This window comes from Ochotona princeps, chromosome 13 (genome assembly GCF_030435755.1).
Source record: "Ochotona princeps isolate mOchPri1 chromosome 13, mOchPri1.hap1, whole genome shotgun sequence".
Classification (NCBI taxonomy): Eukaryota; Metazoa; Chordata; class Mammalia; order Lagomorpha; family Ochotonidae; genus Ochotona; species Ochotona princeps.
Genome location: NC_080844.1, coordinates 1,454,904 through 1,526,992, shown reverse-complemented (window position 1 = coordinate 1,526,992; position 72,089 = coordinate 1,454,904). Strand labels below are relative to the sequence as shown.

At 41.0% G+C, this 72,089-nt stretch overlaps 2 protein-coding genes across 2 annotated transcripts; one reads left to right on the top strand and one right to left on the bottom strand.

Moving 5' to 3' along the window:
• Window positions 1-46,224: 46,224 nt before the first annotated feature.
• On the bottom strand, window positions 46,225-47,193 carry LOC131481735 (vomeronasal type-1 receptor 94-like). Its single transcript, XM_058671867.1, has one exon. It carries the CDS (start codon window positions 47,191-47,193, stop codon window positions 46,225-46,227), a length of 969 nt encoding a protein of 322 aa, XP_058527850.1.
• A 462-nt stretch (window positions 47,194-47,655) lies between these two features.
• LOC131481734 (vomeronasal type-2 receptor 116-like) lies at window positions 47,656-55,878 on the top strand. Its single transcript, XM_058671866.1, is given in 7 exon segments — window positions 47,656-47,664; window positions 50,155-50,507; window positions 50,748-50,946; window positions 51,658-51,885; window positions 52,238-52,361; window positions 54,954-55,331; window positions 55,334-55,878. Coding segments are annotated over 7 exon segments (1,836 nt in total).
• Window positions 55,879-72,089: the final 16,211 nt, after the last annotated feature.

The window sequence follows — 72,089 nt, the reverse complement described above, 5'->3', positions numbered from 1 at the left end:
GAATAAAATAAAACTTTACTTGATTGATACCTATAGAATGCATGAAATTATTCTCCCTACCACATGCTATTATCTCTATCAAGTGAGCTTTTCTTGAGTCTTTGCTCTTCTAGTGATGTTAAATTTCAGATTTTGCCACAAAATTTGTCATCCACCAATTTTCATAGTGAAAGTCATAATCTAGAAAAGGAATGAGAGAACAATTGCATACTTTCCCCATTACTGGAAAAGTGATACTATGACATAGTTCTCAGGAGCACAGGAGTGAAATTACATCAATTTCTTTCTGTTTCAAATGGACTGCATGGTTCAACTCATTTACCTGCTGTTAATGTTTTAGCAAAGTGACATTGAGCCCCTGGACCTTTTTTCCATTTTCTTTACATATGGTGATCATACCTCTTCCATTCCATACAAAAAAATTTTAAAGTATGATACTTCCCATGGTATCATATTTCCTTCCTCTCCCACATCATCACTCTAGCTTTGCTTTTTTTCTCTCAGGTTTAGAAAAATTTGTGTTTAATTTCTTGGTAATGATAACACTCCATTAAAGAAAACATTCAACAAGTATTAAGTAGAAAAGCTATTGGTCCTCAAGATTGTAGACAAATCTGTAGAAAAGTAAAGTTCCAAATTGTCTACTTCACTCATACATATGACAGCTTTTGTGTACTCTATTAGTCTTGCAAATCAGGGAAAACAAGACATTTGTCTTTTGGAGAGACTGGTTTATTTCACTAAACAAAAGATCTCCTATTGTTTCCATCTTGTTGTAAAAGACACAAATTCCTTGTTTCAATGGGTGAGTAGTATTCCATGAAGCATACATATCACAAGTTCTTTATATAATCAGCAATTGAAGCATATCTTGGTGGATTTTATTTTTTAGCTATTGTCACTTCAGTTGCCACAACCAAAGAAGCAAAGATAACTTTTTGATATTCTAAATTCATTTCCTTTGAGTTAATCCACAAAAGTGGAAAGGAAGAATTTTCCATACTGTCTTCTTTAATGATTTAACTGTGTGATGAAATGTCCATTAGATATCACTGGTGTAATCACCTATCCTGTTTATTGATCCTTTCTCAGTTTGGTCTGCCAGTTGGTGAAATGTGGTGTTAAGTCACCTATTGTTGCTGTATTTTAGTTTATCCTGCCTTTATGTATGTTTACAATTGTTTTAAATAACTAAGTCCCTTAGCAATGGGAGCATATATATTTACTGTAGTCACATTTTCAAATTGGATTTATCACTTACATCCCTCTCTTCTTTGCCTATGTAATAGTATTTATATTAAAATCTTTAATGTTTTATATTAGGATGACTTCTCAAATTTTTTTTTTTACTTTCTCTTAATATGCAATGTCTTTTTCTATCTATTCAAATTAATTTTGCATGCAACTTCTGGATATGATCCCAGGAAGATTGCTGGGTGATATGTCAGGTGAATTTTCAGTTGCCTGAATATTCTCCATACTGACTTCCAAAGTAGTTGCACCAGTCTACATTTCCACTAACAATGAAATAGTGTACATTTTCCACCACATCCTCACCAATGGGTGTTGTTGGTAGTTTTGTGTATGTGTGTCATTTTCATTAGGGTTAATGGAACCTCTATTTACCTAATCCTCAAAGAGAGAACAGAAAATAACCCAAGGACAAAAAGATTGTATCTTCAACAAATGTTATTGGGACAATTGGAGAGCAACTTGCAGAAGTAAGCAAGAAGACCCTCACCTTTCAACACACACAAAGATTAAAACTAATTAGATAAAGGATCTAAACTTACACCCAGAAATCATTGAACTAGTAGAAGAATGTATTAAATAATCTACAAACTATAGGCATAGGCAAAACTTGTCAGAAAAATCATCAAAAGCAAAGGCAGGCATGACTAAAACAGCTTGAGACAGAAAGAAAACAAAACAATCAACAAATAAAGAGACAGCCAACAGTGTGAGAAAATCATTTCACAATACCCAACAGAGAGGGCTAATATTCAGTGCCTAAATAAAAAATGAAAAATAAAACCATTTTCTTTTTAGAACCATTTTCTTTTTAATAAGATGAGGTGTTAGTCAAATTCTTTAGGTCTTGCCAATGAAGATTGTGTATTGTGTCTTCCAAGACATTTAAATCCAGTGTTTCATTCTTACACTAGACATTAATATGTAACAGATTAAATTTCAGCATTAATTATTTTTTTAAAGATTTATTTTTATTACAAAGTCAGATATACAAATAGGAGGAGAGACAGAGAGGCAGATCTTCCGTCCGATGAATCACTCCCCAAGTGAGCCGCCAGTGCGCGCCAATCCGGTGCCGGGAACCAGGAACCTCTTCCAGGTCTCCCACACGGGTGCAGGGTCCCAATGCATTGGGCCGTCCTCAACTGCTTTCCCAGGCCACAAGCAGGGAGCTGGATGGGAAGTGGAGCAGCCAGGATTAGAACCGGCGCCCATATGGGATCCCGGGGTGTTGAAGGCGAGGACTTTAGTCACTAGGCCACGCCGCCGGGCCCCCAGCATTAATTATTTAACAGGCAATAACAGGTATGAGTTCTTCATTCACATTCACAGTGCAAGTATTCAATAGTTATGGGTAGCTGGTGACAAACACACTGGAAAACAAGCAGAATAATGTTGAGGACAGCAGCAAGTTCTGTTGGATGACACTTATCTGGGAAATGAGACAGACATTACAAATATATTCTTAGAGAAACAGTATTTATTTTAAGAGTGTTAGTTTAGGATGGTACAGTCCTTCTGTTATCTCCTGTGGTTCACCATGGAAAGCTGATGCTCTGCTCCATCACAAGTCCAGTGAGAACATCATCAAGACACATGGTGAAAACAGTAGGGAGGTTGTCTTGATAATTCTGACTTCAGTAAACAACAGGCTTTCTTAGCACTGTAATGGGAGTACACTGGGCTTTCAGGCGCATTATCTTCTAAGAGTCGTTGCATCAAAGTGGGCTTAGTTTAATACCAGTTACCGGTTCTGTGTGTGTAACATGTTGAAAGAATATTAAATCAATTCACCAATTTTTGTGTCTTCAATCATTTATATTGTTTGTCTGTGGGAGATACATAATGTTGTTTGGCTATGAAATGACTCCAAATAGTCACATAGAAAAAATGTTTTATAGTAATCATGACTTTAGTCCACTCTTATGCCAATGCTACATCATACTTATCAGATCATGTGAGTTATTGACCTCTGCTACTTAACTTCAAAACTCTAAACTAACAGTGTGACAGACATGTGAGAGCTAACGCCATGTTAGTGATCAGCTCCATTAGTCTCTTTTCTGAAGATGGATTTCCATATTATTGCAAAGCCATCACTCTTTGCCTTCACTCTAATCTGCAAACACTAGACAGTCATCACTGGCACCCCTGGCTAATGTCTAAGGCTTCCATGCCTTGTTTAACGTGTCTCTTTTCAGACCCTGATCTTACAAAACTAGATCTCAAACCTCAATTAGCCTTTACTTTCGACAAAGTCTATTTCCATCTTCACTGAAATCAGACATGGATAAATTTGAATCTTACTCTGTGACCAAAGCAGTATCTGTTCTATGGGATGCACTCCTTGTGAGTTCTTCTGTTTTCTCCTCCTTCCACAAACATTGAGAGGCATATTTTAAAATCCCTGTGAGAGAAAACAATTTTATGTATTCCACAGGTATAATCCCAAGAAGACAACCACCTTTCCCTCAACACCTGCTAAACCTCCAGACCCACTTCCAATCTTCCCTTCATCATTTTTTCATAAGGCGTAATTTTAATCCACCTTATTTGCACAGGCTTAATTTGCCTAGTATTCCTCAACTGAAAAATAGGAATACCACAGTTTTATTGGAGTATAATCATGAAATAAAAATGATATTAATTACAACATTAGTTAATACAAAGAACAGATTTTACATATTCCATATAAACAACAAAGCAACTACATCCTCATCACTTCCTTGATTACCCAGAATAGGCCTCTCTCTCACTTATCTATCTTAAATATATGCACATAATTTTGGTTTTTTATGCACATAATATTTTTTGTTTTGTTCTTTAACTTTTTTTGTTATTTTTGATGATCTTGACAAATTTGGTCAGTGTGCAAAGGGTCAACGGCTAGAGGAATTTGGATAAGACCATTGTTTCCACATTCTCTTTTTGCCTTCCTGTATCTGGGGGAAGGGGAAAGATAAAGGGAGAAGCCATACCCAGCTTCCCAACCATCCCAAAGTCCTCACTATCGGTTATGGTGCCAGGTGTCCTCTGCAGGTTTTAATGTGCCATTGCATCCTCCACCTGCAGCTGGCTATGCTGTCCACAGCTTTGTGTAGGACACTGAGGAGGCCCAGCTCTGACAGAAGCACTCCATGACAGGACCATGGACCCTACAATTTTCTTCAGGCCTGGAGTTCTGAGTCCAGCAGTTCAGTTGGGGTATCCTCAGACAAACCTCTTCTGAGGTGATCCAGACTTAATTCTTATGTGTGTTTTCCAATACAGGGTCCAGCACAGCCTGTCTCCCCAATCAGCTTACGTCCACACTGGTTGTTGCAATTACTGGGTCAGTTCTATCTCCAGTCTGTCCTCTGCACAAACCAATGGATGTTGCACCCCAGTCAGCTCCTACCCACCACACGCTTGTCCACATAAACCAGTGGGAGCTGCAGCCTACTTGGGGCAACACCCAATAACCCCCATCAGGCACACCTCTGCACTGGTTCCCATGGATGCCAATTTGTACAGAAGTCTGGTCCAGTCTGTCCCACATCTCATTCAGCTCTCATGCATGTTGATGGGCATTGAAGCCTAGTTTAACCCAACTAGCCCCACTATGCAACCCACACACATGAAAGTGGGTGTCACTCTCTGTCTAGCCAAACCTGCCCCAGTCCTGGTTCTCATGATCACCAGTTGAAGTGGCAACCCAGAAGGGAAGTGCCTACTGTTTCCCTAATTTCCCATTCTGACTCCTGGATCTATTTTCACAGGCTAAATTTGACTCTAATCATAAGATTCTATACTAAAAATATTCAAAGACCAGATCACCTACTCATGATATAAAAATATAGCCTAAAATTAACAATCTGCTCTTTCTGCCTTCATTGTCCATTTTCATTTCATCACTTAAAACTTGCCCACTCTGATCCTTTACTTCTTTCTCAACTGGATTCTTTGCTTTGTTGTTGTATTCTTGAGCTCTTTATAGATTCTGGATACTAATCCTCCATGAGTTGCATAATTTGTTAGCTTTTTCCATTCTTTTGGTTATTGATTCACTTTATTGACAATTTCAATTGCAGCGCAGAAGCTTCCTAGCTTGATGTAATACCAATTGCTTATTTTTGTTTTAATTGCCTGTTCTTGGGTGTTTTGCAAGAAGTTTTGTCTTGGACTATATCTTGCAGATTTTCTTCTCTGCTAATTTGATTGTATCTAGTCATTGGTTTATATTCTTAATCCATTCTGAGTTATTTTGTAAGAGTTTCAAAGTAAGGGTTTTGTTTCTTACTTCTGCACACATAAATGCAAGTTTCTCAGCACCATTTCTTTAGACTGTTCCTTCGCCCTGAGGTAATTTCAGTTCTCTTGCCAAGGTTTCATTGTGTTCAGGTGTGTGGATTCCTCTCTCAGGTTTGTGTTCAGTTCATTTAATCTACATGGACATTTTGAGCCAGTGTCAGGCTGTTTTAATCACAACTGCCTAGAGTATGTCTTGAAGCCTGACAATGTGATGCTTTCAGCTCTGCTTTTGTTGTTTAAGGTTGCTTTAACCACTTAGGGTCTCAAGTATTTCCACATGAATTTCAACATCATTTTATGAAGATTTATTTTTAATTAAAAGACATGTTTCACAGGCAAAAGACAGCAGGGCCTTTAACCTTCCAATTTATTCCCCTAATGACGACAAAGGCCATAACTTCCTGATCAAAATTGGGAACCTGGAGATTCTTCTAGCAGGGCCATCTTATGTTACTTTTCTAGTTCAAGAAGTAATATGGGTCAGAAATGGAATGGTCAGAGAAAAAGCCAGCATCCAAATGAGATGCTGGCACTAGCAGGTTGAGGATTAGCCTGATACACCACTGTGCCAGCCTTTTACCATCATCTTTTTTTGATCTTAGAGGAATTGCATTACTTTAGATGGTGGAGTTGCTTTCATATAAAGTATACTAATTTATAACCATTGAATATTCCCAACTCTTATTTATGGTTTTGCTTTTATTTTTTCTTAAGGGTTTTGTCATTTTCCTTGTAGATAACTTGCACATCCTTGATTAAGTTTATTCCAAGGTATTAGAGTTTCTCTTTAGGGTTTTTAAATAGGACTAATCTGACAAAATATTTCTCAACCACAGTATTTTCATTGTATATAAAGGTTACTGAATTTGGTGTATGTTCTATAATGTAACTTTATCAAACTTGCTTATGAGTACAGTAGTCTCAATAGGTTGGTTCCCCTACATAGAGATTATTGTCAAGTGCAAGCAGAGATAGTTTCCAATTTATACTGCTCTGATTTGTCTTATCAAATCACTTTGTATAAGACTTCTAGTAACATTTTACAGCAGTAGTGAAACAGGACCTTCTTAGCTGATTCCAGATTTTGGTGCAAATGCTTTTAATTTTCTGCAGTCAGTATTATGATGGATATGGGTTTTCACATACTGCTTTGATTTGATGAAGAATCTAATGCTTTTCTGTTGAATAGACATCTTAACTGTTATATAATGTCGTTCATATTTTAATCAGATGTTTTGTAATATATTGATTTTGGTTGATATTAAAATTGCTACACCTGCTCATTTTTCTTTCCCTTTAATGTATAATATCTTTCCATCTGTTCACTTAAATTCTGCGTGAAGCTTGTTGTCCAGGTATGTTCCTTGAGGGCTGTAAATACATATGGGATTGTTTTTTGTTTCTTTGTTTTTTTAATCTGGCCTACCAGTTTGTTTCTTTGGATTCAATAATTGAGTTTATCGACTTTCCAGATTATTATGGGTATGTAATGAGTTCTTTCTACCATTTTGCATATTTATGCTGTTTACTTTGGATTCACTTTTGCTTTCACCAGAAGATTTTCTGCGTTCCCCTTCTTTCATCATGACTATTATTCTCTAATTCTGTCTATAGGGCATTCTTAGTCATTGCTTGTTAGGGTCAATGCACGGTGGCAAGTTCTTTCAATTTCTGTTTGTTTACAGGTCCTTATTTCACCTTCATTCGCAGATAAGAGATTTGTTGGATGCAGTATTGCAGATTGAGAGTTATCTAAGGACCCAGATTATGTCTGTCTATTCTCTGCCAGCCTGTAGGTTTTATGATGACAAATCAGCTTCCAATCTAACTGAGGACTGTCTAAATGCAATCTAGAAGTTCTATCGCACTCATTTTAGAATTTTTTGTTTCCTTTTGCTGAATATTTGTCTATAATATGTCATGATTAAAACAGTACCTGGCCATGCCAATTAATGATTCATTGTGTTTCCTGTACTTGCATGTCCCTCCACATTAGGACTATTTTCTGCTAGTATTTTACTAACTGCGCTTTTAATTCATTCCGCGTTTCTACATCTTCAGGAACACAAAGATGCTTATATTTGGTCACTTGATAAGGTCCCATTAATCTAGAAGATTGTTTCTAGTTTCTCTATTTTTTGATCTGAGTTGTTCCCAAGAATTTGTCTTGTAATTTGCACAGCCTTTCTAGTTTGTCATCAAGGTCACTGTTAAGCGTTGCCACTGTAATTTTTGGTTAACATGTTGAATTCTTCATTTGCAATATATTTCAGTTTGATTTCACTTATATATGTCTACCTCAGCAATATTTTTCATCTACATAATGTATGGATTTTTTTAGCTCAGTGCTACATTTCTGTACATTTTGTAGTAACCTTAGGATCCTTTTCTGAAATTCCTTTTGATGCATTCCATTAACCTCTTCATACTCTAATATACAAACAGTATTATGTCACTTTGGGGGAGTCACATCATCTTCCTTGCTCTTGTTTCTCACATTTTTCCACTAAGTTTTAGGAATTTGCAGAAAATTTTCTTGGTCTTATTCTGTGGTGGCTTTCATTTCTTTTAACTATGCTTCTTGTGCAAGTATTAAATTGTTTATACTTTTTGCACCATGGATCTCTAGGAAGTGCTCAGGGTGGGGAGAAAATCCAGGGTGTTACCCAAGTTGGCTATTAGATTTTTCTTGTCAGCAGCAAGGAGGATACAATGATATTGATTGGCAATAATACAGCCTCATTTCCTCTCTTCCAAGGTGATCAATGCCTGTGGTTAGAAGATATGAACCAATTGTTAAATAGTTTATAAAAAAGCTTGTCTAGCTACTTCAGGTGCAGAAGGTTATGCTAACACAATGTAATTAATGAATAAAATTAATAAAAAAAAAAGAAATAATATCAGTGAGTTCTGCCATTTATAATGTTGGTAGAAAATAAAAACATGGCAACAATATCACAAGAAATGAGAAATTTAAATATAACAAAAGATCTTTACATATTTATAAGAGTATTTAAAAGTAAAATTTATATAAATTATTTAACGATAATACAATAACAAAAACGCAGGTTATAAATTCTAGAGGAACCCTTAAAAAAGAATCATATAGGTATGGCTAACTCAATTTTCAAAATAAAATGTAATATTAAAACTGCTAATTAGTAGAAAAATACGAGAAAGGAAGAAAAAAGATTAAAAGAACAGATGGGTCACACAGAAAATAAAGAGCAAGATAAGGGGATTTAAATTTAACTATAATAATTGCATTTAAAGAAAATAAAATACAATTTTCCAATTCTCTAAAAAAAATTTCATTAGACTCACAAAATGCTTAAAAATGTGAGAAAAAAAATTTCAAGGATTTGTAAAAAGAATGGTAAAACATCTGTGGAAGGAACCAAAGAAGCAACTTTTCCATTTGTGTAAGAATCAACGGGTATATAACAGTCTATTTGGATTGGAGATGGAAAAAGAATTAAATATAATCAACTGTGAACATCACAGGCTGACTTACAAAAATCAATATATTGTTTTTTACACAAGAAATAAATTAACTGACAAAATAAAATCTACATCACAAAAACCTTCGCAGTGATATTTCAATATGTAAGTCAATAAAATAAATATGGAGGAATTAAAACTAAATAATATGAAACTATATGCTTATAAATGCATGTTTGGAAAAAATGCAAGTAAATAACTGTTAAGTATAGTGAAATTACTCAATACATAACCTGTGCTAATTGAAGTGAGGTAAAGAAAAACAACTCTATATAAATAAAATCATGTTTAAAGAAAGACTACTGAAGTGTAATTTTAAGCACCGTTAGGCTAAGTACATTAAAATCGATATAAATTTAAAATATGCTTGAAATTACACTCCTACATATAGACAAACTCAATTGAGAATGAATTAAATAATCTAGCATTTATATGGACTGTATAAAAGAAATTAAAGTATTACACAACCTTTCCAAAATTGACCACAAGACACAAATACATGCATTCAGAAATATAGTCAATAAGTGAAAGCTAAAAAAAAAAAAACTTAAATACTTTTTATATGGTGTCATGTCAAAGATCAAGAAAAGCTGAGTAAAGGATCCTAATCTACAAAAACAAGAGCAAACTTGCAGCAGTTTATATAGAGTAATAACAAAAGCAAATGTTTACCATCACAGACAAACTGTAAAGCTAGAATCAGATATTTAGTTAGTGGGCATTCAGCAAGTAAATTTAGATTACTTGTGAAGTAACAAGATGTAAAGACTAGGAGTCAAAAGGAGCTTCATATGAGCAAGCTCAGAAAATGTTTTTCTACTCAAAATGAGGAAAGCACAAGAGGCAGAAATGTCAATACAAGAAAAATATTAAACCAAAAAGTTCATACATTTGGCAGTGTCAAGGTGAAAATAAACTAAACACAAGTTAAAATACAAATAATATTCTGCACATTGATATTACACTAAAAATTCTGGATTTATGTTTATTTCAACAACAACATATTTTATTTTTTCAGACTTGCTTCATCAGCATTACAATTATTGTTAAATCAATCACGTTTTTTAAAAAGACCAAGTATCCTATTATCAGAACTAATATGTACCAAAGGACTGACAGTGGCATAGATGTTTCCCATAAACCTCTGAATATCCACGATGCCTTGCTCATATTTCCACGGTACGGATGAAAAGGCTGAGATGGTGATATCGACACAGTGCATAATCACAAATAAACTCACCAGCACTAGGACAGTGCAGGTGGCCCGTTTTGCTGGGGATATTCTTGGTGAAATGCTCATGTTATGAAGGTACTCAGACTTCCTCTGATGGCTACATAAGAAAATCACCATGTATGTACTGGAGAGCAGCATGATTCCTACAAAGAAGACACTCTGGGATAATTCAAGCATAAAAAATATTTTCCTGATGACAGAGTTCATTGAGGAAAATGAGCAGTACTTACTGACATTGAGTAGATTACTGCTGTTGGAATGAGCTACAGTGTAGATGATCATATTGCTACTGGAAGACAGGTTGAGGGACCAAATACAGAAAGAAGCAATGACAATATAATTTGTTAGCTTGTGTTTAAACATTGACAAATAGAAAGAGCTGGGACTTATGGTGATGACCTGAATGATGCTCAGGAGACAGGTGATGGAAATTGAGAGTCCCCTCATCACCCTACTCACGTAGAACAAAAGCTTGCATTTCAGTTCATTGGGAAGAGTTGGCCATTTGAACATGTCTGCAGATAAAATATCCAGAGCAATAACTAGCATCATTAGGTGCACAAAAGCCAGTTGACAGGTGGTTATATCAGTGGGCCTTGGGCTATGAACCCTGGTGGATTGTGAAGATGTGGAAGATGAGGAGAAAGGTATTGGCTAAGATGCCAATGCCAGCTTGGAAAGTATACACATTTCTTAATGATAACATAAGTGGAGGCTTTGCTCATCTCAGCAAACTTGAAAATGTGTCAGCTATCTGTAATACAAAGGACAAACCTTGTGTGACCCATGAACTTCATTTTGTCAGGAAAATGATCATAAAACATGATTTCTATTTTATCCACTTATTTTATAACCTCTGCATTTTAGTAGAAATTCTTTCTAATAAAAATTCACTACTTTATAACAAGTTGTTATTTTATATCATTTTTAATCTTTTGAAGACCTCTATATTTGTGTCCTTCTCAAACAAAACAATCTGATTTTTAATTTCATTTTCTGTACCTTTTCAATTACCCTCTATACATATATGCACACATACATGAAACAAAATGACTCAAATACAGAAATAACAGAAATATAAAATCCTTCCCAAACTATATCACTTGTAATGAGTTAACAGAGGACTCACTGCTTAGTTGATTCAACGGCTGTTGAACATGCTTCAAAGCATTAATCTGGGAGAGGAAAAATACTTGTGAATCAGAACTGTTAACTGGTTGCTCCATATACTTGTATGTGCACACTTAGCACAACACAGAGCCAGGAGAAGCACTCAGATCAAGTTGACAACATGATTGATAACTTCCACATTGGAAAGATCACAAATAATCTTAATAATGTAAGCATAGAATAATATCTGTGCAATTATTTCAGTTAAATACATATGAAAATGCATTGGTATATTTCATACATCATGAGCCATTGAGTAAAACTAATTTCAAAAGGGAGATCAGGAAAGAATTTTAATATTTCTTTCTTCCACCACAGTCATATTTGGCGGATTCTCCCTAACTCATGTTCCTCATTCTGTAAATGCCTGCCATGCCAAGAAACAGATTTAATCCTAAATATGATCAAATGTCCTCCTTTTCCAAGAGGCTCTTGATAACATCCAAATTGAGGGATAAAATTCCTGGTTATTGTGAATGAACATTGACAGCCACAGTGAAATATATAGGTAATTTTTCCCTGAAAGCTGTCAAAGTTCCCATGATCTTACAAATGATAATTTTCTATATTACATATGTGAGTCTGAAAATACCATTATTTGAATTTCAAAGTCAATCTTGTATTCTGTATTTTGATGTGAATAATGTTGCACCCATCGTGGAAGGATCACTGCAATAAACGCTAATGACCTTGAAAAAGGTGACATCAGAAAATCTGGCTATTGCCAAGTATCTCTGAATCACATCCTAAAAGGTGTTGGATTTGACAGGTGCGTAAAAGAGAGTATCAAGACGGTGAGAAACCATCTGCAAAACTTGAGGACTAATTAGAACAGGCAGTGTGTTTTTAAAATGAATTATGCAAAAACTAAAAAGGATACAGAGGGAGAGAGAATCACCCTCTGATGTACAATCTCTGAAGTAAAATTTCGAACCAAAGAGGCAACTTAATGACAATGGTTTCTTCCAGAAAATTATTCTATAAAACATTTTTCTTATGCTGAACTCAATAGCAGTTATTTGAGTAGTGCTATAGTATGAATGTTAAATTAAGCATTATTTTATGAATGAATGAATGTACACTGATTTCTGTCTTCTGTATAGATTTAAGAATAAGAAATATCTATGGTTAAATAATACTGTTACTTTATTACTATGTTAATCACAAGTATTATCATTGTCATAAGTTTTATCATATTTCTTGAGAGGCATTTGAAGACATATGACATCGTTCACAACACCAAAATTTAACCAGAAATTCTCATGAAAAAATAGGTGTGACAAGTTGACAGTGTTTTCATGGAATTGAGTTAGCTGGTAAAATCAAGCACATAAACATCTTTTCTAACATGATTCACTCCACTCAAAAAATATTTTAAAACGAAATCAACAAATTCTAGAACAAACAGGATAAACCTCCAATAGCATTAAATTACTACAATGTGTCACCTCTTCTTAGAAGTGGAATTTAATGCAGATAAACCTAAAACACAGAGTTAGTAATAAACATATGCACAATATCACAAGGTGAGTTCCCAGTAAGATTCAGTTAAAAAAGAAACAAAATTATCACTAAGAGGTAGGAGAGAAAAATAACAGCAGCACAAGGCAACAATCATAAGCACAAAACTTGAGAAAATTTAAAAATGCTCCCTAAAAATGCATTGTTAAAATCATGAGGATCAAGTAGACATCAGACAAAAAAAAGAAGAAACTGTTAGTAAGGACTAATCACATGCTTACCCATGTATCACTCCAATGAGGTGATACCCTAGCAACCTGTTAAATGTTGAATTTAGACAAAAGTGAAAAATGTCACCTGTGCTCCATGTTCCCTGATGAGGAGCCTTGGGTCCACATTACCAAACTTCACCTTCTTTATAGGGCATGAATGCACTATCACCAAAGCATGTTGATTCACTTCTGGGCACTTGTATGTTACTAGATCAAAGATTATTAAGTAAGTTCAATTGAAATGTGTCAGACTGTGGGATACTAAGTGCAAATTCCAACTCAAACTGATAGAAAACTACAAGTATACTTTTGCAAAGCTATTCACTCATGTGTAAATATAATTGATAAAATTTCCAATTTCAGTGATTTAAAATTGATACCATAAGTGGAGAACTGTCAAAAACCATCCCAGAACCCACCTGCTCTTGAAAAATACTATACATGAAAATAAAGAAACAAAAAGATAGATCCACATCTCTCACCATACACTAAGATCAAATCTAAATGGATAACAGATCTAAACCTACATCCAGAAACCTTTAAACTTTTGGAAGAAAATGTTGGAAATACTCTGCAAGATCTAGGGGTAGGTCCCTACTTCCTAAGAAGGACACCAAAAGCAATAGAAATCAAGACCAGAATAAACAAATGGGACCTCATCAAACTAAGAAGCTTCTGCACAGCAAGGGACATAATCAACAAAGTAAAAAAACAACCCACAGAATGGGAGAAGATCTTAGCGCACTATGTAGGTGATAGAGGGCTAATCTCCAGAATATACAAAGAGCTACAAAACAACCAAAATGTCAAAACAAACAAGCCACTCAAGAAATGGGCACAGGAAATGGGCAGACACTTCACAAAGGAACAAGCCCAAATGGCAAATAAACATATGAAAAAATGCTCAAGTTCCCTGGCAATAAGGGAAATCCAAATTAAAACATCAATGAGGTACCACCTAACGCCAGTAGGACTGGCCCACATGAATAAAAGCACCAACAACACTTGTTGGCGAGGTTGCGGGGAAAAGGGAACCCTACTCCACTGCTGGTGGGGCTGCAGGGTGGTACAGCCTCTCTGGAAATCAGTATGGAGAACATTCAAACAACTCAAAATCAACATACCGTATGATCCAGCAATAGCACTCCTAGGAATATATCCAGAACAATTGTTTTATGAGAAACCAACATGCACTCCTATGTTCATAGCAGCACAATCAGCAATTGCAAAAACATGGAAGCAGCCAAAATGCCCATCAACAGAGGGTTGGCGAAGAAAGCTATGGTTCATCTACTCCATGGAATACTACTCAGCTATTAAAAAAAACAAAAAGCAGTTCTTTGTGGCCAAATGGGCCAAACTGGAAACCATAATGCTAAGGGAAATGAGCCAGTCCCAAAAGGTTAAATACCACGTGTTTGCCTTAATCTAAGATGATATGATGTTATGTATAACATGTTATGTTATGTATGTTATATGTTGTGTATAAACTAAAATTGAAATGTCAATGAGGTGGTCACAGAAGGTGGTTAAGAACTCGCATTTACTTTTAACATATTGGTTACTCATTACTATGTCAATTAATTCCATAATGATGTAAATTTTTGCTGATGGTATGTTGGAGCTTTTAATTGACCGGGATGATACTCTACTGGCTCTGTCTTCAGACCAGAGAGGGTATACCTAAGAAGCCGTTGAACTTGACTGGACAGTAAGATGCTGGACTCTATGTTTGGTGTATGCTTGCAATGGGGGAATCTCAACTGAACTTGAACTGTGGTTATGCAGCAAGGTGGAGGAATCCACCATGGTGGGAGTGTTTGGGGAGGGGTGGGGAGAACCCAAGTACCTATGAAACTGTGTCACATAATACAATGTAATTAATGAATTAAAAATAATAAGTAATAGAAGAATATTAATAATACACAAAAAAATACAGAAAGACACTCACCCAGCTAAGCCTCTGATATGAACACATTGTGAGATGATTCCTCAAGATGTGGTTATAAGGAAGTGATGGTACCAGCTCATCTCCCTCCAGGCCCATTACTGTCATTTGACCTGCAGAAGCAGAACAGCACTGGCCTCATCATCATTAGAGGTGTAGCCACCCCAGGGAAAAGTAAATGTTCCTGGGTTCCTTGAGACAGCAGAGGAGAGCAGTTGTGTTCCACTCTTCTCACCTGTGAACTCATTTCTCCAAGGCAAACCTGCCTGGGCATGTTTTCTGCTCTCAATCCTTGCCAAGAGACAAGAGGAAAACAATAAGCTTGACTTCAGGACTGGTACAAGCCACAGGTGATTTCCCAATTTATCCCTATGGATACATGTGCTGAGATCCCTGCTGGTTCTTCTGTGGTGTTAGCATCTCAGCGAAAGAATACAACAACTGAAAATTAGGAAACTGCTCACTTGTGCTATCCAACTTAAGAAAATATATCTTTTCTCCAAGGGGACATATTCCTGAACCAGGGCATTTGCATTGCTAGCAGAATGCATACTGCATTTCCTCTATTCGACTTTCAGGTAAGCTGATTTCTAGAGGGACAAATATACTTCACATTTCAGAAGCAAAGTGGGCCAAGGTTAAGATAACAATCTATCACACCTAACCTCCAGTGCTGTGCCACCTCCCACTAAGTCTCCTTCGCAAAGTTCACTCACAGTTCTTTTAATTTCACAAACACAGAAATATAAAAACCGCCAGTTATACCCATCAACCACCTATTTGTCACCTTTACCCCTTGATGAATCTAATACATTCTGATTTTAAAGTGATGATATTTTCCCACAAGCATATCCACACTTGCACAAACTCCGTCACACTCTAGGGTCCATTTTGCTGGATATTGGAAGCATCCTCTTTACTCATCTGAATTGCTGGAGGCCCACCCTTCCCAGTCAAGGTTGTATGTTGCGATCCAAGATGGAGACTGCTATGGAAGCAGACATGCTAGATCTTCATTGCCAGGCTCATAGAGTAGAGCTGCTGCTATCCTGTTTCTATTCCTGCTATTCTGGTGTCTGATCACAGGAATTCTCAGACTGATATAATTGAAACAAGCAAGTAATCTTATTATTTTTTAAATTTTATGACAAAGTTGCATAGGCTCTGGAATTTCCTTTCACCGACTTCCTCATGTCCCCTTTCACCACCAATTTCCCCTATAATATTACAGTAATATAGTCCTTCAAAAACAGCCATAAGTCCATCATTCTGCTATTTAAGGGTATCTTGACATTATAGCCATGACATTTACTGAGAATTCAGCATCCTATTGTCACAATATATTTCTTTTTTTAAAATTATGTTGCATTATGTGACACAGTTTCATAAGCTCTGCCCTGCTAGATGTCAGAAAATTAATGTATGTGCCTCAAGATCAATTTTTAAATTTTTCTATTTAATTTTGTATTTTTCTAGGATGGGTTTTCAAAAATAGGATATGTTTCTAGATATGTTTTGATACTGAAGGCTCTCTAAAACACACTTGTTTACTACCATGCCATTCAGATGGGTTTTAGAACTGGGAAACTATGCCAGGGCCTGGGCCATCAAAGTAGGTTGGGGTACTCTGACATGTTTGGGTTCTTGGGAAAAGGGTGAGGAAAGCATATAGGATTGGCATGCTGACATGGTGCACTGGTTGTTCAGACTTGAGTGCTCATTCACATGCTTGGGAGCTAGAAAGGAGGAGGGAGTTGGGCAAACTTGGCTTGACATGTCTGCAATATCCCTTGATATAGGGGTGACTGCATCTTTGGTGTGCCAGACTGAGAGAGGCTCCAGCAATTGCTGGTGCTTGCAAAGTCAGGATGGGTATGAAACAGGCACAGCATGGCATCTGCACCCTCTGAACCATTCAGAGCTGGATTTCATGGTGGCCTGGTGGGACTGGACAGTAGCACCCGACAGTAAGGGCCAGAATAGTGTGGGCTAATCAGTCAAGGCCAATATATCTGCTGGGACAGGTGCCAAGTCAGGCTGGGTGATGCATCTGACAGCATGAGCAAGGTCGGTGACTGGGAATTTACTTGATAGATGAGCCTGGGTAATGCCTCTGTCAAGATGCATTTCCCACAGGTGAGCACAAGAACCAAGGGTAGGAGCAGCTCAGACCAAACTAGGTAACAATATTTCCAGCATAATTGCAACTCAGGTCTCAGGATTCAACAGGCTGGGTTGTGCCACAACTTTAGCCAGTTCACATTAGGGCTAATGTGGGCAGTTCAGGCTAGGCTAGAATACAGCATTTGCCAGCATGAGCTGGAAATGGTATAGGCCTGGCTGAGCCAGGTTGCAGCTTATGCCTGTTAATGCTGAGTTTATGTGGGCCAAGCCAGAATGGGATTTGGCAGTCACCAGCACATGTAAGACCCAAGCAGGGTGGGTAATGTGTAAGGGAAATCCAGGGACTGCCCAGTTGGCCACTTCTCTGCTCATGAGCTTGAGAGTTGGGGATTGTTGTGGATCGGTCTTGGAAGGGCTACACCTTCCATTGGCCTGAATATGAGTTGAGTCAGGGAGAAATATAGGCTGAGCTAACGTGACCAAATTCAATTGGTGTATGCATCAGCAAAAATAAGTGCATGCTACTTGGATATTTCCACAGCATCAATTGCAAGTATTAGGAATAGGGGCAAGTCCCATTAGGCTAGACAGCAGTACCACCTGGAAAGTGCAAGATTTGGAGCTGGCAGTGGCCCTAGTACTGAAACTCCAGGCACCCTTCTGATGGGCTACATCTCCCAGCAATGAACATGAGAACAAGGGCTGATGACAGGCCTATTGTTCAGCTAGCACCTGCTGGCATAAGTGTGGGCTAGACTGGGACTCAGTGTGCTGAGCTAGGCTGCAACACCATTGATGTGTACAAGAACAAATGAAACAGGATGAAGTTGAGCACAAAATGCCATGCACATGAACAAAAATTTGATGTGGGCCTATTGGGAGTGTTGGGTGGTCACTCCAAATAGAATGCAGTTCCTGCATGTGTGAGAGGGCTGTGTGTACAGTGAGAAGGGTTGGGCTGCAGCATCCATTGATTTTTATAATAGATGGGCTTGGGACAGAACTGACTGGGTGACTACAACTACCAGTGTGTGTAGGCTAATGCTAATGATGGACTGAGTCATCAGACCTGGCACTGGTTGAAGCACACAAGAGTCAGGTACTAAATTGTATCCAAAATAAATGAATAAATAAATAAATAAATAAATAAATAAACAAACAAATAAATACATAAGCAAGGTTTATTTACAGATTCCTCCCACCTACCTGGACCTCCAGACTCAAAACTCCAACCATGAGTAAAATTGCTAGATTTGTTTTCAGACAACAGATTAAGAACTGTAGTAGTGGCACATCAGGTGCCATTTTGTACAGTGTACCGAAGTCTATGAGACTGAAGACTCAGCATGCGCTGAGCTGGGAGTGAGCTGGCTTCCAGCTCAGTGCATTACCCTGATTCCACAGGGAAAATCATATTGACCTTGGCAACCTGCAGGTCAAAATAGGTACAGGGTGCCCTCAGACCTAAAGACCAGCAGCATTCCGCAAAATCAGCACCACCAGCAACCTAGCAATTTATAACAATTTTTGTCCCCTAAATCCTCTGAATTGCTCAAATTGAACCCACACTCACTGGAGGGAGTGGTGCAAGTGACTACAATCAAAGAAGCAGGTACCAAATGCACTAAGTAAAATCAAACTGTAGCCCTACAGTGACAGAGTTTAGAAATCTTCTCCAAGGAGAGGAATCTGCTAACCACAAGTACAGTAAGCAAGAGCAGAGGGGAGACAGAGGCACAATGAATATTATGGATGCCTTTGCCAACATCAGAGTTTAAAGAACTTAAACACTTATCATAAAGTTTCATGGCAGCAATGAGAGGCACGTGCAGGTATGTAAGGATTATGATACACAGGAAATAGCAACAACGAAACAAAATGAAGCAGAAATATTGGAAATGAGGGACACAACGTGGCAAATTAGAAGTTCAGTGGAAAGCCTCCATAATAGAATGAGGCAGAAAAAAGAATATCAGAATTGTGATATATTTCTTGCCGCAACAGAGAAACAATCAAAAACTGGAAAAGTCAAAGTAAAAAAAAAGTATTCAAGAATTAAGAGGTGCTATTAAAATGCCAAATATACGAGTTGTGGGAATTCTAGAATGTGCAGAAAGATAAGCTGGGTTTAAAAATGTATTTAACAGGGCCTGGCAGAGTGGCCTAGCAGCTAAAGTCCTCGCCTTGAACTCCCCAGGATCCCATATGGGTGCCGGTTCTAAACCCGGCAGCTCCACTTCCAATCCAGCTCTCTGCTTGTGGCCTGGGAAAGCAGTCAAGGATGGCCCAAAGCTTTGGGACACTGCACTCACGTGGGAGACCCAGAAGAGGTTCCTGGTTTTGGCTTCGGATTGGCGCGCACCGGCCGTTGCGGCTCACTTGGGGAGTGAAACATCGGACGGAAGATCTTCCTCTCTGTCTCGCCTCCTCTCTGTATATCCGGCTTTCCAATAATAACAATAAATCTCAAAAAAATGTATTTAACAAAATAACAAAATAATAAAGGAAAACTCCCCTAACCTGAAGAAAGAATTGGGAAACAGAAAAGAGGTAGGCAGAACTCCCAACAGCATTGACCAAAAGCAATTTTTACCATTACAAATAATAAGCAAACCGTCTTTAGTTGAACATAAGGAAAAGATCCTTAAATGTTAATGTGAAAAAAGCAATTGACATATGGAAAAATGGCATTGAGACTCACAGAAAACCCCTCACAGGAAAGTCTACAGGCCAGAAGAGAATGCAGCAACATATTCCAGGTTATAAAAGAATAAAAAATTATCCCTGAATAATACATCTAGCAAAGTTTTCTTCTGATTTTAAAATTTTTCCACAGTACAAAGAAACTCAACCAACGGACCTCTTCCAGACCTGCCTTGCAAATGACTCTTCAAGATGTTCTCTCCATGAAGAAATGAAATAGCACCCTCCAAAACCAAAGGCAAATATGAAGAGCATCCCAGTAAAATAGCAACAGAAGATAAGTCAAACAATGAACAACCCATGGCTAAAATGGCAGGACCAAATTACCGCCCATTCATATTAGACCTGAATGTAAATATAGTAAATTCATCCATCAAACATCATAGATTAGTAGGCTGAATTTTAAAAAAAACTATCTGTTGCCCACAGGAGACATATCTCACCAACATTCAGTGGAAACTATATCTCATGATTTCAATGTTTTATTTTTGTTTCTTCAAAGCATTTATTTTCTCATATTAAATTCTTTATCGATTCATAGGTCACACAGTAGCATCATTTTCTTTTGAAGATTTATTTATTTTTATTACAAAGTCAGATATACAGAGAGGAGGAGAGACAGAGAGGAAGATCTTCCGTTTCACTCCCCAAGTGAGCCGCAATGGCCAGTGCCGTGCCAATCCGATGCCGGGAACCAGGAACCTCTTCCAGGTCTCCCACGCGAGTGCAGTGTCCCAAAGCTTTGAGCCGTCCTCAACTGCTTTCCCAAGCCACAAGCAGGGAGCTGGATGGGAAGTGGAGCTGCTGGGTTTAGAACCGGCACCCATATGGAATCCCGGGGAGTTCAAGGCGAGGATTTCAGCTGCTAGGACACACTGTCGGGCCCAGTAGCATCATTTTCTTAAGAAGATTCTTGATTTTCTTTTTATTTCCTCAATGACACATGAGTCATTCAGTAGCATGCTATTAAGCTTCGTGTCATTTTAAATTTCTATCATTCTTCCTGTTGCTGATTTTGTTTTGTGGCTTTTCATTAAGGGGATGTTTAGTACCTTTATATTGGAAAACTATCATATTCAGATATGAGGATACAAAGCAATCACCACATCAATTTCCAGATCAAAAACGGAATCCTGAAAAAGCTGCCAAGTATATCTTGATAATAGGAAACTGAACACTCTGCAATTGTCCATATCCACAATGATGCACTTATGATTGTTTATGAAGAATTATACAATTGTATTGTTATGAGGGAATTGGTGGAGATGGTGGGGATTCCCAGAGCATATGGAACTGTATCATAAAACATCCTGTATTGATCAACTCTATATTCTTTCTTATTATCATCACTAATGGTAAAGGGAAAAAAATTCATCTTTTTCAGATGGCCTATGGGAGTCCTCACAGTTTTTCCATTTCTAAGATCATTGTAGAAAGAACATTATTGCATGACAATTTTCGCATTAGTGATAGATTCCCAAATAGATCCTACCAGATGATATAATCCCAGACATCACAGCTGGAAATGAAATAATATCAGATGATTTAATTTTCATGAGGTTTTAAAGAAAATATTTCTGTTTGTCCCGCTGAATTTGTGTTAGGAATTGAGGCCAGACAGGAGGTAGTCCTCACTTGGAACTGTGAGACATGCACACACCTCCACCATTCGGAAGGCCAAAGGTGCAATCTATCAAAACAGTTCCCCCAGAGGCAGCTGGTGCTGAGATCATGGCAGACTAGTGGATCTGAGCAAAGATTTATAATAACATAATCATAAGAGTCTGATGCAGAGACCTTATGAATTTGATGACTTTGTAAAAGGGCATGCTGTATGTAGCTGGGAATCTGGATACACAGAGAAGTTAGCATACACATAATGTGGGCACATGTCCTGGCATAAAATGGGGAGTTATAACCACTCAAGTTTATTGTTGTGCATGGTTTACTTAGGAAGAAAGGAGGTGAAGCTGTGACTATAATAACAATCACGATCATTGCCTCTTCCATGCTAACAAAATAGATCAACTATGGCCACTTTTGGTGTCATTCTGGATTCTCACTTCACTTGAGTATTGACCTTAATATCCTGCAGACATGGGCACATTTTGTAGGCACAGTCGCTGAAGCAAATTACAGATGTATATATCAAAGACAACACCTCTAAAGAAGAAAAACAGGAAGGGTGGTGAGCGGTGGGTCAGTGGTGGCTGGGTGGGTGGGGCTTTAGGGACAGGAGCCCCTGGGCAGAGGTCCTTCTGCATGTCACAAACGCATAAAAGAGAAAATGAAGGTATTATGACTCAGAAAGAGTATGTCAATTCCAACTATTACAAGTATGAAATATTGATGAAGTACCTGAAAATGAAAAAAATAGTCATGGGATTAATCAAAAAGCACAAAAAAAATCATTAAGGTAAGCATATCAGCATGTGCTACAAATCAAACATTCTACAGAAGTTTGAAACCTCAAAAATTCTTCAAACAAAAATATTAACAATGAATACCTCAATGTGGGAAGCAGAAAATGCCATGCAAACTTTCAATGGGCTCATGAGGAAGAAGAAAAATATCTAAGGTAGAAGACAGCTTCTTGGAAATATATTAGTCTAATAAACAACCAGAAAACATATCAGGAAAACTTTTAAGAGTATTTAATGTTAGAAGGCCTAAAATAGCAGAGAACTTCCCTGATGAGGGAAAGGGGGACACCAAGTACAGGAAGCATGCAGAACTCCTGATAAGCATGAACAGAAACTAATTTTACCACAAAACATCATAATCAACCTCTCAACCTTAAAAGAGAGAGAGAAAATTTTCCAAAATATTCATGAGAAAACACTCCAGATTACCTCTAGAGAATCTTCAATTAAAACAAAAGCTGATATCTTAATGAAAGACATACAGGCTAGGAGAGAATGCAGAATAGTAGCCCAGGTCCTTAAAGGAAGAAAATTCCAACCATAATATTATATCCATCAATCTGACATAGACATGACTCCTTAGCAAATATGTTAGCATATATGCTACCAACAGAAATACGAATGATTATCACCACAATAAAACTGTGCTGGGAGAATCTCTAGTAAAAGGAGATCAGTAACTCATACTCAGTGTACAAAGCAGATGTAATCTACTGGAGCAACAATGGCAACCTGACATTTGAGTTATTTGTTTCAGACTATGCTTACTTTCTTCAGTAGCAGTAAGATTTTTTTCTCATTGTTATGTTAAGTATTTCTTGTTTTATTGAAAATGCAGATCAGATTTATGGAGATAAAAAAGAACTACCTGCTAGCTCACTCACTAACTGGCTACAACAGCCAAACCTGTGTTGATCCAAAGCCAGGAGCCAGGAATTTCTTCCAGGTCTCCCATATGAGTGCAGGATCCCAAGGCTTTGTGCCATTCTCTACTGCTTTCCTAGGTCATAAGCAGGGAGCTGGATGGCAGGTAGAGCAGCCAAGACTCAAAGCAGCAACCATATGGAATCCTAGCTCTTGCAAAGTCAGCATTTAGCCGGCTATTCAGCCATCATGCCAATCCATATTTGTTGAAATTTTTACCAATGGAGTGTGAAGCCTGTAACTGCAAAATGAAATTAAACTATCCCATTGTTAAAATGTTTTAAGAAATGAAAATAGGAAGGATGGTGTGTAGGTAGGAAGCACCTCTATGTTTCTAAGTCTGTATTAATTTGCTCACTTTTCATAAGCTTTTAAGAAATGTAAGGGGGGAAATCCCATTAAAATTAAGTTTCAAATGATATCTCCTGTCTTTCTCTGAGCATTCTAAAGATCCCATTCAGAAAACTGAAGTTATGTATGAAAATATGTAACTATTCTATAAAAACAAAATGCATGGCTTTAATGAATGCTCAAACCAATGTATTTGTAAGATGTACAAACAAGATAAATACAGCATGAAATTCTACATAAATTTCTAGAAAGAACATTTCAATGCATTTGCATGTGTTCTGATTCAATGCAACATAGGTTTGAAAATCAAGGTTTAAAATACACCTAATGTATGTCCAAAAATCAATGTAAATTTTTTCATATAAAAGTAGTTTGCATCAAATTAGAATGAAATAAATGGAAAGGTAGGTTTTAAGAGATTCAATATCACCACAACACAGCTCCCAAATACATTTAAACTTCTATCTAAATTCCACTAAACTCATAAAGAGACTTCTTTTGGCTTTTGTTCCTTATTATAAGGTTAAGAAAACCTCATGGGCCCTATATGGTAGCCTAGTGGCAAAAGTCTTCACCTTGCACACGCCAGGATCCCATATGAGCAATGCTTCTAATCGCTGAGGCCCTGCTTATCAACCAGTTCCCTGCTTGTGACCTGGGAAAGCACCATAGGATGGCCCAAAGGCTTGGGGCTCTGAACCCCATGGGATACCTAGGAGAGGCTCTGGGCTACTGGCCTTAGATCGGCACAGCCCTGACCATTGTGGTTTCTGGGGCAGTGAATCATCAGATGGAAGACCCTTTGCTCTGTCTCTCCTCCTCTCTGTATATCTTACTTTCCAATGAAAATAAATCTAAAAAAAGAAAGCAAAGAAAACTCATAAAACTAAAGCCTGTCAGTGCCTAAGTGGTCAGTAAGCAGAATCTCAGGAAGATTCACAGTAGAGAGTAAATATATAGCAAAGGCAACAACAAGGCAATTCACTACCCCTCAAAACAAATAAAGATCTTTTTTAATCATGGGAAAATATATGGATAAAGGTGACTAAAGGCATGTTAAGAAATGAACCAGAGTACTCTAACATATTACATCCTAAAATCTGCAACTTCTACATTTAGGAGAATAAGAGAGTCTATACAAGCTGACCCATTGGATTGGTTCAAAGAAAGAAAATATCAACTTAAGAATATGAACAGAGTCTGTATGGGATTTTAAGGTTTTAAAAACTACTGAGGGAATTTGAGAAATATTCCCACTGTTTTCAGGAATGCAGAATTCTTCTTGATATCATGTTTTCTCTCATCCCCTATGAATGTTTCATTTTTTTGTTGTTGTTGTTGTTCCTTAAGAAGACTCATCATTGAAAAAAAAAAAACACAAAACAGTTGGCCAACTACAGAAGGTTGGTGTAGCTACATGTGTGGAGAGATAGGGATAGAAATAGGCAGAGGAGAGAGAAGGAAGTACAGAATTGCAGGAAGAGGTGTCTGAAGCTCCTGGAGTCCTCAGGAACAAGGCAAGTATCGCACAGGCAAGGGAAGGCAGCAGAAATTCTCTCAAGATGGCATTCTAGCTGTTGTGCATCAATGCAGAGAAGATGCTAGTGCGAGTCTTAGTCCATGTATAAGAAATGGAGGGAGGCAAAAGGACTCATATCAGGGCACCAATGGGATAAAAAATGCCCTAAGGAGGAAACTATAGGCAGAGACCTGAGCAGCCTCTGCCAGAGGAGGGAATGCCACTGGGGAAAGGATAGATGGGAAATGAAACATGCAAACTGGAGACACATGGGGTAAGACCTGAGCCACCCCCAGCCAAAAGACCTCAGAGCTGGGCCACCCAGAGGGACAATAAAATCACCCAAAACAGAAACACAGCATTACCCACTCCCACCATGGTCATAGGTTTCTCTTTCTCTTGTTGACCCAGCAATGTAAGGTCAGACTCCGAGGGTGCATAACAATAGGATGGCACCATAAAAATGCCCAGCAGACTACAGGGGAACCCAGTGGTGGAGTTACAAATTCTGTGACAAACCAAAGCCACACTACCCCATGCTGTCACTTGCCCATTAGAGATGAGTGAAGGCTCAGTGACTCCAGAGTGTGGAGAACCGAGCTACTGATTACACAATGTGTAGCAGTGGCTGCATCACTCCCACTCTAGTCAACTTCCCAGTGGGTAGAGGCTGTGAAGTCGTCAGCAGGAAAGGGCTTGTGTACAAAACCGGAATTTGCAGGCTCTGAGTTGCAAAGTTCCACACCCACCTGAGACTGGGAAACGTGAATGCTGAGGAAAGTGAAAGCACCAGTCACACACAAGTTGGCAGCAGCTGACAAACATCCTAGTTGCCTGGCCATCTGATGGGCCACACAATGCACATGGCAGTGGACCAATATAGTGGTCCCAGGAACTCCTAAAAACACATCAGAAGCTAACATTGCAAAATGACAAGAAAACACATATAAACAGGAAGAGTTACCAAGAAAATAAATAATTCACATGAAGGAGAAAGCACATGCCCAAAAAATTACCAAAAAATAACCTCAGTCTCAGAGTTGTGAGATGAAGACAGGAAAAAGCTACCAGATAAGGAAAATTTAAAAAGCATCAGGAAACTATGCAGAGACAATGAGAAGCATTGGGCAGAACTCAAGGACTTCAAAAATAACATTAGCAGAGAAAATAAGCCAGATCACAATGAAATTTCAGAATTGAAAAAAAAAGCTTGACCAATAGAATGAATGCTGCAGAAGAAAGAATATCAGACAGAAGGGGAAGATTTTTCTCATTATGACTCATGAAAGGAAACAACATTAAACAGAGACAACAGCATGCAAACACACACACACACACATACAATCATGACAGGGCTAAACCATAACCTCTCAATACTGACTCTTAACACAAATGGCCTAAACTTGCCAATCAAAAGATATAGAATAAAACAATGGATCATAAAACAGTACCCAAGTATCTGCTGCCTACAGGAGACATACATAATCAACACAGTTGCAAGGAAACTGAGTGAGAGGATGGGAAAAGAAACTTCACACAAATGGAAAGAAGAAAAAAAGTTGCTGTAGCTTTTCTAATTTCAAATGATATAGATTTCACTACGAGAGATATTGAGATAAGAATGGACACTACATAATGATAAAGGGAGTCATTCACCAAGAAAATATAACAATAATACACATTTACATGCCAAACATGAGAGCATCCAGGCATATGGAAAAATGAAACAGAAATATAGGTCAATGGAGTAGAAAAAATTTCAGAAGGGAACCACACATGCACATCTATCTAACCTTTAACAAACAAACGAACAACAACAATCTAGAAAACAACCTGAGAAAAAGGAAGGTCTCTTCATTAGTTGCTGTTGGGATAACTGGCTCGCAGCTTGTAGAAATAAGAAACAAGACCCACACCATTCACCACACACAAAGATCAAATCCAAATGGTTACAAGATCTAAACCTATACCTACAAACAATCAACCGTTTGGAAGATAAAGTTGGAAATACTCTGCAAGATACAGGTGTAAGCCTTGACTTCCTAGAAAAATCATCAAAAGCAAAGGAAGTATGCAACACAATAAATAAATGGGACTACATTAAGCTAAGAAGCTTCTGCACAGCAAAGGAAACAATCAACAAAGTAAAAAGGCAACCAACAGAATGGGAGATCTTTGCACACTACACAGGAGACAAAGGGCTGATTTCCAGAATATACAAAGAACTCCAGAACAACAATAAAATCATAAGAAATAAACCAGTGAAGCAATGGGCATGGGAAATGAGCAGACATTTTATAAAGGAACAAATGCAAATGACTAACAGACACAATAAAAAATGCTCAAGGTCTCTGCCAATAAGGGAAATTCAAATACAAACACTGAGTCTCCCCTTAACTCCAGCAAGAATTGCCCACATACAGAAAACTACTAACAACATCTACTGGCAATCTTGCAGTGAAAAAGGCACCCTACTCCACTGCTGGTGGCATTGCAGGCTGGGGCAACCGTTATATAAGTCTGTATGGAGAACATGCAGGCAATTAAACCTCCACCTACCATATGACCCAGCAATAGCACTTCTAGGAATATATCCAAAAGACTTGTTACATGAGAAAGCAACATGCACTCCAATGTTCATTGTAGCATGGTCACCAACCACAAGAACATGGAAACAAACTAATTGCCAGTTATCTGCCCATCTACACTATGGGATACTACTTGGCTATATCAGAAAGTGAAATACAATACTTTGTGGCCAAGTGGGCAAAACTAGAGACCATTGATGCTAAGGGAAATGAGCCAATCCCAAAAGGTCAGATATCATGTTTGCTCTAATATAAGATACTATAATGTCAAATCTTGGGATCTTACATGTGAATCTTACCTTATGTCACTTCATACATTCATTACCATTTGTAATAGGATCTTGTGCTTGAATTCATTAACCAAGCATCTGTAAGAGACTGACTGTTTATAAATTACCTGAAATGGACAATGTCCTTTTTATCACTGTTTGCGGCACTGCCCACAAATAACAAAGATTCATTATGGCCCAGGGATATAAGAATGAAGTCACAACGAAATGACTGACAGTCTCCTACATGGTTGGGAGATAATCCAGTGGCAGCATGAAGGACTTGGGGAAAGTTCATAAAAGACACCCACGGTGAGATTGGTGCAGAGAGCAGAAGGGATGGGAGGGAACTTGGGGAGGTGGAATGGAGAACCCAGTGCCAACTAAACTGTATCAAAAAATATTAAATAAAAGGTTATGATCTTCAGAATGTTAATTTGATTTTTACCCCTTGTACCTGGTTTCCTACAACAGCAGCTTCAAACAAACAGGGATACATTGTCTATTCTGTTTCCTGCACCTGAAAAAAGTAAAATGTTTCCTTCATATCCAGGCTAAACATACACATGCACAAACAGACACATACACACAAATACAAACATACACAAGTTCCTGTCAAAGGCCATCACAGAGTAACATTCCCTGGAATATCAGACTGAATGGTTCTCACATCTGCTCCTTGTGCACAGGCCATCCTCCCCCTCCTGAGCATCCTTCAGCATGGGAGTGTATTACAGAACCCTCGTCATTTACTGTGAACCAGAAAACTCAGTAAAAGAACAAACCCAGTACAAGAGGTCACCACATCCTCCTCTGTGGGACCACTGAGGCCACAACATATGCCGTGATCTTCTCAGTATCATGGAGTCTCTCAGATGGTCAGGGGCCTTCCCTCTTCATTGTCTAATACCAGAGCCTCCATAGCTTGGGCCAACAGTCTACCAAACACAGACATTCAGGCCCCTCCATACCAGGGGCCTCCATAGCTTGGGCCAACAGTCTACCAAACACATTCAGCCACCAGGTTCTAGCAGCGCCAAGACAGAAGCAGGGAGCAAGACTCCTTATGTCTCCAGGGCTTGGAGAGGAAGCTTAAAGGTTCAAGGGCTGAGAGCTGAGTCACAGAGAGGTCTCCATGGTGACTGCAGGACAAGGTTTGACTGAGCATCTTTGTGACATCACAGGGAGCTTTCTAACTTTGTGTCAGGACATTAGGGGAAGACTGTGCCCCAAGCTACCACTTAATCATAGTTTTCTTCTAATGCGACGAGGCTGACTTCAGCTTCAGATCACAAAATTTATCAAATCTTTCTCTATCCCATTTCTGATTACTGTTGGCATGCCAATTCATGTTCAGCTTCACTTAATTTTTCCTGATAGATGTAATGACATAATTAGATATATCTGAAGGTCAAGGATTAGATATATCTGAAGGTCACTGTTACTCAGTGATGAGCAACAAATCACCAACAATCTAACAAGTAAAACATTTATTCTCATACCACTGGTCAGCACAAATGCAGTTTTGTGTAGGAAACAATCAGAAATATTAAGAGAAAAATGGGGCCCAGCGCTCTGGCCTAGTGGGTAAAGTCCTCACCTTACATGCAGTGGGATACCATGTGGGTGCTGGTTCTAATTCTGTCGGTCCTGCTTCCCATCTAGCTCCCAGCTTGTGGTCTGGGAAAGCAGTCAAGGACAGCCCAAAGCCTTGAAACACTACACCCATGTGAGAGACCTGGAAGAGGATCTGGGTTCCTAGCTTAGGATCAACACATCACTAGCCTTTGTGCTCACTTCGTGAGGGAATCATTGAATGGAAGATATGAAAATCTAAGAACCCACACCTGAAATTCCCTGGAGAGTGCCACAATTCAATGCAAACAAAGAGCTGTTTATCAACAGCAATAAGTAAAATCGAACTGTAGACCTGTCTGGGACACAGCTTAAATCTACCCTAAGGAGAATATTCTGCTAACCTTCTGGTACAATGACCAAGAGCAAAAGAAGAGACAGAGTCACAATGAATATTGCTGAAGACTGCCCTGCAAAGGAGCAAAACCCTTTGCCAACCTCAGAGTTCACAGAGGAAGACATCAAGAAAATGGGGGATTCAGAATTCAAAATACTTGTTACAAAACTTCTTATCAAGAATGAGAAGCACATAAAGCAGGCATTCAAGGAATTTAACGAATATGTCACACTGGAAATGAATCAAATGAAAGCTAATATATCAGAAATTAAGAATACAGTGGAGCGAACTACAAGTACAGTGGAGAGTCTCCAAAATAGAATGGAGGATGCAGAAGAAAAAAAATCTCAGAACTGGAAGATATTTCCTGTCACCAGGGTGAAACCCAAAAAAGCTGGAAGCAGAGCTGAAACAGGGCACAAAAAGTATCCAAGACTTGAAAGGCACTATTAAAAGGTCAAATAGGGGCCTGGTTCAATAGCATAGCAGTTAAGGTCCTAACTTTGAATATGCCAGGATCCTATATGGGTGCCGGTAATAATTCTGGCAGCTCCACCTCACATCCATCTCCCTGCTAGTGGCCTGGGAAAGCAGTTGAGGATGCCCGAATGCTTTGGGATCCTGCACCCGTGTGGGAGACCCAGAAGTGGTTCCTGGTTCCCGGCTTTGGATTGGCACAGCACTGGCCATTGCAGCTCACTTGGGGAGTGAGTCATCGGACGGAAGATCTTCCTCTCTGTCTCTCCTTTTCTCTGTACATCTGCCTTTCCAATAAAAATAAATAAATCATTACTGTTTTTAAAGATTTATTTATTTTGTTACAAAGTCAGATATAAAGAGAGGAGGAGAGACAGAGAGGAAGATCTTCCATCCAATGATTCACTCCTCAAGTGGCTGCAACGGCAGGTCATGCACCAATATGAAGCCAGAAACTTCCTTCCAGGTCTCCCATTGGAGTGCAGGGTTCCAAGGCTTTGGACCATCCTCAACTGCTTTCCCAGGCCACAAGCAGGGAGCTGGATGGGAAGTGAAGCTGCCTTTAGAACCGGCGTCCATATGGGATCCCAGGGCGTTCTAGGCGAGGACTTTAGCCTCTAGGCCATGCCACCGGGCCCATAAAAATAAATAAATCTTTAAAAAAAGGCCAAATATAAGAGGGATAGGAATCCCAGAAGGTGCAGAAAGAGAAGCTGGGTTTACAAATGTAGTTAATGAAACAATAACAGAAAATAATCTATTGGAAGACAGTGAATTATTTAAGTTACTTTTAGTAGTATCAATATTTTAAAAAATTAATTCTTCAAAAATTCCAAGAAAAGATGGAAGATGGAGTAGATCAATTAACCACTTCAGCTATATGTTTGCAGCAAAAAACTGGATAAGGGGAAACTCTAAGATGGACTATGTCAATCAGTGGACTCTGCACCAGTCTCATCGTACCTAGATTGTTGCTGATGATATGTTGGAGCTTCTAATTGATCGAGGTGACACTCTGCTGGCTCTGCCTTCAAACCTGAGAGGGCCTCCCTAAGAGGCCGTTGAACTTGATTGGACAGTGAGATGCTGGACTCTGTATGGTGTGAGCTTGTAATTAGGGAATCCCAATGGAACCTGAGCTGTGGTTATGCATCAAGGTGAAGGAATTCACCATGGGGGAAGGGTTTGGGGTGAAGGGGGGAGAATCCCAGTACCTATGAAATTGTGTCATGTAATACAATGTAATTAATGAATAAATGAGAAGGAAAAAAAATTCATGAAATTGGAGTGTTTCCAATACATGCATATGTGTGTAATTTGTTAATTAATGCTATTAAATTCTCACTGCAAATATCTTCCACATGATTTTTTAAATGCATATGTATATATTTGGAATATGAAAACACTTTTGATATTTTTGTATATTTGTATCCTAACACATTTAATGAATTCATATATATAATTTAAAACAAATCTGCTAGAGTACATAGGTTTCTTTTTTATTAATAGTTAATAACTTTTTAAACCAGGCATAATTTTGCTTCTTTATTTTTTATTCATATGCATTTTTTTGTCCATGTGTGTATCCTAAAATTTCTAGATTTAGTAGGAGCAGACAGAAAAGGCATTTTGTCTGCTTCCAAAATTAAGTAGAAATACTTTCAGCTTTTTCCCTATTCAGTATGATGTTTGCTGAAGTTTTTACATAGGACTTGTAATTTTCATTATGAGGAATTTATGCATGCATGAATGAAGGATTCCATCAAATGCCATTTCTACAATTAATTAGAAGATAATCTAATTGTTAGCCTTCATTCTATTGATATAATGTACTATAGTTTTACACTATATGTCATTTTTAAATGTTTATTTGATTTTAATTATTTAATTGTAAATGGAGGTTTACAGAGAAAGATCTTCCATTTCCTGGTTCACTACACAAATGATTGCAATGGCTGAAGCTGAGCCAATCTGACATCAGGAGCTAGAGTTTCTTCTGGGTCTACCAAGAAATTGTGGTGTCCAAAGGATTTGAGCCATCCTCTGTTGCTTTCCCAGACCACAAGCAGAGAGCTGGAGCAGCCAGAACATGAACCAGTGCCCATACAGGATCTTATTGCATGACAGGCAAGAATAAAAATCACTCTATCTTGAATCAGCCCTGTGTCCTTTGGTTACATCCCACTTGACTGTGGTGGATTAGCCTTCTCTTGAGCTCTTAGAATTGATCTACCAGGTAAGCTATGAGTCATTTAATGGTTTAATCAGAAGAAAGTGTTATGAAGAGATGAAACTAACTGAAAACATCAAAACCCATGTGATATAGTTTTGGTTGATTTTTGTTGGTGAAGCATCAATTTCTGCAAGAAGGTTCTTGATTTTCATTTCTTCAGCTACACGTTAGTCATTTAGTAGCATGTTATTATTTAACTTCATGGTGTGATTAATTTCTTTTTTCTTCCTGTTGTTGATTTTGTTTTGTGTCTTTTCATTTAAGGAGATGTATAGTAGCTGTGTAATAGAGACTAACATCCAGATGTGAGGATAGTTAATCCAATGCACTATCATTTCTTCCACTGTTTCTACATTTTATGTTACCCATGAATTTTATCAGTGAATTCAGTGTCAATGTGCTGTACTTAAACACACAAGTTGGCAGATATACACTTCTTTGTAAAATATGTCTCATACCTATCTTGCAGTAAAGAAAGCTAAGTTGTATTCTGTAAGAGTCCCAAGGAATGTAAAGGAATGTGTTTTTTTTTTTTTTAACATACTGGTTACTCAAAACCATGTCAATTCCATAATGTTACAAATTGCTGTTAATGTTATATTGGGACTCCTAATTGACTGGGATGATATTCTACCAGCTCTAACTTTGGACCAGAAATGGTCTCCCCAAGAAACTGTTCAACCCATCTGGACAATAAGTAGCTGGACTCTATGTTTGGTATATGTTTGCAAGAAAAGAATCTTGATTGAATTTGAACTGTAATACTGCACCAAGGTGGAGGAATCCACCAGGGGGGAGGGGCGTGGGAAGGGGTGGGGGGCATTCCCAGAGCCTATGAAACTGTCACATAATGCGTAATAATTAATAAAAAAATAAAAAAAGGTAGAATCCTAGAAATTGAAAAATAATAATAGGACTAAATCATGTAAAAGTATAAAATAAATTAACTGATAACTAGTTGGTGAAGATTAAGTCTGATGACACAGCATCCACATCAAGTTATGAGAAAAAAATAAATTTTGTTCATGACTTAATGAAAAAGAACAATTAAAAGCAGGAAAAAAACATTAGTTTTCATAATTGTAATCAATGACCTTCTACAATGCTGATAATATTCAGGAATGGGCACTTTGGGTCTATATAACAAGGCTTCTTACATCTTCATTAGTAGTGAAACAGCAAGAACTTTTAAGGGGAGTGGAGTGGTTATTTCAGAAGTTCAAGGTATAAAACTCAGGAATACTTCACCTCCCATTTCTATTTTTTTTGTCAATATTTTAAACCTTTATTAAAATTTAAAAAAAATACACAAACAACTAGAAGCTATAGAGCAAAATAACTCACTTTTTGCAAAGTAATCTTATAAGATAAAACCACAAGAATTAAGTCTGAACTTGGCAAAAGTGAGTGGTTTTGGGAAAGAGGTAAAGAGTGGGTGTAAAATGACACACTAATATTCACCACTATGTGAATAATTCTTTGCAGTTGATGAAACACTTCAAGATGTATATGCTTATTTTGACTTCACAGAAACCCTGTTATTGTTTATAGATGAGCAAAAAGAGTGGAAGAAAGTAAGAAAGAAGAAGAAAGCATGGGACCGAAGAGGCAAAGAAAATAGGATCAGATAAGGTCATAGAACAAGGAGATAAAATCCAATATGCTAATAAGTTCTCTAAAATAAAAGATACAATTAAAAAGAACAGGGAAAGAGTAAAATAATTTTTATGTTAATAACATCGTTCCTGCTCATCAGACTAGAAGTTAAAAGTTAATTGACAGCTTCAGTTGTTGACCCTAATTCTAAAATATTGAATTAAAGTTAATCTACACCTAAAAATAGAATTGATAGATTAGAATGATAAATGATCTGAAGACATATGCCACTTTAGAAAGATCTGCTTTCAAAATGTGGCAATATAAGAGAGGGAGATATTTCCAACTTACATTGTAAAGAAAATTAAAGAGTAAAATGCTAAATATCAACTTCCTGTGGCAGATTATTTTGGATAAAGTAACTGGTGCTGATCCTGATGACCCACAGAGTATAAGCTTGTGTTTTAATCTCTTCAAATTTTACTAGTCCTTTCTTCCAGGCCTCAAAGGTATAAGAGAAGTGAGATTAGAACCACTGTGTCTTCTATTTGCCAGCTTTAGTTGCTATAAACGTTGGGATGTCTGCTTTTGTGTCAGCTCTCCTGGGTTTTCTTCATTGGAACAACTACTGACTTCATTAGGTAATCTTTTCTTCTAAATTGAATGGCTGTCTCTCCAGTTGACCTAGATTTAAAGAGAAGGATAGCTTCAGGAAAAGTAAAAATAAATGTAATATGCTTATTTGATATTTATTTGTATTTATAGGCTCTATTCTAATAAGGGTCCAGTAGACTCTTCCAGTGAAGTCAAGGCAGTATCCATGTGGATTTTTCCTGACAATGTTGATGAGCGTAAGTTAAGTGGATGCTCTTTTGTAAGCTCGGCCAAAAATCAGCCATTGTGGGCCCAGCTTGATGGCCTAGTGCCTAAAACCTTATCCTGTGTGCACCAGAACCACATATGGACACTCATTCATGTCCTGATGATCCACTTTCCATCCAGCTCCCTGTTTTTGCCCTGGGAAAGCAGTAGAGAATGGTCCAAAGCTATTACATTGTCTCAAGTTATAGGTTAAATCAATGTTTTTTATATATTAAGGTATTTTTTTTTTTGTTTTCAGATGCTTATTATGTTCCCATTCCTTTAAATTAACAAAGGCTGTTCTTTTTTAAAATGCATTTAAGTGATGATTTTTTTCTTGTTAATTGAATCTAATCCATATTGTGTTATATCGCAAAAACAAAAAAACAAGCAAACAAACAAACAAAAAAACTTCCTTTGTCATATACTTTAAGCCCTCTTGTCTTCCTTGGCAGGCATCCAAAACATTCAGAAGTTTTTAATTTGGGGACTTTGGTAGTTACAGTGAGGCTTCTTGGAAATATCAGATTTATCTCTAATTTTGTACAGGCAACAACTAATCAGACTATTCGGATTATATGAAAGCTATTGGTGAGTGCTGAGCAGTGCACAATTTTATCATATCAAAATACTTCTGCAGCATATATCCATAAAATTATATGAATCTAATTTTAATGTGTGTGCTTTTAAGAATTCCAAAAAAAAAAGGCTGACAATGATACATAAACGAATAAACCAGTAACAGGCAGATGTATTTAGTTTTACACATATATCCAGTTGCTCACTTCATGTTTTTAGAATGATTTATATTGCTGGGAAAACTTAAACATAGGCTTTAAATTTAATGGATGGATTTCATAGTTACAATCTGTTTTTTTTTCCTCTCAGTGTCTTGACTCAGACTGAAGTAGCATAATAATTTTTCACTTGCTAATTTCTAGTAAGCACTGCTCCCACCAAATTTGGTTAATAAAGACTCCTTAAGTTTCTAAAGCGTGAATATTGACCACAGATTTATCTTTTCATGTTTGTTTTTGTAAACACTTTTGGTTCTATGAGTGTGGTGTCAGAGTCAACACCTACTGATCAAAGGCTCTATTCTCACAGCCCGCAGAGATATATGTGTATTTTACAAAGCAAAAGGTGTTGCTTCCCAATAATGCCATTTGAATCCAGGTCCTTTTGAGACTAAATGAAAATGCCTCATAATCTTAGATGTATGCCATTCTTTTCAGGCTAGATTTGCTTTGGGAAATTTTAAAGTGTTATCAGTCATTGCTATTTGTGTTTTCTAATCAGAAAATACTTTAGCATTTGAAACTCAGTTTTTACAATTCTTGTAGCAAAAGTTATTTAAAAGGGTAGATCTATTTGTATATTTCCTAAGTCATTTTGGTACACATAATTGTTCACTGTCCAGTAGCAATGGATTTGCTGCATGCAACCAATGATCATGCACATAGACTACTGATTGATTGTCAATAGCCAAAGATTATTAACAGCGTCAGAGTCTTACAGACTAAGGGTCACATAGGCATAAGGGAGATGGAGCAAGAGGAGTTAATTTGAGGGGATGAGAGTTCCAAGAGCTCTGCATTGATCTGTTATCTAAACCTGTGGTTTAGAGAGTTCCTAGCAAATGCATTTCCATATCAACCACTACTGAAGCATTCTGACAGGATTGTAGCAGGCCATGGCTCAACAAAGGCTCCCCAACGGTTTTCCTACAGATCTAATAAATTGTCCTCCTACACTTAAGTATAAATCGGGCAAAGGAAAAAAAATGTTTGCTTTTTTAAAATATACCCTAAGAAGTAAACAGTAACCTTTTAGTTAGCTAATGCATTTTATCATTCCAGGCACAACTGTTTTAGATTTGCTACAACTTTCTTTCATAACCTACAATTTTTGTATTTTATTCTACCTACATTAGTAAACCATCTGAAGAAACATTGTGAATTTTTGTTACTAAGTATAGGAAGTTATTCTAATTAATTGGTTGTAATTTTAAGGTGCCTAACATTTTAAACTCTTTCTAAAACTGATTATTTCATCTGGGTTGAACTATGTTTGCTGAGTTGATACAAATTTCTTTGACTTACGTATTTTTTGACAATTTTATGCGATTTTTGACAGTTATCCCTTAATATAATTTTGACAGTTATCCCTTAATGTAATTTTTGACAAATTTCTTTGGCTTATGTAATTTTTGACAGTTATCCCTTAAAATGCTCAAAAATTGCAAATGAAAATATTCCACTTGAAATATGCTCAAGTATTGCAGAAACTGTGAAATGTTATGTGCATGCTTCTAGAAAATGTGCTTTTCTGGATGAAGCACTACACTGTGTAACAATTCTAGTGGATAAGTTTAAAATTATCAACATCTACTACCTTCACTAAAAAAATCTAAAGAAGCTGGAACGGAATTTTGAAGACATGCAAAAGAAAACATAAGTGAAATAAATGATTTTGGGGAATGGAGCAAACTACGGAGCAAGTTTTCCATTCTTACACATTTATCAGGCATATCACAAATCTATCTTGGATTAAAAAGATTGAAGAGCAAAAAGAAATTAAAACTCACTAATTGCAAACATTACAAGCTGACATTGAAATCATGTGAGAAGCAATGTATTATTTTTCACACATTAAATAAGCTAATAAAATAAAATTCCACATTACAAAAACTTCTCAATTGAGAGTGGTATTTAAAAAAGGTTTGTCAATAAAATGTATATAGAAAGCCATTATAAAATAACATGAAATGGGAGAGAGAGAAAAAGATGGCCGACTGCAGAGAGCTGGTGTAGGGTGGAGTAGGGAAGGAGGGGAGCCGATCCAGCAGAGAAACAGGCCAGGAGGTGCGAAACTGTAGGGAGAAGAACGAGAAGGTCACTGGAGTCCACTAAAGCAAGAAGATCTACACAGCGTGAAGGAACAGCCGCAAAAAGTAGGAAAGAAAATACAGCACGCCGCGAGAAACCTGGTGAGTCACGATCCCAGGCAGGGGGAAGGCGGCGGAGGCTCAACCGCCCCACAGAAAACAGAGGCGGCTGGAAGGATAGGCGCCCACACCGACAGGGGCACCAGTCCCCTGGAAGGCAGGAGCCCCCAGAGGAGGCTACTGGACTGATCATTGGGTGCATCATCCCTGCAGAAGTGGAGGAAAAGCTGGGGAGATTTCCCAGAGGCTTGCCTACCCGCTGCTCAGCGGCTGAGGGAGAGTGCAGAGGGAACAGGAGCGGCGCTGTGGGACTGGGGCTCAGAGATCCCCGTATCGGCTCTGAGCTGTGGACTGGCTGTGGGAGAGTCAGTGGATCCTGTTGCTGGACTCGCCCTGAGCCCCAGAGGCTGGGCAACGCTCGACAGGGCCTCACGTCCTGGGCAGAGGAGCAGACTAGTGGGGGCATATCTCACCTCAAGGGCTCTGTGCCTCACAGAGATCAGCTTCTACCCTTGAGAGAGTGCAGCTGAGGAAGTGGCTTCTTCAGGGCAGAGTCCCCAGCTGGGCTCAGCTAGAGAGGCCAGACCAGAGCGGGCTCAGCTGAACTGGCCGGACAGGTTTTCCCAGCAGGAGCCCACTCGGAAAGACCTGCCTGCGGTGTTGCAGCCCTCAGCGGAGCAGCGCTTCCGAGTTTGGCACTGGGGCCGCGGAGATTTCCAGCCCAGCACAGGCCGGGGTTGGGGATTTTAGACTCCGAGCAGCAGGAGCCCCTGCTGTGCTAACCTCAAGCCCTGAAGGAGAGTCTCGGCTCAGCACTGAGGCGGAGACCCCCGCTGTATTAGCCTTGTGACCCAAAGCCCAGGCGCAGCTCAGCAGAGTGAATCTGTAGGGCACTGCCTTTGAGAGGGAGCCACAGGGGAAGGGGCCTGGCACTAGGGCTGGCCCACAAAGCCTCCTGACCCAGCTCAGGGCTGTGATCTACAGACCCTGAAAGCAGCTGGTGACTCAGGCAGTAAGCCCTGCTGGGCTCAGCCGGAGACCCCAAACCAGAGCCGGCTCAGCTGAATCACCGCTAAAATCTCAAAACAACAAGAAGCAAAAACACAATGAGGAGAAGTATCAGAAAAAGCAATGACCCAGAGGAAAGATCAAGCACTCCCTCTCAATACAACCAAAAACTAATCTCAATATCTGAGATGCAAGATGAAGACATAGAGGAACTATCAGATAAGGACTTTAAGAAGCTAATGATGAAATTCGTCAGAGAGAGTGAAAAGCGCTGGGAAGAGTCTAAGGCATTCGAAAACCATATCACTGCAGAAATAAATCAAATCAAAAAGGGAATCCTCGATATAGAGCACAAAATTGAAAGCCTAACCAACAGAATGAACACAGCAGAGGACAGAATATCAGAATTGGAAGACAATCAGAATGAAAGGCAGCAGCTCATCAAACAGTTGGAGACAAATCTAGAGAAAGCCAATAGGTCCATACAGGAAATGAAAGACAACCTCAAAAAATCAAATATTAGAATAATAGGCCTTCCCGAAGGAGTGGAAAAGGAGACAGGCTTGCAACGGGTGCTCAATGAGATAATACAGGAGAACTTCCAGAATATTGGAAATATAAATCCAGCACAAATCCAGGAAGGGCAAAGAACCCCCAGGAGATACGACCCAAACAAATCGTCTCCCAGACATGTGGTCCTCAAGCTACCTTCAAGTGAATACAAGGAAACCATTCTAAGACAAGTAAGAAAAAAGGATAAGATTACTTTCAGGGGAAGGGAAATCAGGATCACAGCCGACCTATCAGAAGAAACGCTCCAAGCAAGGAGAGAATGGGGTAAAACCTATCAAATCCTGAAACAAAACAACTGCCAACCAAGAATAATGTACCCAGCAAAGCTCTCATTTATATTCGAGAATGCAATCAAATACTTCAACAGTAAAGAGAAACTCGAAGAATACATCAACACGAAACCAGCTCTGGAAAATCTCCTCAGGAAGGTGCTAAACCCAGAAAGAAAAAATACAAACCAAAATCAAAGATGGCAAATGGGAAGACCTCCCCACTAAAATCCATACAAGAAAAGTCAACCAATCAAGAACTCTAATAGTCGCAAATACACACTTGCATACTTACACTCATGGCAGCCCAAAACCAATTCCTTTCAATATTATCTCTAAACACAAATGGCTTAAACTCACCAATCAAAAGGCATAGATTAACGGAATGGATCATCAAACAGCACCCAACTATATGTTGTCTACAAGAGACACATCTAACCAGAAAATCCTGTAAGAAATTTAAAGTGAAAGGATGGAAAAAGACATTTCATGCCAATGGACGAGAAAAAAAGGCTGGCGTAGCTGTTCTAATCTCAGATGACCTAGACTTCAAGCTGACAGACATCAAAAAGGACAGAGAAGGACATTATATATTGGTGAAGGGACTGATCCATCAAGAAGTAATTACAATCGTGAACATATATGCACCTAATTCCAATGCGCCTAGCTTCGTGAAGCAACTACTTACAGACTTAAGGGGAGACATAGATACACACACAATAATAGTGGGTGATCTTAACACCCCACTAACAACTATAGACAGATCAACAAAACAAAAACTCAACAAAGAAACAACAGAGCTCGTACAAACATTAGAACAACTAGACTTGGTAGACATTTATAGAATTTTTTATCCTAAGACCACAGATTATACATTTTTTTCAGCAGTGCATGGCACCTTCTCCAGGATCGACCACATGATAGGACACAAAGCAAATCTAAATAACTTCAAAAAGATAGGAATCATACCATGTACCCTCTCAGACCACCACGGAATGAAACTGGAAATCAGCAATTCAAAATGTCCCAGGAAATATAGAAACTCTTGGAGGCTGAACAATATGCTATTAAACGAACAATGGGTCAGGGAAGAAATTAAAGATGAGATCAAAAAATTTATGGAAACCAATGAAAACTCTGACACAACATTCCAAAACTTGTGGGACACTGCCAAAGCAGTGCTACGGGGTAAACTCATCGCAATTGGAGCTCATGTCAAGGCCCAAGAGAGTCGCCAAATACAGGAACTAACCACACACCTCCAGGAATTGGAAAAGCAGCAGCAGATGAGCCCCACACACAACAGGAAACAAGAAATCATCAAAACAAGGGAGGAAATCAACCAGATAGAAATAAAAAAAACCTTACACAAAATCAACGAATCAAAAAGCCGGTTTTTTGAAAAGATAAACAAAATAGACACCCCGCTGGCCCGTCTGACAAAGAAAAAACAAGAGAAAGCAAGAATTAACAGCATCAAAGATGAAAAAGGCAACATAACAACAGACATTACAACCATTAAGAACATAATCAGAAATTACTACAAAGCACTGTACTCCAACAAATCAGAAGACCACCAAGAAATGGAAAAGTTCTTAGACTCACACAACCTGCCAAAACTTAGCCCAGAGGCAACAATCAACCTGAACAAACCCATAACTGAAGCAGAGATTGAATCAGTGATTAAAGACCTCCCAACAAAGAAAAGCCCAGGCCCAGACGGCTTCACTACAGAATTCTACAAAACATTCCGAACAGAACTAACTCCAATCCTCTACAAACTCTTCAAAACAATAGAAAAGGAAGCAACCCTTCCAAACTCATTCTATGAAGCCAACATTACCTTAATCCCAAAACCGGGCAGAGATCCTACAGAGAAAGAAAACTACAGACCTATCTCTTTGATGAACATTGATGCTAAGATTCTCAACAAAATCCTAGCCAACAGAATTCAAAAACACATCAGACAGATCATTCATCCAGATCAAGTAGGATTCATCCCTGGAATGCAGGGATGGTTCAACATTCGCAAATCCATAAATGTGATACACCACATCCAAAAACTGAAAAACAAGAATCACATGATAGTATCAATAGATGCAGAAAAAGCTTTCGACAAAATTCAGCACAACTTCCTGCTAAAGACCCTAACCAAGGTAGGCATAGATGGAAAATTCCACAACATAATCAAAGCAATATATGCAAAACCCAATGCCAGCATCATACTGAATGGAGAAAAACTGGAACCCTTCCCACTGAGATCTGGAACAAGACAGGGATGTCCGCTTTCTCCGCTGCTATTCAACATAGTTCTAGAGGTACTCGCTGAGGCCATAAGACAAGAAAAAGAAATCAAAGGAATCCAAATGGGAAATGAAGAAGTCAAGCTTTCACTATATGCAGATGACATGATTCTTTATATGGAAGAGCCAAAAGGCTCAACACAGAGACTACTAGAACTTATACGAGAGTTCGGTAGAGTGGCAGGGTACAAAATTAATGAACAAAAATCAACAGCCATAGTGTATGCTAACAGCCCCAAGTTGGAAAAAGATCTAACCAGCAAGATACCATTCAAAGTAACAAAGGAAAGCATGAAGTATCTGGGAATTAACCTAACCAAAAATGTAGGAGACCTATTCGAGGAAAACTACAAACTACTTAAAAAAGAAATTGAACAAGATCTAGAAAGATGGAGTAACATCCCATGCTCCTGGATAGGTAAAATCAATATCATTAAAATGTCTATACTGCCAAAAGCAATATATACATTCAACGCAATCCCAATCAAATTGCCCAAAACATTCTTCACAGACCTGGAAACAATGATTCAAAGGTTCATCTGGAAACACAAAAAACCACGAATAGCTAGAACCATTCTCAAGAACAGGAAGTTAGCAGGGGGAATCACAGTTCCGGACCTCTGGACATACTATAGGGCAGTGGTTATCAAAACAGCCTGGTACTGGCACAAAAATAGAGAAGAAGATCAATGGAGCAGAATAGAAACACCAGATGGGAACCCACAGAAATACAGCCAAATAATCTTTGACAAAAAGACAAACGACAACCCAGGCAAATGGGAAGGTCTGTTCAATAAATGCTGTTGGGACAACTGGTTAATAGCCTGCAGAAACAAAAAGATAGACCCACATCTCTCACCATATACTAAGATCAAATCCAAATGGATAAAAGATTTAAACCTACATCCAGAAACCTTCAAACTTTTGGAAGAAAATGTTGGAAACACACTGGAACACTTAGGGGTAGGCCCTCACTTCCTAAAAAAGACTCCAGATGCAGTAGAAATCAAGACCAAAATAAACAATTGGGACCTCATCAAACTAAGAAGCTTCTGTACAGCTAGAGAAACAATCAACAAAGTAAAAAGGCAACCCACAGAATGGGAGAAGATCTTTGCACACGACTTAGGTGATAGAGGGCTGATCTCCAGAATATACAAAGAGCTACAAAACAACCAAAATGTCAAAACAAACAAGCCACTCAAGAAATGGGCACGGGAAATGGGCAAACACTTCACAAAGGAACAAACCCAAATGGCAAATAAACATATGAAAAAATGCTCAAGTTCCCTGGCAATAAGGGAAATCCAAATTAAAACATCAATGAGGTACCACCTAACGCCAGTAAGACTGGCCCACATGAATAAAAGCACCAACAACACTTGTTGGCGAGGTTGCGGGGAAAAGGGAACCCTACTCCACTGCTGGTGGGGCTGCAGGCTGGTACAGCCTCTATGGAAATCAGTATGGAGAACATTCAAACAACTCAAATACAACATACCGTATGACCCGGCAATAGCACTCCTAGGAATATATCCAGAACACTTGTTTTATGAGAAACCAACATGCACTCCTATGCTCATAGCAGCACAATCAGTAATTGCAAAGACATGGAAGCAACCAAAATGCCCATCAACAGAGGATTGGATAAGAAAGCTATGGTTCATCTACTCCATGGAATACTACTCAGCTATTAAACAAAACAAAATGCAGTTCTTTGTGGCCAAATGGGCCAAACTGGAAACCATAATGCTAAGGGAAATGAGCCAATCCCAAAAGGTTAAATACCACATGTTTGCCTTAATTTAAGATGACACGATGTTATGTATAACAAGTTATGTTATGAATGTTATATGTTGTGTATAAACCTAAATTGAAATGTCAATGAGGTGGTCACAGAAGGTGGATAAGAAATTGCATTTACTTTTACCATATTGGTTACTCGTTACTATGTCAATTAATTCCATGGTGATGTAAATTTTTGCTGATGGTATGTTGGAGCTTTTAATTGATCGGGATGATAGTCTGCTGGCTCTGTCTTCAGACCAGAGAGTGTATACCTAAGAAGCCGTTGAACTTATCTGGACAATAAGATGCTGGACTCTATGTTTGGTATATGCTTGCAATGGGGGAATCTCAACTGAACTTGAACTGTGGTTATGCAACAAGGTGGAGGAATCCACCATGGTGGGAGGGTTTGGGGAGGGGTGGGGAGAATCCCAGTACCTATGAAACTGTGTCACATAATACAATGTAATTAATGAATTTAAAATTAAAAAAAAAAAAAATGCTGGAAAAAAAAAAATAACATGAAATGATATGCATCAAGTGCATATTTAAAAGAAGTAAAATATTGAAATTAAGTGAATATATTCAACATACAGCATGTGATGCTCATGAGAACAAACCCAGTTTGCTAACCTTATATGAGTAAAATCATTTTTAAAGATTTATTTTATTTTTATTGGAAAGTCAAATATATAGGTAGCTGGAGAGTCAAAAACCAAGATCTTCCATCTGCTGCTTCACTCCCCAAGTAGCCACAATGACCAGAGCCGAGGTGATCCAAAGCCAGGAGATAGGATAGTTCTCTGGGTCTCCCATATATGTGCAGGATCCCAAGGCTTCAGGCTGTCCTCAGCTGCTTTCCTAGGCCACAAGCAGGAGCTTGATGGGAATCAGGCTGCTGGAATTAAAACTGGAGTGCTAGATGCTGGACTCTATGTTTGGTATATGCTTGCAGTGAGGGAATCTCAACTGAGCTTAAACTGTGGTTTTGTAACAAAGTGGAGTAACCCAACATGGGGGGAGGGTGTGGAGAGGGGTGGGGGATATCCCTGTAGCTATGAAACTGTGTCACATAATACAATGTAATAAAATAAAATAATTTTAAAAACAAAACAAATACACACAACTTTAAAAAAAAACTGGAGTGGTTACGGGATTTTATTGCAAACAAGGCAAGGAATGTAGTCACTATGCTACCATGTTTTGCTCAAATAAATTCATTTTAAATAGACTGATTTTAAGCACAGTCAGGGTAAATATAGTGAATTAAATGGTACTTAAAATACATTAGAAATTATATTCTTACACAGAAATTAATGACAGCCTTATAATCATTTATATTATGTAAGTTTCCAAAACTGTCCACAAGATACAAATCTATAAATTCAGGAGTTTACAGGGTCAATAAGTATTTTTTTAATATTTACTTATTTGTATTGGAATGTCAGATAAACAGAGAGGAGATGAGAAAAGAGGAAAATCTTTGTCTGCTGATTCTCTCCCCAGCTGGAGGCAATGTTCCCAGCTGAGCTGATCCAAAGCCAGGAGATTCTTCCAGGTCTCTCATGCAGGTGCAGAGTCCAAAGACTTTGATCTGTCCTTAGGTGCTTTCTCAGGCTACATGCAGGAAGCTGGATGGGAAGTGGGTACACTGGGACATGGTGTGGTGCCCATATGTTCTCCCAGGTGCATGCAAGGCAAGCACTTTAGCAATTAGTTTTTCACTCAGGGCCCAATAATTGGAAATTTAAGAAAAAATACTTAAATAATGTCTATACTGTGTATCATCAAGGAGGAAGAAATCTTTGTGAAAAACACATAAGAATCTAAAAACATTTTAGTGAGCTTATACAGGGTCAATGTAGAGATAATTATCTTAACAGATACAGTGTAGTTAAAGCTAGAATTGGACATGTAGTTGCTAGGCATTCAACAAGCAAAGGTAAATTTTGATTTATTTGTAAGTAAAGAGAATTAAGATTTAGGTGTTATGAAGAGCTTCTCATGAGCACACACAGAAAATACATTCCTCTACACAAAAAGTATAAGAGGAAGAAATTTCAATACATGGAAAACTTTGAAATAAGACAGGTATGTAGATTTTGGCTGTGACAATGTGAAAATAGAAAATACACTTGGAAAATTATTCATAATCTATCACATTGAGAATTATGGATGATTGAATATTCCCCAAATGATATATTTTATCTTTCTGATTTGCTTTATCAACTCTTGAAATGTTTGGCACATATTGATTACTTTTCTCAGAATGTCAACTATTCTTTTATCAGAACTAATAAACACCAAAGGACTGACAGTGGCATACATGTTTCCCATGAGTCTCTGGATATGCGGTATGGCTGGCTCATATTTCCACAATGTGTATAAGAAGGACGTGATGGTGATATCAACACAGGACATAATCACAAAGAAACTCACCAGCACTAGGACAGTACAGGTGGCCCTTTTTGCTGGGGAGGTCCTTGGGGAAATGCTCATGCTGTGAAGGTACTCAGACTTCCTCTGATGGCTACATAAGAAAATCACCATGTATATGCTGGAGAGCAGCATCATTCCTACAAAGAAGATGTTCTGGGACAAGTTAATTGTGCGATATAGTGCCCTGACAATGGAATTAATTGAGCCAAGTGAGCAGTACTTACTGACATTGAGTAGATTGGTCCTGTTGGAATGAGCTACAGTGTAGATGATCATGTTGCTATTGGAACACAGGTTGAGGCAACAAATACAGACGAAAGCAATGGAAACATGTTTTGTGAGTTTATGTTTAAATGTTGACCAGTAGAAGGAGCTGGGACTAATGGTGATGACTTGAACAATGCTCAGGAGACAGGTGGTGGAGATGGAGAGACCCATAGACACTCTACTCACATAGAGCATAAGTTTACAATTTAATTCATTTGGAAATCCCAGGGATTGGAATATGTCTGCAGATGAAATATCTAGAGTGGTAAGTAGCATCACTATATGGACAAAAGCCAGCTGACAAGTGATCGTGTCAGTTGGTCTAGGCCTACGAATTTGATGGATTGTGAAGATGTGGAAGAGAAGAAGGGAGGTATTGGCTAAGATGCCAATGCCAGCTTGGAAAAAATACACATGTTTCAGTGATAACATTACTGGATATTTTTTTCATGTCAGCATATTTGAAGATATATCAACTACCTATAAGGCAAAACACAGTCCTCATATCACCATAAATCTTTCTGTTTATATGAAACTCATGCAAAATCATCCTTTTTATTTTGCCCACTACTTTAATAAACTCTGAATGTTTACTAAAATTATTGATAGTAAAACGTCTGCATTGCTTATTCTATAACATACGAAAATTTGTCAGTATATGTCATTTTTCAAGCTTTTAAAGAATTCTCTGTTTAGGTAATTCAAAATAATTCTTCAATAAAACACTGCAATTTTAATTTGATTTCCCAAATATTTTGAAATTGTTTCTCTGTAAATACACACATGCATGCATATATATAGCAAATATGTATGCATGTATACATTTCTGCTTTATACATTTGTGTATATAATGCAATATATGCATATATAAATACATGTGTATATTCATCAGCGATGGACTTGGTACACAGAGCCTGACAATGACACACATGGACTACTGACTGATGGTGAAAAGGAAAATTTATTAACAGCATCAGACTGTTAAAAGAAGGTTGTCCCTTAGCCATCCAAGGCCAGGGCTTGAGCCATTTGCATTTCAACAGTAAGGTCTCCCAATACTCTAACACATCCATTATCTGAACCTGTGAATTAAGTGATTTCCAGTTCATTCATCTCCATATAAACTGTTCCTGGGCCTTGTAGAGGAACTGCTGCTAGCCTCTCTCTCTCATGCTCTCTCTCTGTATATATATATATATATACACACACACATACATGTACAATAACTTAAATTCAGAAATAGACCACAGAAACAGAAAACCTGTTCACAACCACATGACATGCCATGTGGTATTGTAGGAATCAATGCATTGTTGATTAAATGGTTGCTGAACATTCTCCAGAGCTTAATCTAGTGAAGCAAAAAGAATTGTGTATCACCTTTGAACTCACTAAATGATTGACTATTTCCACATCTGAATGATCCTGATCAACTCATTTAGTAACACACTTAAGGAAGAAATAATCTATTACAATAATTATAAGTAAATATGTAACAGTATTAGAATATTCATATATTATCAGTCATTTAGTAAAGCAAATTAATGACAAAATGGTGACCAGATAAGAATATCAACATTTTCTTGGTCCACCACAGCAATTTTTGCTTGATGCTCTCATAAGATTTATCATATTTATAGGGAGAAGCATTTGAAGACGTATGACAACATTTACAACACTAAAACGCAACAAGAACTTTTGATGAGGAAATATGTGTGAGTAGGTTGATAGTGCTGATTAAAAAAATTGAGTCAGCTGGCAGAATCAACCAATAAAAATTATTTCCACTATAATAGGTTCACCTCGAGCACATTTTTCTTAATAAAATGGACAAATTTTAGAAGAATAAAGAGAATAGGGATCTAACAGCATTGATTATCTGCAATGCATCAGCTGTTCTTTGAAATGTTGCATAATGCAGAAAAATGAAAAATGCAGCATGAATCATGAGAATATCCAAATTGTGCAAATTGTGTTCACAGACCCATTGAGAGAAAGAAAACAAAAACAGAGGTAGCAAAAATTTAGTGTAAAGTAGGAGACAAAAAATGCAGCAAGATGAGTTAATAGGAAATCATAATTTGTGAATCTTCAAACAAAGAAAGTGCTGCATAGAATTGAATTGGTAATACCAACAGAATGCTGTAGATACAAGAAAGAGAAGTGAAAGTGCACTTTTAAGGTTTCACACATGCCAACCTATAAACCACTAAAACAGGAGAAGGCTATAGCCAGAGCTACCCATCAAGTACTGAGTTTAGAAAAAGGTAAAAATTGTGCCATCTGCTCCAAATTCCCTGTTTAAGAACACTGAGTAGAAGTTAAATGAACTTTGCCATTGTTATACAATATCACCAAAATGTACTGAGTCAGTTCAGGTGTGTTATACCTAATTAGAGAAGCTTGAAGTCAATGAAGAAGTTAAATTTAAAAATGCTGCAATAAATGATAGCATGTGCAATTGCAATTCAAGTCAGCAGAAATATAGAATGATAATCATGCAAACCTATACACTCTTGTGCTTCTGTAACTCATGACATTACAGAATTCATTAATCTAAGATTCATATCCTGAGTGGAAAATTTTCTTAACGCTACACTGAAAGATAGACTGCTTCATCCTAGAAGCCACAGAGACACTCACCCAGTTAAGCCTCTGATGGGACTCCATAGTGAAATAAATCCTCAACATGTGTTTATAGTGAGGAGAGGGTCCCAGCTCATCTCCTTACAGGCCAATTATTCCCACTTCACTTGTAGAAGCAGTACAATTTGTCCTGTCATCTTTAGAAGAATATCCACTTGAGGGAAAAGGTGAACTTTCCTGGTCTCTGGGAGACATCAGTGGAAAGCATGTGGGTGCCACTCTTCTCACCTGTGGACTCATTTCTCTGAGGCAGGCCTGCCTGGACAGGTTGTCTGTTCTCAGGCCTTGTTAACTGATGAGAGGAAAACAATAAGCTTTACTTCATGACAAGTTCAGGCCACAGCTGGTATCTCAACAAAGTCCCACTATCCAGGGGACTCATGATGACATCCCACCTGATTCTCCTTTGTGGATCTCAGGGAAAAAAATAAGTGTCTGTAATTCAGGAAATAGTCCTCTCTCGCACTACTCCATAAGAAGAGAGATTTTTATTCAATAAGAAACATCCCTGTCCCAGTGCATCTGCATCAGTAGCAGAATGCAGACTGCATTTCCTCCTCTCCAGGGCAATGCAGTTCCCTGGAACAGAAAGGGTAGATTCCATGTCAACAGCACAAAAGACAAAGTTCAAATGGCTTATTAAAGATGCCACATCCACTCTCCTGTCTTGTGCCACATCACCCTCACCTTCCCTGCAAGTTTCACCAAGAGTCACTTTCTTTTACACACTCCGAAGTAAAGAATTAGCCTACCAGCTATACCAAGCAGCCACCTCACTTCTTATCTGTCTATCAGATGGCCTCAAAGGACACTTCTCCGGCCCTCGCATTGGTCTCCCTGATGCTGCACTTTGGCTGGACGTGGGTGGGACTGGCAATCCCGGATCACCAGAAGGGTGTGGTGTTTCTGTCCCATTTGAGAGCAGAGATGCAGGAGCATGGGCTTTGCCTAGCCTTTGTGGAGCTGATCCCAGTGAACAACTGCTTTGTTCCCTCAGTAGATTTAAAACAGCCAACCCACATCATGATGTCCTCAGCCAATGTGGTTGTTCTGTTCAGTGACAAGGCATTATTTATTAAGCTAATCTTGGTGCTGACAAGGTCCTTGATAATATGGAAGGTCTGAGTCACCACCTCCCACTTGGACTTTGCCACCAGTGAGCAACATTTCCTGTTGCATTCCTTCCATGGCACCCTCATCTTTTCTAACCACCGCAGCAAGATTCTGAGATTCCAACACTTTTTGCAAACAGCAACCCCTGTCAAGTATCCAGACATCATTTACCTCGCCCTGTTCTGGTCTCTGGACTTTCACTGCTCTGTTTCCAATGCTGACTGCAGGACGCTGCAATACTGTCCCCTAAAAGCCTCCCTGAAGTGGCTGTCCTGGCAAGATTTTGACATGACAATGAGCGAAGGGAGCTACCACATATACAATGCTGTGCATGCTCTGGCCCACTCTTTACACAAAATGCATCAACAGGCATCAGACATGCAACCATCAGGACCTGGAGAGAAAGGCATGATTCTCCACTGGCAGGTATGCTATGTTCCTGGCCTGACAGGAGCTCCAGCTAACGTGTTTCAACGTGAAGGTCCTGCACGTGGGAGAATATCCTCGCTGAGGACAATAATAAAAATGTACAAGGAATCTTGCAGGTATACACTGTCTTGGAGGTGTAAGGATAGATGGGCAGGGGATTCTATCATCAGCCATGTATAATGGACCAAGAAGAACACACTGGATCACTACCAGGGTTGTGGTCCAAACAACTCAGATTCCAGTGCAATAATGTTGACATAGCAGGTGCATGGGTTCCATCACAAGATGCTCAAACTCTGCTGTTGGGGATTGAGCTCTGTCCGTGTCCAGTGGAACTCAGGACTCTAGTGCCCAGTGGGCATGAATGCTCTCTTATCATCTGTTCACACCGGGTAGTGGGTCACTTTTTTCTGCTGACCATGACTACACACAAGTACATTGAGCAAATAGGACAAGTTGGAGAATCAGGCTTCAAAAATGAGAAGCTTTGAAACCTCACGCCTGCTGCTGTGTGATGGGCCATGTCTTTGTCATCTTCTCTTTGTTTAACTGGGGACTAAAAGTCATTGAACAGAATTCTCTGTGTTCTTTCCTTTGTGTGATGCAGTTCATGGGGAGGCAGTGGTCACAGACAGAGACTTTGTCACACTTGGTCCTTGATTCATCTCATCTGGTACTCTTTCTCATAGAACAATGTGATTCTTTCAGGAGATGCACTCCATTCTCGAGAGCCTCCAATTTACAAATCCAGCTGGCGACCCTGTGTACTTAGATGAGAAAAGAAAGCTGGCTGCAGCATATGACATTGTCAACTTCTGGAAATTTCCCCAAGGACTTGGCCATACCCTGAAAGTGGGACACTTCTCCTACGATCCACCAGGGCAACAGTTGTCTCTCTCTGTGAAGTTGATGGAGTGGGCCATGGGAATCACACAGGTGAGTTCAAAATGCCATTCCATCTGCAAACTCTGAAACTCTCAGGATGCGAATCTGTGCCCCCTGACCTCAGAATTACGTTGTGTGGCCTTAAACCACTCCCTCTTGAACTTCAGTGTTTTCTCATGTTCTTTTCCGCTGAAGATTGGAGACTATGCACAACTGTTCCCTGTATGTTTTGAATCGACTTCCTTGCCTCCAAACATGTGCAATATGCCGTACACTTAGTGTAGTGGAAATCAGGTATTCACCATTGGAGTTTCATGGTCTCCCAAACTCTAAATCATTACCTGGGAGGAATGTTTTCCTGACCAGCTTCACCTGTGACCAACAGACGCGTCATTTTCCTTAGACCCCACAATCCATGTGCAGCTCCAGCTGTGGCCATGGGTTCTGGAGGACCACCCGGGAGGGAGAGCCCACCTGCTGTTTCGACTGCACTCTCTGTCCATACAGCAAGATTGCCAAAGAGACTGGTAAGTGCACATCCTCCTCTCGAAGAAATTCCACACCTCTCTTTGACTTTCTTTCAGTGCTTTCTAAGAATGACCAATATGTGGGCTAAGCCTTGGGAGAGAATTCTGCCTACCTTCAGAAAACAATTGCTTTTCACACACAGCATTCATCCCTCTACTCAAGGAGCTCTCCCTGTTGCATTGTGTTTGCTGTGTTATCAGAAACGCAAACAGGAGATTGAATGACACAGGAAGAATGATGCAGGTGGCATGCAGGCTGAAATGTGGCAGAAAACATGAACAGAACAAAGTGTATGGAAGGGATAGAATGACCACTAAAATGTACTAAGTGTACATAACAATGCAGATCAGTGATAGAGCACTCAGCTAAGACCCTAGAGAGAGGATGAGAAAGAGAAGGAAAGTGAAGAAAATCTAAGACAGAGCCTAATCTATACCAAATTAGGAACCACAGAGATGATGGCTCTGTAGGAAATGATGAGGTTACTGATTATGTCTGTGTCTAGGTTGCATGTGTGTGTGCAAGTTCATGAGTTGTACATATGCATGTGTATGTGCGTGCGTGTGTGTGTGTGTGTGGGCCCACAGAGTTTGTTCATGCAGAACAACACTTCTGGGATCTCCATAAAATTTATGAAATGTCAGTGTTAAATGGTAGTGATAAATTTGTTCAACACGTTGAAAAATCTGCATGAAATTGAAAATGCCTTAGTCTACTGGGATTGAATCATGCAGATTTTCAGCAGTATGAAGTTTGGAAAGCACTGTTCCAAAGATAAGTACACAGCTATCCACTCAAAACAGCAAAATCACCTTAAGAATGCCTCACTTGGTGCACATCCCAGAATTCAGTGTGTTCTTCCCTGAGTTAGTCATGCTAATGATAATGTAACTACAGGAAAATTGATTTTCTAAACTCAGCACTTATCTGTGATTGATGACCAAACAACAGCAGAAGATTCATGAGCTTTACAAGAGAAGGGGCAGCTTTCTTTTTATTTGTTGTTATTGTGACTTTTTATTTTATTTTTTAATTTATTTTATTGTATTATTGTTGACAATCTTTACATAGTTAATCATGGTTAAAAAAAAAGGTTCATGGGGTATAGGGAAGTGGGTAATACAATTCTGTCCATATTGTTTCCATAAAGTATCTGTGGTAAAGGGGGATATTGAGGGAGAAGCCCCACCCGGTTTCCTGCCCACCCCAAGTCCCGGATGTGGGGCATGCTCTGAGATGTTTGATCAAGTGGTTTTAATAGTTCTCCAGTTATGAATCGCTGCCAGTTTCGCTCAATGAGGTCGTCCACTGATTGATATGGTCCATCATAAAGTCTCCGTTTGGCCCATATTTCGCTGCCAACATACAGCTGAGTTGAATGATTGACCTGTTCTGTCCTCTGTCTTTTCTTGGTTAGGGTTCTGAGTCCAGCAGTTTGGTTGGGGAGATCTCCAAAGAAACTTTGAGGTATTCCCAGACCAAGGGGCAGTTTTCAATTCTAAGTGAAGGTCATTTGCAGGATGTCAGTGGAAGTGTGGATGTCTATGATTATAGTTACAAATCAAGCTGATGTAAAAAGGGTGCATATTGCCTCTGCATCAAAAATTTTCAGAGGAGGCTAGATTCACAGTAATTGTTCAAAACAGAAACAAACAGGAAAACACAATGGCAATTCATTAAAAAGAAGTGCCTATAGTGGTATCATTTTGAAGTGAAATTATAGTGAGACAGCATTACTCAGGCTAAGCCACGTGTTAGTAACTGTATTTCACCATCTGTATTCAGTAGTGCTGCATACAAGATTGAATGACAAAAAAGGGTCATTTCTACTACCAGTTCAGGGGCATCGGAAAGCAAAGCTATCAAGGCTTACATGTATAATCTTGAAGGATGAAATGTCCCCAAATCATACTGATTACTCTTTGAAAACCACGTGCCATGTAGTAACTTGATAGAGCAATAATACGCTTGCTCTGCCTCCCACTCATATCAGCATTTCTTCCTATGCTTGTTACAAAAGCAAGTTAGGTACTTTCAACAACTGACATTGAGCACCCACCTTGCACCAGCCCATCATGTTAGCATGTGGACCAAGTGTGGTTGGTAGAGTAAGTTGTGAGAGAAGTGAGGGAAATATATGTTACAATAAAGCAGGAGGAGACTGCCAACTCATGCCACACATGAGGATGCCACACGAGTGTACCATGTGTAAGAACACGGGACACTTGAGCTCCAGGAATCCCTTTCAAATTTAAAGAAACCATGAAGAAATAATTTAAAATTTTATTAATGAAAAATTCTAGGGAATTCTTTGTATAGCAGAATGAACTGAATCAGCAGACCTCACGGCATTGTGAGAATACACAGTGTTTTCATCAGCACACAAGCTACATAGGAGGATGACAGAATGAATGTTTTCCAAACAATGGGGAAGTTGGGTGCTATTAATTGCCATTCCTTCCTAATCCTTTATGCTAATGCCCTATCTCCAACAACAACAACTAGGGAACATTCACCCAAATGGGATCAGAGAGGGGCCTGTGATTCAGCGAACTGGATGTAGGATGATGGCGTCTCTCCTTTCTCACCAGATATGGACCAGTGTGTGACATGTCCTGATCACCAGTATGCCAACGCAGAACATGACCGATACCTGGACAAGCAAGTGACCTCCCTGGACTTTCATGATTCCCTGGGGATGGTCCTGGCATGCATGGCTCTGTCCCTGTCTGTGGTGATAGCTGCCATCTTGGGGATCTTTGCGAAGCACCAAGACACTCCCATCGTCAAGGCCAAAAAACACAACCTCAGCTACATCCTGCTCATCTCACTCCTCCTCTGCTTCCTCTGCTCCTTCCTCTTCATTGGGCATCCCAACACAGCTACCTGCCTCCTAAGACAAGTCACATTTGCCCTTATGTTCACACTGGCTGTTTCTGCCGTGCTGGCCAAAACCATCACTGTGGTTCTGGCTTCAAGGTCATGAAGCCTGGAAGGACCATGAGGCGATTGCTGGTTTCAGGAGCCCCTAACACTGTCATTCCCATCTGCTTCCTCATCCAACTGACTCTCTGTGGCATCTGGCTGGCAACATCTCCTCCCTTTTTGGACATAGATGCACACTCTGAGCATGAACACGTCATCCTCTTGTGCAATGAGGGCTCCATCACTGCCTTCTCCTGTGTGCTGGGCTTCCTGTGCTCATTGGCCCTGGGGACCTTCATTGTGGATTTCCTTGCCAGGAACATGCCTGACACTTTCAATGAAGCAAAATTCCTGACATTCAGCATGCTGGTGTTCTGCAGTGTGTGGGTGACCTTCCTGCCTGTGTACCACAGCACCAAGGGAAAGGTCATGGTGGCTGTGGAGGTGTTCTCCATCATGGTCTCCAGTGTGGGTCTCCTGGGCTGCATCTTTGCCCCCACGTGCTACATCATTCTCATAAAACCTGAAATGAATTCTTTTAACGTTTTTCAAAACACCAGAGGGTCTAAGAGAAACAGGAAGATTGTCTGATTTTCTCTCAAGACTCCATCACCCTGATTGGGCCTCTGGTGTTTGACAGTCCCTGAGCCTGACGTGCCCTGACAGCCACCTGCTCTGAACAGGCACTCACTGGAGGAACAAATTCAGCACCTGAGGAAACCCAGGCACAGGAGCTGTCTTGCATTGGCACATGCCAACATATTCAACTCATTTCCATATTTTATGTAGCACTGCTTATGTTTATAGTTCCCAAGGATTTATTATTATTATTATCATATTATTATCATTTTATGGAACAGTTACATAGGCCCTGGGAGTACCCCTCCCTCTTCTAGTACACCCCGACCCACACACACATTTAATTCTCCAATATCATTACAACAGCATAGTTCTGCACAAACCGTCATAAGTCCATCATTGCGGGCATGGAAAATGGCAGAGTCCAGCATCCCATTGTCAAGACGCATCGAAAAGTTTCACTAGGAGTCCATCTTTGATCCAGAAGTAGAGATGCATACTGCACCAGATCCTCACATCTGGACATGTCAGTCTCCTCTATACAGTAACTATAAATTCCTCCAAGTGAAAAATACACAAGACAAAACCAAAAACAAGAAGAAAAACAAATGTACACTGTCATGCAGTTAAATAACATGTCACTGGATATGTTAGTCTCCATTACACAGTTACGATACATCCCCTTTATTCAAAATCCAGGCCCAGTATGGCGGCCTAGCAGCTAAATTCCTCACACTTAATGTGCCAGGATCCCATGTGGGCAATGGTTCTAGTCCTGGCATCTCCTTTTCCAATCCATCTCCTTGCTTGTGGCCTGGAAAAGCAGTCAAAGATGGCCCAAAGCCTTGGGACCCTGCACCCATGTGGGAGACCTGGAGGAATTTCCTGGATCCTGGTTTCGGATCGGCACAGCACCAGCTGTTGTGGTCACTTGGGCAGTGAATCATCAGATGGAAAATCTTCCTCTCTGTCTCTCCTCCTTTCTATATATCTGACTTTGTAATAAAAATAAATAAATCCTTAAAGAAAACAATTAAGGATCTTCTCCTTAAGTTCCATTGACAAGAGTTTGATTATCATGTGTCATGGTGAAGATTGCTTTTGGTCAATCCTGTGGGGAATTCTGTGCCCTCCTGGATGTTGTTTCCCAAGTCTGTCTCCAGATTAGGGAAGTTTTCCTTTATTATTTCATTAAATGCAATTGTGTTGTTTAAATTTATTTAGACAATCTTTACATTGTTGATTAGGATAAAAAGTTACAAGAGCTAAAGGGAATATTGGGGAGAAGCCCCACCATTCTCCCACCCACCCCCAGGTACCGGATGTAGGGCATATTCTGAGATCCTTGCTCAAGTGCTCCCAGTAGTTCATCAGTTATGCATCGCTGCCCATGGCCACTCCAGGCACAATGAGGCTGTTGAAGAACCTATTGATTGACATAGTCCAACATAGAGTCTCCCTTTGTCCAGTGTTTCTCTGCCAACATATAGCTGAGGTGGTTGATTGACCTGTTCTATTTTCTGTCTTTTCTTGGTTAAGGTTCTGAGTCTGCCGTTTCAATTGAGGGGATCCCCAAAGAAACTTTGAGGCATTCCCAGACCTGATTCCTATATGTACTAGCCAGTACAGGACCTGGCACAGTCTATCTACCCGGTCAGCTGGTGGTTGCAATTGCTGGGTTGGTTCCGTCTTCAGCCCCGACATCCACTGGAACCAATGGGTGTTGCAGTCCAGCCTGGTTCTGCCCATCACATACTCAGCCATCACACAAACCAGTGGGAGCCACAACCCAGTCAGGGCAACCCCCAATAACCCCCACCAGGCCCGCCCCTACCCTGGTTTGCCAGTATGTGTAGCAGACCAGTTCAGTCTGCCCCATATCCCACTTGGCTCTCGTAAATGTCAAAGGATATTAGAGCCTAGTTCCTTCCAACCAGCTCAACTATCCAGCCCTCATGGATGTTGTTGAATTTCTCTCTGTCTGGCCACCCCAGCCCCCATCCCAGTTATTTTGTACCCTCCCATGGGAATGGTAACCCAAGAGGGAGGAGCTCACTATTTCTCTCCCAGGTCTCTCTCACTCCCAGATTATGCTCTCTCTAGGTGGCTCTGTGGTTGGGCTTCATCTTATTAGCCCCCAGTGCCAGCTTCTTTTACGGTTAAGCCCCAACAGCTCTCCACCCCCTCTAGTTTTATTAGCACCAGTAGGAGTAGTCCACCCATTCTGGCTCTTCCCAGATCTGGTCCACTTGAGGCGCATAGGTGCTGCAGCCCTGCTTAGTGTGGTTTATCCTCATCCCAGCTCATGCTCTCCAGTGGGAGCAGCTATCTAGCAAGGGAACCACCCGTTATTCCCCTGTTGGCTCTGCCCCTCCCTTCCTGGTTCTCATGTGTGCTGGATGGGTGCTGTGGTCACATCTGTCACAGGCAGCAACACCTTGGCATTCTGTGTTGTGTACTGTTTTTGCTGTGATCGAACCTGGCTTGACCCACACCCTGCTCCGGGCATTTGAATTTGCCAGTGTATGACGCGAACTGATCCAGCCTAGTCCGCCCCCAACCCATGCCAAATGTATGCCAGTGCGACACTTTCCATAATCTCTCCTGGGCTATTTCCAGCCATGCTTCTTACGCTTATTTGTAGGATCTGTGTCCTGTCAGAGGGGTTGCTCAGACTCCTCCCTCAGAACCCCTCCTGATGCCAGGTATCATGCTTACTAGTGGGTCCATGGACCAGCACTACTCAGTTCACGTCCTGTCCTAGCAGGAACAGTGGCTTTTCTCAACTGGCCTTCAACCCATTCAGGTTCTTGCTGTGGGATGTTTAAGCCCAGCCGCAGCTTGTCCATACCCACATATAGCACAGACATGGCTCAGTTGGGGTTTAAACCCAGCCTATTCCATCCCTTATCTATCCTGGTCTTGCAGAACACCAGGAGGTGTTACAGTCTGACCCAGCCCTGTGCGTCAAGTCCCTGTCCACACCTGTGCCAAGCGAGGCTGCAACTGTATCCCTACCAGAACACAGACCCATTCCAGTCTGTGCACCCCTTGGTGGGAACCTCCACCCAACCAGGGTCTCCCCCCAGCTCCCCAACCAGGCCTGTTCCCAGCCAGTGTTGAGCGTGCCAGTGGTTGCTCTCGCTCAGCTAGGCACAGCCCATCGCCTGCCACAACCCCTACCTTGGACACTGTGGTTCATCATCCCTGGCTCACACAGACCAATTGGTGCAAGAACCTAGCTTGGCATGTCTTGTGGTCCATCCTGGTTTATAATTTAACTTGTGGGCTAAGGTTTGCTCAGTACTGGATTGGGGCGCCCAATCCATCACCCTTCCATACACTGATGAGCAATTGGAGCTACTTTGCCCAGCTTGTCCGTCCCCCAGCTCTGGACCTCCTGTTCACCAGCTTAGACCGTCACCATCCACACTCCCAAGCCATCCAGTGGGGTTAGAATTTCACAGGGTGTGGCCCACGCCCACCACCCCACAATCTACCCCTGGGCATGGGCTTTCCTCACTCTTCGCTGGCTAGGGTCTCTCTGCAGGAAACCTCCTCAACAATGGACATAGTAGAGCTGGACAGTTCCACTGATCCGGAGTTCTCACAGCTGCTCCAGGTTCTGTTGGCCCAGGCTGGTGGCTCCCAGCCCCTGCCCATTGAGGGCTAGCTTCAGTCCTCCATCCTGGCATAGCAGCAGTACCTCAAAGAATCGCTGGGGGTAGAAGAGGAAGGGCGCTGCGATGAGCGTCTTTCGTCCCCAGGGCGAGATCCAGGCCAGGCTTCTGTTGGCGAAGGATGCTCTGAGCGTCACATGTGTGCGAGCAGCCTCATCCCTCAGGCTCAGGGTGAAGCTGTGGTGAGTGAGCAGGTGGGACAATGAGATCAGCTCCCCAGCTTGGACATGGGACAGCTCAGAGGGCTGGCAGGAATCCTGAGATGAATCCTTGAGGACCAGAGGGGCAGGGACAGGACAGGGGAACACATGGCCCAGCTTGAGCCTTAAGTTTTCCTCTCCCTTGGCTCCTGCAAGACCAGCCCTGGCTACTGTGACCCCTCTGCTGATCCATCATCATGTCAGGTAATGGGGACATCCTGTCAGACATGCCCGGAGTCTTAGCTTTGGAATGAACTGATATTCAGTGCTCAACATTATTAAGTAATTACAAATTCTTTAGAAGAAGCTTTACTGTCATTGGGAATCTTTAGGATTCATTCATGGCCCCAAAGCACTGTGGGTTTGGCATGGAGCTATGTAATAAGCGAATCAAAATCCAAAACCCCCAGCTCCCTGGACGAGTGGCTAACAGGCTGAGAAAGGGGAGCAGTGGGAGGGGTTGAGCCTGCCTAACAGCCCAGGAGACTTACCCCAGAGAGGTCAGCCCCTGGGGGTCTGGCAGGTCCGGGAGCAGCTCATCATGTGCACAAAGTGGCTGGCATGTGTGAACTAGGAATCAGATGCCCGTTCCGTCCCGGGTGCCCCCCTCAGCAAGGTGGCTGCTGGAAGTGTTTTGTTAAATACAGTTGTAAACCTAGCCTCTCTTTCTGTATCTTCTGGAACTCTCGTAACTCTTATATTTGGTCTTTAATCATGTCTGTAAATTAGCTCTGCTTCCAGCTTTTTCCTTGTTTCCCCCTGGTGACAAGAAGTATCTTCCAATTCTGATATTCTTTCTTCTTCTTCATTCATTCTATTATTGAGATTTTTCACTGATTTTTTTTAACTTGCTCTATTGCACCTTCTTTTGCAATAATTGAGCTTGATTTTGTTTTAGTGTTGCTATTTGCTGTGTGATATATTCCTTACATTCTTTCATGTGCTTCTCATTGTTGATAAGAGGTTTTATAAAAGTGTTCAAACCTCTGTAACCCACATTTTCTCAATGTGTTCCTCAGTTAACTCTGAGGTTGGCAAAGTGATTTGCTCCTTTGCATGGGAGTCTTCAGTAATATTCATTGTGACTTTGTCATTGTGCCTCTTGGTCATTGTACTTTTGGTTAGCAGGTTTTTCTGCTTAGGGCAGGTCTCCATGCTGTGTCACCCACAGGTCTCCAATTTGATTTTACTTGTTGTGGCTGGTACATGGTTCTTTGTTTGCAGTCACTTATGCCATTCCCTCCAGCAAGTTTCAGATCTGGACTTTTGTTAGGCTTTCACCACCATTCCAACATTGCCCAGCTCCTGACTCAGGACTTTACCTCCTGTGATCTCACGCTGTTGATACACTACTGTCTCAATGTTTCTCCCACTTCCGGTTGAAGCAGGTCCCTTGATTAGGGAGACACCAGGTATCCTGAGTAACTGGGTTGCTGGCCGTGCAAATCTTGCTGGAAACTGCTGTCCATTAGGTCTGAGGGCCACCTGGAACTGTTTTGAGTCTCACAGTGCCAAAGTCATTATGGGACCAGTGCAATGTACTAAACTCAGTGAGTTTGCTCCCAGCTCAGTATATGCACAGCTCACTGTTGTCCCTGCAGTCTCAAAGCCTTTGACACACTCTACAAAATGGTACCCGATGTTCCACTGGTGGAGTTCTTGATCTGCTGGCCATTAGGTCTGGGGGCTACCTGGACCTGCTTTGGGTGGAACCTGAAGGATGCCACATCGTTGCAATTTACTGAACCCAACATGAGTTCACTCCCAGCTTAGTGCATGCACTGTCCTGTCTCATAGTTATTGTCTCCCTACATAAGATGCACCTGATTTGACTCTAGTAGGGGTTTGGGCTGTGAAATTCACCCTGTTCCCTTACCACCTTTTTGGGATCTTCTGATCTGTCTCTGCTCCTGGTCAAATCAAACCACCAGGATGGGCAGTTCTTTGGGTTCACCTCCCGAGTTCCTGGTGAACTCCTCTTCCTACCTTGTTGCTGGTGCAGTTCCGCCCACTGGTGTAGTTCAGATTGCTGATTACTGGGGTATCGGGCACTGCAACACCACACGGCTGTGTCCGCTCATTTCCTGTGTCCATTAGTCTCTAAGTGCCCCTCTGCTGTCATTCTGTCCTCTCTTATTTCCTGGAATGTGTCCTCTGTGCTTCATACTGGGTAATGTTTCTCCATCTGTTTAAACATGTCCTCACCTTATTCCACCATCTTGATTCTCTCCCCCGAAGAATTATTATACGTGCTTCACTTAGCTTTCCTCCAACTACTGAAGTTTTGTCATTTTATTGTTAACACGTGTTATTTGGGATGTTTTCTTCTTTACCAGATTGAACAGATCAATATTTCTGATTCTACTCTGCTATGCCCTAAATGCTTATCATATCATTTTTCAATTCTTTGGAGATCTCTTAATTATCACATATGCCAAGTTTGTACATACACACAGAGAACTATAACTAACATCATATTTAATTTGGCAATTTTCTGTCTCACTGACATCAAAATCCAGTAATAAATACTAGCCATTGTATTGTGCTGCAGGGCTTGGGTGAAAGGAGCCCTTGGCAGTGTGGTGGCTGAGGAGGTTATCTGAGCCAGTTCAGACCCAATGCTTGGGACTCTGGGCATGGACACCATCGCCACACAGTGAGCAAGTGATGGGCTTATGGGATGACAACCTGCCAAGTGGTGCTAGGCTCCGCCTGCTGGCTGCCTGGTGGTGAGCTCTAGGGCTTTGGGGAGGTTGTAATTGCTGCTTAGAGAATTGCTGCTTAGAGACATCCATGGATAAGACCAGTGTGCGTGTAGGTGAGGAATGAATCCTGTGTGACTCCAAGCAAAGGGGCCACTGAACTTGCAGGCAAGCATGGGGAAGAGACCTGGTGATTTTGAGGAAAGAGTCTGCATGATCTTTTTGGGTCAGACTGATTCACCAACCCACATGGGAGTCCTGAGATTGGTTGCTAGCAAAGAACATTGCTGACTGCCACATGCCAGTCTACATGAAAGCTATGGCTGAGGGCCTATGTGGCAGGGTGAGAGCCCAGTACTTGACTGAGTGTCGGAACAGGGATGAGTCACATTAGGAAGGGTCATGACACTAACCACCATGCAAGAGAACCAGGTCCAGGGGGTAGATGCTGTGGGGGATAAATGGGCCCAACCCTGTGGAAATGCAAGTCCTGCTATTAGCTTAAGAGTCGGGATGGAGATGGACTGAGGTAAGAATGACTAAGGAACCCAACACCCATGGGTGCTGAGGCTGGAAACAGGATAGGCAGACCCAGGCTGCAGTACCCACATGTGCATACTAAAACAGGGTGTGAGGCAGGCCTGGCTGCAACATCCTCCAGCTCCTACAAAGGCCAAGATGGAGGGGCAGGCTATGCCAGGCAAGGACCTAGCTCCTGCTGGAGCATGTGAGCTCTGGGTCAGGGAGTAGGCCGAATGAGGGAATGTGGGAACTTGGGGAACCTATTAGGGGGTCACAAATCCCACTGATTATCACATGCTTCAGGCCTGGGTGTTGGGGAACCCGAGCTGGATAACTTCAACTGTTGGCTAATGTGTGGTTTAGTTTTGGAGGGTGGAGATCAGTGGGGCAAAGCCAACATTACCTCACTGGCAAGAGTAGAAACCAGGCTGGAGTACAGGTCAGCCTTTGCTAGGTTGTCACACCTACCAGGGTTAATGAGCCTGACATGTGAACAGGCAGAGCAGGGTCAGGTTTCAGCACCCATCAGCAAGTGGTGGGACTTGGGGTAGGCTGCGTCAGGCCAGGATAGAGCATCCAACGGCAAAGGTCATGACAGGTGAGGGGCTAGGCCAAGCTGGGTCAGACTGCCATGTGAAAGATCTATAGCTGGCACAAATGTGGACTGGGGCTAGGCGCACCAAATTGGGCTAGACTTCAGCACCATCTGGTGCTCTGGAGGACCAGGGTAGTTGTAGGACAGACCAGGCTAGGTCTCGGCCCCTACTGAGCCATGTATGAGCTGTGTCTGGATATGGATGAGTCTTGGCTGGACTGAGACATCTAACAGTAAGAAACAGAATGGGTTGAAGGCCAGTCAGGAAATGCCACTGTTCCTGCCAGGACAGGAGGGGGACTAAGGAGGGCTGGCCCATGGACCCACCGTTATGCGTGAGATCTGGCATTGAGAGAGGTTCTGATGGAGGATCCTGGGCAACTCTTCTGTCGGAACACAGTCCCTGCAGGTGAGCGCAAGAAGCATGATAGGCAGCAGCCCAGACCAGGCCAGGGAAAGATACCCACCAGCATAATTTGGCATAGGTCAGGGGCAGACCAGGCTGAACCAGTTCACATCACCTGCTGGTGAATCCGAGCACCAGAACACAGTGTGGGTCAGACCAGTGCTGGGTGGGGCTTCTCCCTTTATCTGTCTCCTCACACCAGATACAGAAAAAGAAAAATCGGAAAATTTAAAAATGGGTAACAATGGGCATATTTAAATATTAAAATAAATCAATAATTTTTGTGTGCCTTGTGTATATATAGCATAATGAGAATATTGCAATATATATGTAATATTATTCTAATGCAGAGGGAGGAGTCTGAGACTCAGAGGCTGGGAGAATCTCTGTGTTTCTTAGATTTTCCCTTCCATCTTTTTTTTACTATTTTTGAAAGGGTCTGTTCTGAGTGAACATGAATATGCTGGCAGGCAGAACAGAAGGGGGGGTGGGGAGGTAGGCAGGGGAGTGGCCAGTAGAGGGGTGGGACCTGACTGAGAAGAGCCAGAAAACTTTTTGTTTTTTTAGTGATACTGGCTGGTACAGAATGGTATAGGCCAGTAAAGGTGGGTGCAGGCTGTACAGGCTGGCACAAGATTGCATGCGCTGGCATATGTTGGCACACTCTGTCGTAGATGGGCACAGGCTGGCACCAACGGGCACATCTTGGTGCAGCTTGGCACAAAATAACATGGGATGGCACATGTTGGAGTAAGCTGGTGCAGGCTTGAACATGCTGGCATAAGCTAGTACAGGTTGACACATGTTGGCACAGGCTGCCATTGGCTGTCACATGCTGACACAGGTAGTATAAGCCAATATAAGCTGGTGCTGCTGGGTGCTGTGGCCCAGTCTGGCATGGCCTCAGTTCCAAGTCATGCTGGTGGTTGCTGCCACCCAAACCAACCTGGGCAGCCCCTAATCCTGGCCCTAATGACAACTGGCTGGTGCAGTGCTATGGCCCAACCCGGCCTATCCCACATTCCATCCTGGTTCTCAGATCTGCAAGTGGGTATTGTGAACTAACCAAGCCTGGCCTTCCCTGAGACCTCAGCCACAAGTAGGCTGCTGGGTATTGCAACCTGGGTTCTTCCTTCTTTTGGCTCTTGTGCTCACCTGCAAGGATCACATTCTGACAAAGGAATTCTCAAACTCTCTCAGATCTCCTCCCAGTGGCAGAGTTTGCACACACCAGTGGGTCCTTCGTCCAGGATAATTTAGTCACCTCCTATCCTGGCACAACAGTGGCCCACACTCATTCTGGTTCTTTTTTTTTTTTTTTTTTTCTAAGACGGAATTATTTATTTATCTATTTATTATTTTTAAAAGATTTATTTATTTTTATTTGAATGACAGATATGCAGAGAGAAGGAGAAACAGAGAGGAAGGTCTTCCATCCGGTGCTTCACTCCCCACGTGGCTGCAAAAGCTGGAGCTGAGCCTATCTGAAGCCAGGAGCCAGGAGCCTCCTCTGGGACTCCTATGCGGGTGCAGGGTCCCAAGACTTTGGGACATCCTCAACTGCTTTCCTAGGCCACAGGCAGGGAGCTTGACGGAGAGTGGGGCTGCCGGGATTAGGTCTAGCACCCATATTGGATCCTGGCATGTTTTAGCCACTAGGCTACTGCACCAGGCCCAATTCTGAATATTCTAACAGAATAATTTACTTCATTAAAATTGTGAAGGTGACAACAAGTCTCATGGTCCAGAAACCACATCCTTCAACAGAACTCAGATTTTAAAAGATGGAATATAATCGAGATAACATGAAGATACAATGAAAAGGCAATGTATGGCCCAGAGCCATGGACTAATGGCTAAAGTCCTTGCCTTGAAAGTAAATGCTGAGGTGAGGGGTCCAGGCCAGACTGGGCCGCAGCACCCAGGCAGCACATGTGAGAACCAGGGGATGAGGGGGTAAAGCCAGTAGGGGTAATGTGAAGGGCTCCGCTGCTGGACAGCCACTCTCACTGAAGAGCGTGAGTTGGGATGGGGACAGACCAGACCAGGCAGGGCTAGAACACCTGTGGGCCTCATGTGAGTTAAATCAGGGAAAAGCCAGGCTGGGCTGACTGTTCCTACTAGTGCAAGCATAAATTAGAGTAGTTGAGGGCTGATTGGGCTTTGCCATAGCATCAGCAGGCAGATGCTGGTACTGGGGACTAATTCTGTCAAGCCAAACTGCAGAATCATCTGGAGAGTGCATGATCCGGGAGTGGGAGTGGGCCCAGGAGGGAAAGAGTGGGCATTTCCCTCCTGCGATGCCATTCTGTCTGGCGAGCATGAGAACCAGGAATGGGGCAGGCATGGCTAGACAGAGAGTGGAAACCGTCAGCAGGTGTGTGGGATGGATAGTGGGGCTGGTTGTGTTGAACTAAGCTTCCGTGCCCATTGACAAGTATGAGAGCTGAATGGGATGTGGGACAGACTGGACCAGTCTGCTGTGCATACTGGCAAGCATGGAAACCAAGGCAGGGGGCAGGCCTGATGAGGGTTATTTGGAGTCACCCCAACTAGGCTGTAGCTCCCACTGATTTACATGGATAAGTGTGGTGGGCAGGATTGGGATGGGCTCCAACACTCATTGGTGTGTGTAGAAAACAGGGCAGGAGGCAGAACTGACTCAGCAACCGTAACCACCAGCATATGCATTGGCTGATAGGGATGACGGCCTCTGCCAGAGCCTGTACTGGCAAGCACACACAAGAATCAGGTCTGGGATCACCTCAGACCAAGTTTCTTTTGGGATTCCCCCGAATCAAACTGCCAGACTCAGCACCCCAACCATGAAGAGAATTGCAGGTTCCATGGTCTGACCGTGGAGTGCCTGTGTCAAAGCTGAGCCTCCTAAGTAGCTCAGATGGAGCAGTGGACAGCATATGCAGATGTACATGGAGGATCTGGCAGTACTTTGGAACCTGGAGAGGACACCTGGCACCTCAATAGAGGACAGAATAAATTGTTCAACTAGCCTAGCCAAGCGTTGACAATGAAAGTCTGGACAAGTGGAGACGCTAAGGTGGACTATGTCAGCCAGAGGATTCTGAAGAAATTTCATCGTGCTTGGAATGGTGAGATTGGCATCAATTCAGAGCAGTTGAACTATGGAAACAACTTGAGCAGTACCCTCAGAGCATGCCTCACATCAGGGGCCCTGGGATGTTTGTGAGGGTGGATGTGGCTTCTCCCTTTGTCTCTCTCCTTCCCATAGATATAGGAAGGAAAAAAAAGAATGTGGAAACAATGGTCTTACCCAATTTCCTGTAGCCCTTGAGACCCTCTGTGCCCTAATCAACTATACAAATATCATATAAATTAATTGATTAATTAATCAATTAAAATGAATAAATACTACCCTTTTGTTGTTGTTGTTGTAGACAGAAAAGTTTATTTGCGAAGGGACCAGGTGAGCAGGGAAGGGAGAGGGAAGGGGAAGCACCTCCGGAGAGAAGGCGGGAGGTGGGGTGCCTCTCGAAAAGGGAGGGAGAGACACCCAATACTACCCATTTTCTAGGTGAAAGAATGTGGGGCCGACAACAGCACAGCAGGCAAGTCCAGCCTGAACACCTGAATGCCTGACACAAGTTCCTCATCTGCGTGCCAGCTTCTAACAGGCACAGGTGATGGCTCGTGATCTTGGTTCCCTGCACCCTCCTGGGAAATCAGGTGCCTGGATTCAGCCAATCAAAGTGCTGGCTTTCTAGGGTGCTTGGGACCGGAACCTCATGGAAGTTCAAATTCTTTCTCTTGCTCTTTCAAACACAGTGGGTAAACAAATCAGTTCCTTGACAACCCTGACCTTCCCACTGTACACAGGACATTCAAGATGTAGTGCAGTCATCAGCTCTATCTTGGGGAATGTTTATCACCCTGTTACCCCACCCATGACCCAGGAAGCAGTCAGACAGACATGTAAGTCACAGCACCAGTGTCTCCTTGTTTGGATGCATTTACCTGTCACATGGACTCACAGATGCAAACCTGGATCTCTTACACTCAACACTGTTGACAAGTTCACTCACAGTACAGCCCCCCGTCACTTTCCAGTTTTCCACTCAGCAGATACACTACGTTGTATTCATCTAACTCTCCTCCACTCCATGTTAGGGCTGTCTTCCCTTTGCCTGCTATGCACAGATCTCCATCAACACTGAGTCTGATGATCTGTTGTGGGATGTATTATCACCTCTTCTGACTGATGACCTGGGAGAGGACAGGCTGGATATGTGGCAATTCTTCCTTTATCTTTCAACATGGCACCCAGGGCCTTCCTATAGTGCTTCCACTATGTTACAGTCTTAGCAGCAATGTGTAAATGCCCCAGTTTCCCCACATCTGAGGAACAGATACCTGAATGTCACTTGGAAGTCTGAAAGAGGGTGAGAGTTTATTTTGAACATAAGTTCTTCACAGATTTCCTAGTAAAAGCCAACTCCCTGAAACCACATGGAGGCGATGGAGCACCTGCCCAGAGTCTCTGATTTGGAGATGCTGAGTCAGGAATGTTTTGTTTTATTGAAGCTGAAGTGGGGGTCCCATAGCTTAGGCTCCCCATCTCTGGTGGGAGAGAACACCCCCCTCAGTGGTGAGGCACTGGATTTATTCCTAACATTCTAGAAGGAAAACAGAAGGTCTGCACCAGCTACCTTCCAAAGCTTCTAGAATTCACAAACAGTAAAATGGAAAAAGGGATTGCTTGAGGGGTGACCAACCTGAGGCAGAGTAGAAGCTGCTGGGATTCCCCTCTGGGGAGCTGAGCCAGTCACATCCAGGAAGGTCACTAGAGGCAGGTCCCCAGGGCCTGCCACGCAGCCCACAGATCCTGGCCTGCTGACATTTTCACAACTTTATCCCACCTTGACTAGGAAGCTACTTCAGTAGGTTCAGGTTCAAGGCAAAATGGAATTTAACTGGGGTGAGGGAAGGTGCACATATATTTGTGAAACCTACATGTAGCTTTACTGTCATTTCCCATAGCATTGCCCATTGTCCTGGACACAGTTTATTCCTCCCCAGAGCTCATGTGGTAGGAATTTGATCCTCAATATGGTGGTGGTAAAAGAGGGGGGTTACACCATGATGTGACAAGCTAGCCTCTGCCTGCAGGAGCCAGCATCACATATGGACAGCAGTTCATGTCCTGGCTGCTTCACTTTCCCATCCAACTCCCTGCTTGTGGCCTGGAAAAGCAGTAGAGAATGGGTGAAAGCCTTGGAACCCTGCACCCTTGTGGAAGACTTGGAAGAAGCTCCTGACTTTGCAGCAACTCAGCTCTGAGCATTACAAACCCTTGGGGAGTGTACAAGTAGACAGAAGATCCTTCTCTCTGTCGCTCCTTCTCTCTGTAGATCTTCATTACAAATAAAATATAGATGTTTTAAAAAGAATTTGTGGGGAAAGTGGGAGTAAAAGATATACTTATTCTGGTTGGTGTTAAGTGTGTGTGTGTGTGTGTGTATGTGTAAAGTGTGTGTGTGTGTGTGAGACGTGCCTGTACTGTTTTCCCATTTTAGTGGAAGACTTTCTCCTACACATCCCCTAGTCTCTCTACAACTTCATGGGCTCAAGACTGTGCAGATCCCCCCCTCTTCCAAGCACAGGCACCCCACTACTCCCCAAGACTCAACACATCTCATGCCAAAGGCATTACACCCATTCCCAATCCATCTACAAAACCATGCAAGAAGGCTGCATAGTCTCAGATAATTTGTTCAGAATTTTACTGTCAATGGATCATTAGCTCATATTTTACATGCGGAACAAATTCCATAGCCTCTCTTCCAAACCCCTTTGCAAAGAAGAAGGAGGAGGAGAAGGAAAGGGCTTATTCTGTACACGATGCTATTGGTTATTGTAGGAAAACAGCAGGATTTTAAATGTCGATATCCTTGAGCTTTGGGGTGGTTATTACTGTATTTCCGAGTCACTTTCTGCCAACACAGTGGCACGCTCGGTCTCGTACAGATGACTAAGATGCCACCCAGGCACACGGGGGGGGGGGGGGGGAAGGCAGTGGCAAATGGAACATCAGCCACAAAGACCAAAGAACTCACTCAGGAAAGCCTGTGCACACACTTGTGCCCAACTCAGGTGGGGCCAGCGGCCCAGGCTTACAATGTAATCTCACAAGCATTGTTAATTATATAGCCAAATCCTGAATCATAAATCTCACTGGTCCTTGAGAAGTGTCCAAAGTGCCAGCTAAATGCAACCACAGCATTGCCCTGCTCTCAGAGGAGCCCTCAGGAAACACCTGCTCTCCTGTCTCAAGCCCTTGAGAGTCCATCCCATCTTCTGCTCCCAAGCAATGGGCAGCTTTGGTCTCCCTGGCCATACCTCCAGTGCTGACCGATGTCCTGAAGAACATTTGGGAAGAGTTCTCTGCATACCATGGTACTAGGAATCACCCTCATCTCCAGGATCAGTCATTCTCCAACCACAGCAAAATAAAAATGATGATGCTGAAATATTCATATATAGACTGAAGAGAATATACCATGAAGGATATAATAGAAATTCAATCCAAGCTTCCTTCTCATCATAGTGTACAAGTTGTGACTGCTGTGAGGAATGTGGCTCACACCGACATGCCTAGCTGTCCGTGCTCTGCGGCATTCTTGCCCACCAACCATACTGGCCACTTAGGGAGCGAACTGGATGGTGGAAGATCTCTCTGTGTCTCTCTTTTTCTCTATAAATCTGCCTTTCTAGTAAAAACAAATATTAATAAGAAGAAATTCCTTCATTATCCTTTACAATATACAGGACAGTAATGGGCAAACCAGGTTAGGTGACCCCCCCAAGAGCGGTCACCCCAGGTCAGCTAGCTGCCTGGGCTCCCTAGAGGAGTGACTATCACAGGCCTAGACCTACCTTGGGGCCATAGGACTTGCTGTGAGGGGACATAGCTTCACAGAGGATACACAACCAATCCCAGGGGTGCAAGTCTGAGGAGCGGAGTGGGTGGTGGAGGGCCACAGCAGCAACTGGCTTTAGCTAGTGACTGGGTTAGACTGGAGATGAATCAGTTAGATGATAGGTGGGTTTGGGGGAGCAGAGTGGGCTTCATAGTGCCCCCCAAGATGGAGGATCTACCAAAGTACCTCTATCTATGTAAATAGCCCTAAGAAAACATATACTCTTTTGTCCATTCATTGTTTGAAATTACTTTGGCTCTGTCCTTTATTTGGCCTACAGTACCATAAGGACACACATCTTCCTCTTCAGGTGGAAGTAATAGAACCAACATTTGGTAGTTTCCACCTGAAGAAATCAAGCTGTTGGTAACACATGCCATGTTGCGTACTCTGTCATCACTATCTAGTTGTGAGAACATTTTGTTGCCCCTTAAGCTGTCACTGTCCATTTCTGTGCTTACAGTCACACAGCCACCGATCTGCTCTTTGATTATAACTGTGCTGAGTATTTCTTATCAGTAACACCCGGTGCTGCATGACCTATGGGGTTGGCCTACTTTCCTCAAATGTTTTGTTTTCTGGCATCCCTCACATATGCCTCTGTTCATGAGAAAAGAGCCACTTCATTGCATTGACCCATTGAGTTTTGTCTCTCAACAAGTAGACAAGGAGTTTGTTTGCAAATTTATTTTATGTAGGCTGCTGTGAAAACTGGCGTGTAAACAGTGGCTTCAGTGGATATTGTCAGTTCCCTTGGATATCCTCCTAAATGTGGAATGATTAGGTCATAGGTGACTTTTGTGCCTATTTCTTTAAGGAGGATCTAATTGTTTTCAGCATTATGCATCTTATGTCTTTCCACCCTCTGCATTTCCCTGTGTGACCCCACTCACTTGTGCAGCTTTTGCTTTCCATGTGCAATATCATGGTGTCTGACCTAGTATATGTGAGTGGAATTTCAATGTGATTTGGATGACTACGTCTACTGTTACTGTTGGTTAGTAGGTTTTATGATGCTTTTTAGCCACACATCTATCTCTGCAGAAATATCCAATTTCCATTGTCATTGATCTTCTCTGTATCATTGTTGTTGTTGTGACTCCTAATTCTAAGCATATTTTGATACCAGGCATTCATTGGGATGCTTTGTGAGCTTTTCTCA

What these genes read in the sequence shown, in the direction of transcription:
- LOC131481735 (XM_058671867.1), bottom strand. Translation starts at nt 47,193, where the DNA reads ATGTTATCACTGAAACATGTGTATTTTTTCCAAGCTGGCATTGGCATC.